The 67,016-nt window shown below is 51.7% G+C and overlaps 3 protein-coding genes across 3 annotated transcripts; all 3 read right to left on the minus strand.

Moving 5' to 3' along the window:
* Nucleotides 1-12,769: 12,769 nt before the first annotated feature.
* On the minus strand, nucleotides 12,770-24,487 carry ttc9b (tetratricopeptide repeat domain 9B). The gene is made up of 3 exons (XM_088912138.1): nucleotides 24,043-24,487; nucleotides 13,380-13,562; nucleotides 12,770-12,864 (listed from the first exon to the last, which is right to left on the minus strand). The coding sequence occupies exons 1-3, from the start codon at nucleotides 24,485-24,487 to the stop codon at nucleotides 12,770-12,772; spliced, it is 723 nt and encodes a 240-aa protein (XP_088768264.1).
* Nucleotides 24,488-32,522: 8,035 nt separating this feature from the next.
* On the minus strand, nucleotides 32,523-42,993 carry c3h19orf47 (chromosome 3 C19orf47 homolog). The gene is made up of 8 exons (XM_088912239.1): nucleotides 42,954-42,993; nucleotides 41,483-41,570; nucleotides 40,663-40,777; nucleotides 38,735-38,816; nucleotides 37,340-37,468; nucleotides 36,815-36,961; nucleotides 35,901-35,977; nucleotides 32,523-33,523 (listed from the first exon to the last, which is right to left on the minus strand). The coding sequence occupies exons 1-8, from the start codon at nucleotides 42,970-42,972 to the stop codon at nucleotides 33,008-33,010; spliced, it is 1,173 nt and encodes a 390-aa protein (XP_088768365.1). The 5' UTR covers nucleotides 42,973-42,993; the 3' UTR covers nucleotides 32,523-33,007.
* Nucleotides 42,994-52,509: 9,516 nt separating this feature from the next.
* Nucleotides 52,510-58,310, minus strand: fosb (FosB proto-oncogene, AP-1 transcription factor subunit). The gene is made up of 4 exons (XM_088911558.1): nucleotides 58,161-58,310; nucleotides 55,752-56,078; nucleotides 54,864-54,971; nucleotides 52,510-53,022 (listed from the first exon to the last, which is right to left on the minus strand). Exons 1-4 carry the CDS (start codon nucleotides 58,284-58,286, stop codon nucleotides 52,510-52,512), a joined length of 1,074 nt encoding a protein of 357 aa, XP_088767684.1. The 5' UTR covers nucleotides 58,287-58,310.
* Between the last annotated feature and the right edge of the window lie 8,706 nt (nucleotides 58,311-67,016).

Genomic DNA, 67,016 nt, shown 5'->3' on the forward strand with positions numbered 1-67,016 from the left:
GAGCGAGAGACGCTTCAGAGGCACAACAGCGCCTGAACAAAGAGCCAGATCAGCGACACCTCGTCTTCCTCATGACCCCCAAGGGAGGAAAGAGTCTCGGACCCGGGGCCGGGGAGGGGTTAATAATCTTGTGCCGGGCGGAACGAATCAAACTCTTTTCAGTGATCAGCTGCCAGTGGGAGACCAGAATCCCAGACGTCACTGTGTGCGTGTCTCGCCGAGAGCACGGGCAGGCCGGGAGAGCTGGCGGAGAGCTCGCTTTGGCATTCACCCCAGGAGCCCCCGTGCCCTGGGACAGTCACAGGCACAGCCCGGCCGGCATGGACCCCAGAGCGTCCCAGGGACGCCGCTAAAGACAGGCGCGAGTCTGCTCCAGGGAGACCCTGCCCGCGAGCAGGGGGTCACCGGGAAGACACGCGCCGCCCGTTCCCGCACCCGTCCCTGCGCGCCGCGTGTAGCTACTCGCTTTAGCCACTAGGTGGCGGGACAACGCCACTCTGCTCCAATTTACTCGCTGTCCAAGCTTTGGCGACCCTTCCCGAGATAGCAGCATACTAAAATAAAATGGCTTCTAAGCCAAATGCTAAATCTCGTTTTCTAAGATCTTTAGCGTGGTTAAGGCACAGTCAGGGTAATAAAGCATGGAATAAATCGTATACTCAGATAATCTTTAAACTCCCCATTACTAAGGAAACCGGGTCTCTCTGGAGCCGACCGTCTTGATGAGGAGGATCAGCGTCTTCAGGATCAGCGGCAGCACAAGGGCTGGGGACCGCGGGGGATATCGGCGGTAAATCACAGTGGGAAAACAGTAAAAACCAGGAAGGTGAGGGGAACGCTGGCAGACGTACGGTAACGCACGTCATTAGAGGGCAAGCAAAGCAGAAGCACACGAAACGAAGTCGTTTCAGTCCGGAAAGTCTGTTGGGATTGCTGCAGTACGCCATCGTGCGGCCGACTGGAGTCAGTCCCAGGCCGTTTCTCGAAAAGAGTAGGGGTGTAACCCCGGTGTCCTGGCCAAATTTCCCCCTGGCCTTTACCAGTCATGGCCTCCTAATAACCCCCATCTCTGAACTGGCTTCATCACTCTGCTCTCCTCCCCACTGAGAGCTGGTGTGTGGGGAGAGGACTGGAGCATCATAAAGGTGGGGCTGCACACTGGTGGTGGTGGAGGGGATCCCCATTACCTGTAAAGCGCTTTGAGTGGAGTGTCCAGAAACCGCTATAGAACTGTAAGCAATTTTTATATTACTTACATTTTGTCCCTGGCAAAATCGCGTATTTGTCCACCGACACATACTGCGATCTTTACAAAATATTACACAGTACATATTGCTCAGTGTGCCGGTATTTTCAAAGCTGATGAAATAGGAACTCCAGAACGACCTCTAGCGAACGGCTTTTTGGGTTGTAACTGCGACTCAGGCTCGGTTCAGTCGGGTTGGAACAAACTAGTCCACAGAATGTACCAAGTTGGCTCTGTTCTTGAATTAAACTTCTGTATTTTTCACACTGGAGTGTTATTTTCCACGTTGGACGCTGGAGAGTTGCGGGTTTTCGAGTGAGATATCAGTTCTCTGTTCACGAGCAAACATCCCGCGCACCCGGACCGGTCACACTATAATGACACGATAAACCTCCCGTGACCGTCATTCGCTGGGTACTGTCACGGCGCTGCGCAGCCACTTGAATACATAAACATTTTGGGAAAAAGACAACATTTGCCTGGACTGCTCCCCCGAGCACCGTGCGCCGTTGTCACAAGTCCCACTGGAAACACGCGTTTCACAGTGATAAACAGAAAAAAAAAATGTTAAAAGCAAGAACCATTCGCTCCCTTGAAATGTCATGGCAACCATGGAGACAGATACGCTGAAATGCTTCTTTAGAAACATATTTTCCGTGATTAATGTTGACTTCTACCAAACCAGCATCTCAACGCAATTAAAAGCACCACCTGTGCGCGCGGATTCACGGTTTGTCGGTCCCGCTGCTTCGCTGCTGCTGCTGGGCTCTGGGCTCTGGGCTCTGGGCTCGGTCCCGCTCGGCCTGGGTCCGGGAGTTTTGCACCCGGTTCCGGTCCCGCCGAGGCTCGAGTCCACCAGACGTGCCCCTGCGTGTTAGCGCCCCCTTTCTGGGACAGGGTTAATCTTCCACATCGTCGAACGTCCTCTTTTTTAGGAACAAGTAAAGGTTTATTCCACGCTGAACAGAGAAGACAGAAAACACAACTCTTCGGGTGCGAACCTCTTACTTGTTCCTCTGTAGCCTACGCATGCTGACGCAGTTACCCACCTGAACGTGTTCCTTTTTTAGCTTCTCTCTCTCTGTTCGTATCATTGTGGGAGTGCACGGGAATTTTTTGAGAGAAATTTTTGGGAAGAGTTCTTGGGAACAGCGCCCGACCTGCTGCAGTTTTCTGACCCCGATCCCAACAGCCCCCAGCAGGCGGCGCCAAAGGCCACTTCATCGCCCACAGAGTTGTTTCTTAAAAAGATATACAGGGGCATTTTTATGTGTGGGAAGACGCAGGGAAACCACGGACTCGGTGCTGTTTCTGCAGCAGGACCACAGGGAAATTCTGAAAACAATGTGCAAATTTACAGCGATTAACCAGCATTTGGCACACCAGTGTTGAGGCTCTGGGCTGGCTAGCAGGCCCTGCAGGGTAATTGTGCTCACCACTATGGACTGCTGCCGGAATCTGTGCAGGTCAGGAATGTCCTCAGAAAACCGGAAGGCTGTGCCCCAGCCTGGAGTGGGGTGACGAGGCGAGGGGCGGCACTGGTCATCTGGCCAGGCACACAGCGTTAGACCCCAAACAAGACAAACCGCTGACGATGTCACACGGACAGAGACAGGAGCCCCTTTTAAAGGGTTTCCTGGTTAATGAGAAACTCAGCGAGACGGCCCAGCAGCCTCATCCAACCAGATGATTAGCTCAGTCGCCTGGGGTCTGTTAATTAGAGTCCAGTAGGAGAGCATGCTGTGTCACAGCCTGCCGATTCTCTTGTCCTGTTTCCTGGTCTCAGAGTATGCAGATGGCTGTTTGGTTGCCCTGACCATATTACTGCAAACCGCCGTACTGTACTGGGCATTTGTCCTGCAACTTGTCCCCTTGCGTTGACACAGGCCAGCACGAGGCAAGCTATCCAAGAGCATGTCGAAGCAGTTAGCAGTCTTTCTGGATCAAAACACCTTGCTGGTCATGAACGTGTCAAACTGCAGCACGCAGAGAAGGGCCATCATGTGTGTTTGCAGGAAGGGCAAGGCTGTTGGGACCTACGATGGACAGGAAGTCCCTTTGTCCCGGCCAGGAGACTCTCTCTTCTTCCTCTCCTGCCGTTCTGTTCCCGTCACCCTGCCCTTGTCCCGTTCGGAATCGCCTCCGTCCCTCTCCACCCATCCTGTCCTTTTTCCCGTCTCCTCATCCGGCTCTTGATTCCTCCCCCGCCTGCCTGTCTGCTCGAACAGGCTGCTCTCCCTCGTCAGCCTGTAGCACTGGGAGCCATTAAGCAGCACAGTCAATCGTGACGGAGAAATTATTACCTTCGGAGTGAAGGCAGGCATCATGCAGAGAGCGAGAAGAGGGAGCCCGGTACAGGAGGATGTGGGAGAGGGGAGATGCAGTTTGTTTTGAAGACACAGGGCAGGGGGGGCAATAAAAGCTTAGTATATTACCTGAGCAGTGTCTCTAAAACACCCTTAAGATACCAGCCCTTCAGCCAATGGAAAGAGCGAGCCCAGAAGAAGCCTTAACATCTGTTGTGGCTGGAGTGAGGGCGCAAGTGAAGTCAATCCCTCTAGGTGCGGTGTGGTGGCTCTGTGGCTCAGGATCTGCACCTGTGGCTGGAAGGTTGCTGGTTCAAATCCCGCAGCCAGCAGAGAAATCCTACTCCGTTGGGCCCCTGAGCAAGGCCCTTAACCCCAACTGTTCCAGGGGCGTTGTACAATGGCTGACCCTGTGGCTCTGACCCCAGGCTCTCTCCCTGTCTGGGTGTCTCATGGAGAGCAAGCTGGCGTATGCGAAAAGACAAATTCCTAATGCAAGAAATTGTATAGGGCTAATAAAGTGATGTTAAGGTGCACATCCTGCAGATCAGAAATCAGTGCTAGCTATAAATAAATATAAATATGTGCATCCTAGGAGTTGAAGACCTATGGGGAAATGAGGCTTATGGGACACAATCTCCAATCCCAAGCAGGGAAGAAGTCTGAAACCACACCAGCACTCCACGTTTGAAATGAGTTCCACTGAAGACGATGGAGCCAAAATGACACAGTTTTTTCCCTGTGCAACCCTTAATGGGTCATGAGGCATTGCAATAAACTCCACAAGTGTGTAAAAAATGTGGCTGTGTTTTTGCTGGAATGTGTGGTAGGGATAGTGGTGAGCACAGCAATGTCTTACACGCTCACTGACAAAGCTGTTCAGAGTGCGAGCCGTGAGGACATCCAAAGAGGAATGAACTACAAACCAGACACATCTGTTCCAAGTTTTATTTAGATTTTTCATATATCAATCCATAGTGCATTCACTTGCTAGGAGTTCTAGGTCACCACGTTTAAAATATTTCGTTACTTTTGATCTCTGCACTCTGTTTTTTCCTACACAGTTAACGCGCGGTCTACTTCAGATTCGATATGGATTTCGTGTGGGAATGGCTTGTCGTCGCTGCTTCCTGTCCGAAAGGACGAGTCCGTGCTCTTTCCCTCGCCGTGACCGCCGCCTGGTTTTTGAAACTGGTCTGCGACGCTTCCCTTGGGAATTCAACACAATGAACTTTGGAGGTGAAAGGCACAATCCCAGCTCCCCTATTGGAACCCGGGTCTCTGGAAGCTAGTGCATTAACATTGATTGCGACCCACTACTGACTCCAAGACAGAACACTGCCCCCTGCAGGTGAACAGACAGAATACTAACTTCCCGTGCGTGGCCTGACTAGAGCTCAGGTGTCCACAGCAAACACAATAGTGCACTAACACTGCACACTGCTGCCTGCTGGGATTCTAAATGCCTAAATGTAGCATCTCTCAAAGATAAATACTCACCAGGACATTTGGGTCACAGAGCTCTAGGCTGAAAGATGGTCATCACCATGTCTCCCTAACCACCCCTTCCCCCAAAATAAAGCTTTTATTAACTTCTTTGAGCACAAAACAAAACACTTTCACAGCCAAACAGTACTTTGAACAAATAAAAAAAAACATTTTCCACATTTGTGCTTTTGTCTTTTTGCAGTGGTCTAACAACCAGAATGAAAGCTTAATCCTACTACACATCTAAGGAACTTTTTTCTCCCCAGGAGGGATGATCACAGGAAACTTTCGATTTTTTCTTTCTTTGAACCAAAGCATCACGAAGGGCTGACCCTGTAAAGGTTTGAGGAGGGGAGAGGTGCTCAGCTCCAGCGAACTCTGCTTGGCCTGAGCACCCGTTCAGTCAGAATCGATGACAACAGCTACAGTAATTGCCCTCATTCCTCCTTCATGCTGTCTGAGTTCTGCATATTTCAGATAACAGCCAACGGGTGCCCAGTCCTGGATCTGGAGGGATCAGTGTGTCTGCAGGTTTTCTGTGTCTCTTTAAAGCAGCAGCACCTGAAGAGCTCAGAGCAGCTGACACTGAGCCTGCAGGACCAGGACTGGACAGCCTGCAGACACGCTGAGCCTGCAGGACCAGGACTGTACAGCCTGCAGACACGCTGAGGCTGTCGGACCAGGACTGGACAGCCTGCAGACACGCTGAGGCTGCAGGACCAGGTCTGGACAGCCTGCAGACACGCTGACCCTGCAGGACCAGGTCTGGACAGCCTGCAGACACGCTGAGGCTGTCGGACCAGGACTGGACAGCCTGCAGACACGCTGAGGCTGCAGGACCAGGTCTGGACAGCCTGCAGACACGCTGACCCTGCAGGACCAGGTCTGGACAGCCTGCAGACACGCTGAGGCTGTCGGACCAGGACTGGACAGCCTGCAGACACGCTGAGGCTGCAGGACCAGGTCTGGACAACCTGCAGACACGCTGACCCTGCAGGACCAGGTCTGGACAGCCTGCAGACACGCTGAGGCTGTCGGACCAGGACTGGACAGCCTGCAGACACGCTGAGGCTGTCGGACCAGGACTGGACAGCCTGCAGACACGCTGAGGCTGTCGGACCAGGACTGGACAGCCTGCAGACACGCTGACCCTGCAGGACCAGGTCTGGACAGCCTGCAGACAGGCTGACCCTGCAGGACCAGGTCTGGACAGCCTGCAGACAGGCTGACCCTGCAGGACCAGGTCTGGACAGCCTGCAGACAGGCTGACCCTGCAGGACCAGGTCTGGACAGCCTGCAGACAGGCTGACCCTGCAGGACCAGGAACAGCCCTGACTTAGCCCCTACCCATGCTCCCTCCACTGGGACAAACTGCGAAAAAAACACAACCTGGAGAGAAACAAAAATGGGCCCCAGCTCTCCTCGGGGTTAAGCGTCTAAAGACATCAGCTTCCGTTAAGTGTTTCACAACAATATACACAAGACACGTCCACACACATCGGACTGGCTCGCCACCACAGATTCACCCCTCACCAGTGTCTTCCCTCGGCTTACAGCGCCTCCATCACGGAGCCTGGCTGCCAACGGGACAATACCGCTCTCAGGCCCCGCCAGCGAGGGGCGCACTGCCAGCTCCGCAGCGCCCCCTGCACCCTCCCCACGCACCCCTCTGCCAGGGCTCCACCCAGGACTGCCCCCCAGTGCCGATGGCGGGGCGGGATGCCCCCTGCTGAGAGACAGGTGGTGCTTCTCTTTCCCTACTTGAAAGAAGCCGACTGGAACAGACAGGCCAGGCCTCTCGGCCTCAGCGTGCGGCCACCACCCGCGCTTCACGGAGGACGCATTGAAGGGCTCTGGCTCAGTTTCCCTGTGGCTTCCCCGCCGGGCGCTCTGAGTGCCACACCTCCTGAATCCTGAGATTCTCAAGCGAGTCTCTGTAGTCACGGCTCGGAAATCACACGGCAAACTGTCGGACAGCAACGAAGCCAGAGCCCTGTGGGGGACGCACAGTAGCCTCGCACAGTGCTCTGAACCCTGTTGGTGAAAGCGCTGCTCAATGCTCTTCTACACACTTGGGTAACAGGAAAATCCTACCCCACTGGGCGAAGCTTCCTGCTTTCTTCTCAACACATCAGCCACTGGCACCAACACCTGCACCAGGCTTTGCAAGCTACCCGATACTGCCATGCTTGAGGCTGCTCCTTGTTGTGCTTGGTGTTGGGTCATATACACGTCATTTCCACTACTGTGTCATGTCTGATCTTATTTCCTGACAGCAGTTTTTAAAGAGTAGTCTAGAATGAGCCTGTCTCAGTTTGAAACTGCTGGGTTAAAATCAGAAGGGGAGGCCAGGCCAGAGTAACATACCGCTTTGCAGTTCACTGACACGTTTAATTACTAAGCTGATTTCTAAGGTCTAATTAACATCACTTCAGCCATTGCATCTTCTTAATTTAAGCGCAGATTTATCTCCATCGATTGTAAAAAAAAGATCCTCCCCCCCCCACAAATAAAGACATTTAGAAGGTTATTGCTTTTCTCAAGAGAGATGATTCACTGGAAGGTCAATTTTAAACCCAACAACAACTCACAGAATGAAAAAAGTGAACAGAAGACAAAATTATGCAAAACTTTGATTGCAGCCATTTGGGAAAAAAAAACTTTCCTTTGTTCCTCACAACAGTCTTTCTTTTAATAGTCTGACGAACACGCCTGCTTCAGCTTGTACTGAAGCTTTGTCTTGGCTTTTCTAATGTCAGTGCAATAAATGTCATTTTCTTCTTTAAGTCACATTTCTATGTTCATATAAACTTTGCCTCCCCGTTTCCTTCTCTAAAGCAACATTTAACATCAATCACTCAGAAACCAACTCTAAAGCCTGTTGCCAGGCCGCGTGAGTCATCCCAGCTATTGAGCGCGATAACAAATGGGCTGTAATGTTTAATTGCCGATTCCTGCGCTCATCTCGAGAACCAGCTTGCTCAGGACGTGCTGACCGGAGGGCTGCAGCGTGAGCCCTACCTGGCGCTTACCAGGGTCAAGCTTTCGAAACACCAAAAGGCCTGGCCTTACCGCTGTCCTTCAGCCCTGGGGGAGGGAGAGCACAAGCTGTGTGCTGCGTCTGGCAGGAGGGGGCGCTGTGACTGGCAGAGGGCTGGGAGCCAATCAGCACTAACGCTGAGAAAACCCCCCTCATGCCAGCCATCTCCCTTCCTCTCCTTCACTCCTGATACAGAAACACTGCAGCTCAAAATCACGGCGCTGAGGGCTGGCTGGAACAGACAGGCAACACCAGGGCCCCGTCTGTCCCCAGGGTGGGCAGAGCCCCTTCCTTCCTGCTGACCACACCCACAGACTTCACAACAGAAGTCTCTCCCGGAGTTCAGACTGCAGCCCAGGTGTCTCCAGAGCGTAATGTCCTCTGATTACCCCTCAGCAGGCCAGCAAACAGTCTTAAAAGACAACAGCCAGAGATCTCACTTATAACCACAGGGACCTGAGCACCATGTCCTCTAGACAAGACACTGGCCAAACGTTCGGAAGGGTTCAGACTGCTCGTCACTGATCTCTTTATGACCTCCAGCTTTGCCTCATACAGACATATCATCTCTTCAGCTCTGAGCTCTCCAGAGGGAGTTGCTGAATGTCTTGTACTCTGACCTCAAACGGGCGCTGAACACTTGTTCTTTTGTGATTTAGGTTGTGTAGCTACATATGACGTCACTTTGCAAGCAATCGAGTAATTAACAGTCTTAAGGTACGGGTACAACGTCCCAGACAGCACTCCGGTGTGCGATGGCAGCGCTCAGCTATCACCTCTCCTCCGCTGAACCTGGGCTCTGAGGTCAGGGAGCTTCAGGAAGTGGAAACTGAATCCGTGCTCCCCAGCAGAGAAGGCCAGGGGCCACAGAGCAGCAGCCGTGAAATCTCTCCCCGCCCACGGCCCAGACAAACCACCGCCACAGACACAAGCACAGCACCCCTCCCTGCGCCAGCGAGCTGCGTGAGGGGGGGCCTCGTGGTTTCCAAGCCTCAGACGCCACTGAAAACCCTCTAGTCCTAGAGAATAACCCCTGGCAAATAGGCGGCGTGCCGAGGTCGAGGGAGAAGCAAGTCGGTGTGGGACCCTCCCCCGAGCTGTCCCGTGAAATGACACCCCTAAACTGGGGCTCCCCAGCTGCTCTCACCTGGGGCTCCAGAGCAAGATGGCGCTGGAGCTGCACTCGTCTGACACAGGCTTTTCTAAAGCAGCTCTGCAGCTCCTGCCCAGAGCGGAGGGGGGACAGACGCGCCCACCTGCAGGGCCTGTCTGCCCCTGGGGTCTCTGCAGCTCCTGCCCGGAGAGGGGGGGGACAGACACGCCCACCTGCAGGGCCTGTCTGCCCCTGGGGTCTCTGCAGCTCCTGCCCGGAGAGGGGGGGGACAGACACGGCCACCTGCAGGGCCTGTCTGCCCCTGGGGTCTCTGCAGCTCCTGCCCGGAGAGGGGGGGGACAGACACGGCCACCTGCAGGGCCTGTCTGCCCCTGGGGTCTCTGCAGCTCCTGCCCGGAGAGGGGGGGGACAGACACGGCCACCTGCAGGGCCTGTCTGCCCCTGGGGTCTCTGCAGCTCCTGCCCGGAGAGGGGGGGGACAGACACGGCCACCTGCAGGGCCTGTCTGCCCCTGGGGTCTCTGCAGCTCCTGCCCGGAGAGGGGGGGGACAGACACGCCCACCTGCAGGGCCTGTCTGCCCCTGGGGTCTCTGCAGCTCCTGCCCGGAGAGGGGGGGGACAGACACGCCCACCTGCAGGGCCTGTCTGCCCCTGGGGTCTCTGCAGCTCCTGCCCGGAGAGGGGGGGGACAGACACGGCCACCTGCAGGGCCTGTCTGCCCCTGGGGTCCCTGCAGCTCCTGCCCGGAGAGGGGGGGGACAGACACGCCCACCTGCAGGGCCTGTCTGCCCCTGGGGTCTCTGCAGCTCCTGCCCGGAGAGGGGGGGGACAGACACGCCCACCTGCAGGGCCTGTCTGCCCCTGGGGTCTCTGCAGCTCCTGCCCGGAGAGGGGGGGGACAGACACGCCCACCTGCAGGGCCTGTCTGCCCCTGGGGTCTCTGCAGCTCCTGCCCGGAGAGGGGGGGGACAGACACGCCCACCTGCAGGGCCTGTCTGCCCCTGGGGTCTCTGCAGCTCCTGCCCGGAGAGGGGGGGGACAGACACGGCCACCTGCAGGGCCTGTCTGCCCCTGGGGTCTCTGCAGCTCCTGCCCGGAGAGGGGGGGGACAGACACGGCCACCTGCAGGGCCTGTCTGCCCCTGGGGTCTCTGCAGCTCCTGCCCGGAGAGGGGGGGGACAGACACGGCCACCTGCAGGGCCTGTCTGCCCCTGGGGTCTCTGCAGCTCCTGCCCGGAGAGGGGGGGGACAGACACGGCCACCTGCAGGGCCTGTCTGCCCCTGGGGTCTCTGCAGCTCCTGCCCGGAGAGGGGGGGGACAGACACGGCCACCTGCAGGGCCTGTCTGCCCCTGGGGTCTCTGCAGCTCCTGCCCGGAGAGGGGGGGGACAGACGCGCCCACCTGCAGGGCCTGTCTGCCCCTGGGGTCTCTGCAGCTCCTGCCCGGAGAGGGGGGGGACAGACACGGCCACCTGCAGGGCCTGTCTGCCCCTGGGGTCTCTGCAGCTCCTGCCCGGAGAGGGGGGGGACAGACACGCCCACCTGCAGGGCCTGTCTGCCCCTGGGGTCTCTGCAGCTCCTGCCCGGAGAGGGGGGGGACAGACACGCCCACCTGCAGGGCCTGTCTGCCCCTGGGGTCTCTGCAGCTCCTGCCCGGAGAGGGGGGGGACAGACACGGCCACCTGCAGGGCCTGTCTGCCCCTGGGGTCTCTGCAGCTCCTGCCCGGAGAGGGGGGGGACAGACGCGCCCACCTGCAGGGCCTGTCTGCCCCTGGGGTCCCTGCAGCTCCTGGCACCGTTCCTGCTGCTGTCGCCTTGGCCTCAGTGCGGATCCAGCTCCAGCCGGCACCAGGAGCAACACGTCAGCTCTGTCCCTGCACTGCGGGACAGGAACCTGGGCTCCCAAAGCTCCGGGGGCGTGAGGACGCAACCTGTGGCTTCACAAGGGGCTTGTTGAACCCAGCCTCTTCACTAATCTGCACCTCGCCACGGAGCCCAGCGGTCACGTCTGGACAGATGACCAGCAGACTCTTGCAGATACAAGCATTCCAAATCAATCGACCGCTTTTAGAGCTGTGGGCCCCGTTTTTCTTTCATATTTCATCAGCTCTTATTATTTCTTCCGACTTCCGAACACAGTGTTCAGGCACAGAGACACCCTGGGCCGACTCCTCCCGACCCCACCCAGGAGAGCCCGGACACGACCCGGGCTCGAACCCACAACATCTGGATCGGTGGGCTCCCCTCCAGAAGTTATATACAGGAAACGCGGGACACCTCTCACGAGCTGCAAGAGAGTAGTACAACCGAGAGACACGCAGAGAAGTGACAGTTCAACAACCACATTGTTTTTTTCTTCCTACTTTTCAGCTTGGAATTAACCTCTCCACATTCCTCCGCAGCCACCTGACGCTTCGCACTCAAATTACTCGGGACTAAGAAGAAATAGCTATGAAGAGAGTGTGTATCCTCTCCATTTCGGCATCATAGTGCGCTGTTAACAGTCTTTCCGTCTGACATTCTCCGTCTCAGAAACACGGCTTGTGGACAGCCTGCTCACAAGGGGGGAAGATTATTGGTGTCGCACAAGAGCCCGGAACATCCCTAAGCGCAGCACCAGAATAACTCCACGCCCCCGGCCAATGCAGAAACGTCAGTTTAGGATGGCTCGTGATCTAACTGTGCCCACGGCAGCAGAGAGCCAAGAGAACCTGGGCAAAGAGCCACAGGAGCGCCACGCCTGCTCCAGGCTGCCCAGCTGGCACTGGGTGGAGAGGGGCAGACGGTGTTACAGAACTCAGAAACAACTTAGATACACTAAATAGCCCTTGAATTAAACACTGTCCAGAGATGAATGCTCACTGATATTTTTTCCAACATTAAGAAAAAACTCAAAATTAAAAAAAAAGCATTCTGTTTTTGTGTTCCTCCTCGTGGGGGGGAAAAAAAAAGTTTTAACACGTTGGAGTAAAACACAGGATGAGCACACACACACACACCCCCCTCCCCCGGCCTGCCGCAGAGGCGCCGTGCAGCTGTGTGCGCGCTGGGGGCTCCAAACAGGGGCGGCTTCACACCGTCCAGCAGGGGGGCGCCAGTGGGACGGGGTGATGAAATCTCAGTCTGCGCTCCTGCCACTGGGACAAACCTTTGGGGAAACGGCCTGTTCCTTCCCCTCTCTGCGACGTTGTGGCCGATACTCCGCTGTGCCTTGTCCTGCAGACCCCTGGGAAGAAACAACGACAGCGCCCCACTCCTGGGCCGTCCTGCCGGAAATCACAGCTTCCGTACAGACGTTCCTCCTCCCGCTGTACTGAAGAGTATGTGATGTCCCGTATTATCATTTTTTTCTTATTGTGTTATTATTTCATTGTCTCTTTCAGCTCTGCAGACGTCTCGCGTATCTGCCTGGCACAGAGTCCGTGGCAGGAAGGTTGGCGTGGCGTGGCGTGGTGTGGCGTGCCAGGGTCCTGGCACAACAGGAAACAGTTTGCAGGTCAGGGGCTGGCGGAAGGGAGGGGTGTAGGGGGAGGGGTGTAGGTTGGGGTTGGGAAGGCTGTGGGTCACAGGGGTTGCTAGCCCATGGCTTCGCTGCCACTCTTCTGCTCTCGCGGGGTGCTCTTGCTCATCTTCATCTCAGTCAGCTGGATGTACCTCAGCACGTTGGTGTCTGCAGAGGACAGGGAAGACAGGGAGCTGAGCTCAGGAGGGGCACCACACATTCAGCTCAAGTCAGCCCTCGGGTGGCTGTCCTTAAAAAACATGTTGAAGAAGACCGAGCCTGGAGAGCACAACGCCCATGCTCTGCCAGCTGTGTCAGCTCTACCAGCTCAAGCGGTCTATCTCCCCACAACGTCCCTGCGACACACGGGCAGGATTCAGCTCTCAAGAGGAACAGGTCAGCTCTGGGTTCTTGTTTACAGACGAAATGCACCGACCTTGCTGACCACCCATTTCTGATGGCAGATCTGGGGTGTAATTGAGTTACTGAGTCATTTTTATGCTGTCTGCAGTATGTTGGACTCGCTCAGCACTTCTATCAGGATTGTCCCCGTTTGCATCCTCCCCCCCCCCCCCACCGGGTGATTCTCTCTAATTACAGAATAAAGCACAGTCCAGCAAAATGAGCCCTTGCCTCTACAGCACCCCTGCGAGCCAGGGAGAGGTAATGACAGGTGCACTTGCCTGTCGGCTCGCGGCACGCGGCCTCTTTCAGGTAGTGCAGGGCGCTCTTGTAGTCGCCCAGGTGGTAGAAGGCGATGCCGGCGCGGTACATGGCTTTGAAGTTGTCCTCCTGCTTGCTCAGCACCTTCAGACAGTACTCCTTCACTCGCTCGTAGTTCACCAGCTCTGACTGCAGCAGGCAGGCTAGGGAGAGAGGGACAGAGGGAGAGACAAAGACACAAGGGGTCATAGTGTCAGCTGTTCAGCTCATTCTGTTATTCTGCACCAGTGGTGGAAAGGTCTCCCGCACTGTACCCCAAGACACAAAAAATGCCACTGGAAGTGTTTTTCACTCAGTTTGATCAAATCAAGCAAAGCGGACAGACAAACAGACGAATGGGTTCTGGGATCCGTTCCTTCGATCTGTGAGAAGACTTATCGAGGAGTCCTCTGAGCTCACAGGCTGCGGCAGTTTCAGTCCAGCACCTCCGAGCTGTCCTTGCTGTGCCCGTGTCAGCTGGAACATGCTCACTCACACAAGACACAGACTAAACCATCCCTTTGCAACGTTCTGCCAGCAGCTGCTGCTGCTCCTGCAGTCGTGATCAGGCCCCTGAGCCACTCCAGCTAACGCCCTGAGCAGCTGTCCCACGGGGCAGGTCTGTGAGCGAGGGAGGAGGGAGGTCTGCTGAGCAGGCTCCCATGCCTACAAGAGTAGAGGCGATCAACGTGCTTCCAGCCTTATCTCGTTTCAATCTACCCGGAAATATTTAAAATTAAATACTGTTGACCATCAGATCTACCATGGCTGAGTACACCGCTGAAGAACAAGCCCGGAAACACCAACCCCATGTGGCAGCTAGTCATTCGCCTGAGGACCTGCCCGTCCAGTCTGTTCCCTGTGCCACGCTAGCCTCTGAATCTCCTTTCAAACAGACATTCTGATTTCTAAGGGACTAAGGGAAGCGATTTGATGCTGGCGCACACGTGCACGCTCACGGACACAGCCTGACACCTCGGACTCTGGCGGTCCGTGCTCTCATGAGCTGGCAGAGGCTCCAGAAACCCTGTTATCCTTGTTCTGTTCTTCAGTGTTTGTTTTCCCCTGCCAACTGCCTGAGCAGACTCCCTCAACAAGTGGACTGTAAAGTTGTAACTTTACTTTAAACCTGAAACTTTATCATCCTTATTGATCTCTTCCTTACCTTGTCCTGATGATTCAGCATGAACACCTGTTATTGTTGGACTGCTTACTGGAGGACATAATAATGAGTAACTAAATTAATGCTGCACAGTGGACAACGGGCTTCAGAGTGTTGCGCGCCACTGATTTGCTTCCCCTACAGCTCCTGCCCCTCCCTTGAGTGACGGAAAACCAGCCTGACACCGGGGTTCACAGAACAGGACCGGCCTAGTTTAGAGAGACCGTGGCTCAGTGGGGATGGTGTCCTGCTGTGGGTTGGAAAGGAAAAGATCAGTGCAGAAGCCAGGAATTTGCTGCCTCCTGGCAGACAACCTCTTCTTCTCTCAGTGAAAGGGCTGAGTGAGAAACCGCGGCACCTGCCCGTCTGTTCTTACAGCTACGGCCTTTCAGCAGCACAGGAGACTCCTCCTGCCCCGGCGCGCTCTTTCACTGCCAGGGAAGAAACCCCTATGTTTTCGGGGTGAAAGGGGAACCAGTAGTCGCGGAATCGAGCGACTCAGTGTGCGGCCCGGGTTAACAGAGCTGATTTTTAAGACGTTGCAGCGATCCAAGAATCTCCCCCTCTCTGCCTCCCTCCTCCCGGACGTGCTGACAGTTCTCCGAACAACGCGAGTCACCGCTGACTCGCCGGGAGGGACAGTGACTCACTGGCGCAGGCCAGGTCCCAGGAGTGTGGCGAGTGTGTGTGCGTCGTGCGTCACCGACTCCAGCCCCAGGCAGTCTCTGTGCCAGGGATCATGGCCACTACTCTCTGCCACGCACAGCACACACCTCTCTTATTTTCTGGGCTTCACATTTGGGACCCCCAGTTATTTTTTATTTTTGGAACCCCCCCTCCCCCAATCCTCTATACCAGTATCGGAAGGGTGCAGGCCCGCACATCTCCGTGTGCAACCAGCCTCCTGCCAGCCGAGCTGACGCCCACTGGAACAGGGACAGACTGGAGCAGGAGTCCCACAAGCGGCTACTGAAATAACGATGAGGGTGTGCAAGCACCGTAGCATAAAAGCACTCTCAGATTCCCCACTGATACAGGCAGAAGGCTTTGGAAAGGGTACCTGCTGCTCAGTGTTGAGTTCAGAAGCTGTTTCTACATCAGCAGTTTCTTTGAGAAAGTGTGGGATAAAAGCACTGCGCTGTCATACATCAGGCATGTTAGACATGCAAGAAATCCCTCTCTGTTCGTCCGGTTTGAACTGCTGCTAGTGCTGATAAGCTGTGGAGAAGAATGTGTGAAGCATTTTCTGCTTTGATGACTTATTTCAGAAATGTTGGCTATTTATCCTGTTTCTGCACACCCTTTTGTCCAGGGGCTGTTGCAGACGTCCTGTGCTGTGAGATGTTCAATTTGCCTGCCAGCAGGCACCACAATGGTCTCCTTTGTCTGTTTCTGAACTGGAGGAGTGATGCAGCTCTCAGCAGCGGCAGCACCACAAACTCGCAGGCACCCGCCCAGCCACAGGGCGGAGCTATTGTATCACCACGGGCAGGCACTAAGATCACGAGTAGGGGCCACGCAGCAGCCTTGTCAATTAGACAGAGGTTTAAATTAGAGAGGAGGGCAGCGCGTGTCCTGCTATTGAGGGAGGGCATTCATTGCACTGAACGCTGAAGCACAGACCGGGTGGAACAAGTGGAAATGCCATTAAATTGCATTTAAAACTCAAGGAATGTCTATGCACAAAGGGTGGTGGGAGTGTGGAACAAGCTGTTGAAGCTTGTTGGTTTCTTTCAAAAGAATGACGGATGAGGTCCTGGGATCAATTAACTACTAATAACCACAAGGGCCAGATGAGCTGAATGGCTCCTCTCAGTTGTCACTCCCACGTTCTTATCCTACTGTAATAGTCAGGGTATAGTTCCAGAGTAAACTATCAGCTGGTACCTTTCTTCACAGAAGACATATCCGCACTGTCCTCTGGTCATTGTTATCCCTCTGATCATAATTGCTTAATTGAACAGATTATGCAGTACAAAAGTGAAATCACCTGTTGTTTAGGTTTTAACTGCTCATTGAAAAGCACCCATGAAACCCAGGCATGCATGACGGCAGCTCGCGCAGGATGGGTCTTGTGAGTTTTCTGGCTTGCACAAACAGCAGAATAAAAAAGCTCCTAGTGTAGTCTCCCTCGAACCGACCGGGCAGCTGAGTGCAGGCACAGGTGATGAGCGTGCAGCTGTAATGCACAAAACGCCATTAGGATGAAATGGCAGAAAACTACAGGGCTGGCTGGCTTCCTCGTCCCGCGAGCTCAGTTGAAGCGAGCCCCGGCCCCCCATCTGGATTAAAGAGCTGAAGGAGTCTGAGAAGCCTTCCATTAGGGTAGAGTGCTAATGGGCCCCGTGTCTGTTGCAAATGCGGATCTCAATTTAATAAAAGTGCATAATGGCTGTGCTTGGGCATTTAATGAGTGAGCATTCTGCTCGTCCTGTCTCGCCGTGTCTGAGCAGGAGAGGATTTCAACTGAGAAAAACAAGACTGCTGACATCAGTAACTGAAATGTTGGCATTAGCAGCCTGAAGGCTCTAACACAAATTAGCTGACACTCGAAAGGAAATCGAACGTTTTTCACCCCAGCTTTCACACCTCTAGTTATTACTCTTCCTTTCCTCCCAAGGAATTGGGAATCCTGGATGCTCAGGAGCCGGGGGCTCTGCAGGAATATGGTACTAGCTACGAGCTTCCCCCAGTGACTTCCTGAACAAATTCGGAACCAGAATGGTCATTTTCGAGGTGGAAGCACAATGCAAGAGACAAGAGGAGGAAACTCCAGTCCAGACACAGGCTCTCCTCCTTCCAGAAGCGTTTCAGCAAAGCCGGCAGAGGCTGCATCTCGGATTTCAAGCACAGTCCTCACTGGCCGTGACAACCCGTGACAACCGCTCGTTAATTAGATCGCAGAGAGCTGGATTACAAACACCCACCTGCCCAGCGCACACTCCATCACTCTGCCCCTCTAATTGGGGGCGAGGAGTAGTTTACGTTGATGGGGCCCTTCCCTGAGCCTGGATGATTTCTCATTTCTTTGCTGAAATGAAGAACAGATTTCCACAGCAGTCTCACACCTCCCAAATCCCCATCAATCACAATAAAAGGCCAGAGAGTATAAAACCTCCGCTAAAATTAACAATATCCAGGAAGTCTTCACCTTCTTTGGAAACCGGATTCCCTTGCTCACTGCTCGGCAGCTAAATGATCCCAGAATCCCATCCACCCCTGAGTTGAAGAATCCCAGAAATGGGCTTTGTTGCAGCCTAGCTGGGCATCGTTCTGGACTCCAGCTACTCTTTGTGTAAACACGTGACTTCATTTCTCCATCCACAGTACCACCTCTAGAACCTCTGACATTGAGTTTTTAACAACTTAATCTGCCTCTCTGCTGCTGTAAAACAGGTAACTCAAGCTGCTCCAGAATTTTCTCATGCTCATATTTTACAATTTCCAGAACAGAGGAACCTACTGTATACCTGTATCCTGGCGAACATCTTTATCAGATAAATATGTCAGATAAATGCAAACAGCTGTGAAGCTTAAGATGCGTTTAATACATTGTCTTTCTCGCCCTCTTAATGGCAAGTGATCCACTCCAGCACAAACACAGAGCAGCATCCAGAGAGTTCAGATGTCGATCAGATCCATTCCATTGAAGAACCTTGCTCCAACCAGCACCTTAATTGCTTAATTGCATAACAGATGATTATTATAAAAGTTCTTCAGCTAGAGTGAGCTGTAAGAGTCTAAGTGGCCCAGTATAGTGCAATAGTTTTTAAACAGTCTGCAATCATTAATATTGAACAAGCCCTCTTACTACTCCCCCAGAAATCAATATGCAGCAGGATGCCCATTTACACATATTCGGAAAGAAATTGAGTAATTCTATCATGTCACTTAGAAAGCAAAACACCATCTAGACCATCACTAAATGTTTTAGTTTTAAAAAGCCATAAAATATTTATAAAATCACTCCCCCACCCCCAGAACCCTTAGCACACTTATTGAAGATGATCAGCGTATATTCTTTTACTATGAATGTTTTCATTTATTTATGAGATGTTGTGCTGTGCCAACCCATCTGTTGTTAAAATCCTTTCCGAGTATCTGTGAACTGTGGAAAAGGCCACTAGCTGACTCAAACAGGTGCGTTTGTTAAAAAGATCAGCAGTCCTGAAGAACGCAAGAGCTGAATGTTTTCAAAGCACACATTAAAGGTGGGCCAGGCTGGCAGGACAGGGGACCCCCACACTGCCTCGCCACACTGACCACAGCTGGACAGTGCCGCTGTGACCGTCGCGGTTCCACCTCGCACGTTCGTCCCGCATCACCTGGGCACGAACCCGGGTCTCTGGCGTAACCCAACAGGGAACCAGCCGAGTGGGCTAAAGGAGACCTCCCTCACTCAGCGAGAATACCGAGACATGGTCATGAACAGGTCAGTTAGCTAATGTGGTTTTCCTGGGGGCAGTCAGTGTCAGTCAGTGTCAGCACATCTACAGATTTGCACACACATCACTAGTGAGCTTGTGTTCTTCTCCTCAAGTCCACTGGATTTAAAGGAATAAAACATTGGCATGTATTTTAAAAGCAGAATATCAAAGTGAACTAAATGTTCAGACTGGCACATTTACACAGAACTTCAAGGAAATCATTTGAAATTCTGTAAGACTATGAGAAAGGTCTACATACAGAAGAGAGTGGGCCATTCCATTCAGCCCATCTTGCTTGTTACGTAGTTTAGTAGCTAATTGAATCTAAAATATCTTCCAGCCTAAACCACCTGGCTCTGTAGCCTGTTCCAGACACCCACTACTCTTGTAGAAAAGAAGTGTTTGCTATTCTCTATACAAAATGAATTTCCCTTATGTTTCCAGCTGTGAAACTATGGAGTCTGTTCCTTGGTTTAAAACAATCTAAACCCTTAGGATTTTGTCTACTTGGACCTCACACTCTCCTCCGTTCTAAACTGAAGAGCTTTAGCTGCTTCAACCTGTCCGTCTAGGACAGTCCCCAAAGTCCAGCAATCATTTTGCTGCTCTTTGAAACAAAGCAATAATAGTCTTCCTCTGACCAAATATTAGGATGACTACAACAGGACACAATATTCTAAGAGCAATGCAGGGCTTCAAGCTGACCTTTCAGGATGTCGATGGCACAGTTTTCGCTTTGGGCCCAAAACACAGCCCTGCGGCACACTGCTACCCACATCCGCCCCCTAGAGGTTACGCCCCTTGAGCCCACATGCGCCTTCCTGTTCGTCAGCCAGCTCTCAAACCAAGTACTTGCATCTCCTTGGATTCCTCCATCTTTCACTGAGAATCAACCTGTTAAGAAGTACCGTGTCAAACACATTCTGGAAATCTAAACATATCGTGTCACACGTGTTTGTGTTATCTAATGTCTGGAATTAATTTGAGCAAGTTAGTTTCAGAAGACCTTCCCTTCCTAACCCCACGCTGGCCGACTCCTGGAACACCCTTGTTTCTCCCAGGAAGTAGCACAACTGAAATGCCACCGACTGCACAGATTTCTGGGTAACAGGACTCAGCCATCAGAAGATCCCACCAGTGTGTGTTTTAGTCTGACTTTACAATGGCCTTGCTCCAGTCTAACTCAACACTCCTGCCCCCTTGCTGGAGTCTAACTCAACACTCCTGAACACTCCTGCCACCCCTGCGCTCGTCTAACTCAACACTCCTGCCCCCTTGCTGGAGTCTAACTCAACACTCCTGAACACTCCTGCCACCCCTGCGCTCGTCTAACTCAACACTCCTGCCACCCCTGTGCGCGTCTACCTGAACACTCCTGCCACCCCTATGCTCGTCTAACTCAACACTCCCTTCACCCCTGTGCGCGTCTAACTCAACACTCCTGCCACCCCTGCGCGCGTCTAACTCAACACTCCTGCCACCCCTGCGCGCATCTTAACTCAACACTCCTGCCACCCCTGCGCGCATCTTAACTCAACACTCCTGCCACCCCTGCGCGCATCTTAACTCAACACTCCTGACGATCTCCACGGGAGAACTTCCTACCTCCCCTTCACAGACGCTCCCAGCAGGCAGCAGGGCCGTCGCCAAGCACACGAGCCCGGCGGTGGGGAGCCAGCACCGTGCCACTCCTGTGCCAGGGCCGGGCTGGGCTGCTGATGCCCACGGGAACGCGAGCACAATGGCACAAACAGAATCATCGCGCTGCCCCCCGTCCCCCGGGCCTGCTCGGTGCTGCCTGGATACGGCAGCTCCCTGCTGGAGGAGACGGTGCTCCGCTCAAGCAGTGTTCATCTCGTCCGAGCTCCCTCTCGCCCGCAGTCTTCCCAAGCTCCTGCCTTTGTACCCCCTGGTTTGGGAGCAGAGGGCGACACCCTCGGCACTTCATTTCTTACCGATCGGTAACTGGTATTTAGTGTGCACAATCCCGAAAGGATGAGTAGACCAACCCAGATACTAAAGAGATATACAGATATTTATACAGATAAATGCTAAAATACATTTGAAAAAATATCAGTGCGCTAGAATCCGCTGGCCGGCCGGTGCCCTTTTCTTTTAGATTGCGATCCTTCTCACTCAACTCCACATAAATCACGGGTCAGCACGATTCCTCACCTCGCCAGCGGAAACGAAGCCGCCCTGCCTTTCCTGGCTGGTGGGGTCTGATTTCCTGCTCTCCCCTGCCTCCGCTGGTTCCCCCAAACCCAGCTGGGACCCCCCTCTTCTCCCCATCCCCCCAGATGGATCAGCTTCCACACGGATTGAACACCTTTATGGCTCGTCTCTGAAACTAAGAGCACCGGCCTGCTCACCCTGCAGGCACAATCTCCAGGCCTCCAGCTCGCCAGGAGCAGAGCAAAAACGTGCCAAAAAAAAGACAAACGACAGACTGCAGAGCCTGAGAGGGGGCCTGCGAGGCTCTGTCCTCTCTCCCGGCTCCCTGATCGAGCTGCATCGGACCCGGCCTGCTGCCTGTGAACTGCAAGCTCATTCTGGGACGCTACACCGCAGCAAACGTTGGGTCATCAAAGTCCGGCTGGGACAGATTTTGCTCACAAACTCAATACACAGACCCCCATCGCAGCCCGGGTGATCAGTGCTCCTGCAGAACTTCCGGAGTGCTCCCAAGCCTGAAACTGTCCTGCGCTACTGAGCGAGACGCTCGTAACCTGAAAACACAGCTCAAGGGCTCCTTCCTCGACTGACACTAAGTGCTGCAGTACAAGGCGGTGTGACAGCAGCTACTCCATCTCCAAACTAATGTCACCGATGCCAACAACCAAACCAACCCGCAGGCGCACTGGCCTTAATATCCCAGCTCTGCTTCCCATTTCTGTGCCGCACACCCTGGGAGAAACGACACTGAACTGCTTTAGGATATTGTTAGTGAGCTGTATGACACAGAGACTGACCAGAACGCAGCAGGAGCCTGGGGGGGATGTCTTGAACTCAGAGGAACACCACCAGGTACCAGCAGGGCTACTGCAGGGTAGAGTTGCCACTCCTTAGCTGTTTACAACTCAGTCATGCAGCTACTGTAGAGACTGTGTAAGAGAAAGACTGGGAATCCTGTGTAAGACAGGAGGCCTAGGAGGTGGCCTTGCTTTTCTCAGCAACACACAGCACAGAGCACAACTCTCCCAGTGAGCCTTTTCCTAATGTCCCGTGAAGTCCATCGGCAGGAACCCATTACAAGCACCACGCCTGATCATGCCTAGAGCAGCCCTGGCCATGCCCTGGGTGGGTGGAGATTGGTGTGGCCACTGGGAGGGACTGAGGTCAGTAACTCTTTACCTCCACAGCCGACGTGGTTGTAATCAGAGCAGCGAGTGTGCGTGATCAGTGTGAGGCTGGTCAATTGGAACAGTGGAGTTGGAACCTGCAGCATCTCCAGGTGATTGAGCGGCTCAGTAGGTGCCAGCTGCCGGCCCATTCCATGTGCAGAAGGTACCACCTGCCCCCCATCCCACGGTCTGATTATAAACAGATCGGGTGAAGCTAAGGGGGCTGTGTCCAGGACAGCTAACGGCTTTCCTCTTGCTCTTTTTACACACTGACGGGGCCAGGACATGCCAGCTGGGTAGGTGTTTCACTCCGCCCATGTGAAAAGTGAACAAACAATAACCTGTAGGCTGAAGAAACAACAAGATGCACATCGGTAATTCTCATTTCCTGCAGCCCTGCGGTTTCACACAGCTTGATCCTCTCCCACAGGCCTGCTGGCAGCTCTGGGATTTCTGATGTGCACTTTTGGAAATAAAACAGGGCCGTCACACATGCATACCATCCAAGTGCAGGACCTTACTGGGAACTGGCTTTTCTTTCAAACATGCAGAATTTGCAAGAACATATTTCATGAATATGCATCCCATCTCAAGCCAACTACAGAGCAATCCTGTCCATTAACTGTTATGCCCATTAAGAGCTTCTGTTTCACCCATATCCCGCAATTAATGCAAACAAAAGGGCTAGTTTATATTCTACAATCAAGGGCAACCTTTGTGCATGCATATTAAATCCCCTCAAGTTAGTCCCTGCAAAGATACTGCTCTTTCTCCAAACTAACTCCTTCATGCTGCACCTACACTGACACCTGCAGGTCGGCGTCAGCACTGCGCTGTACTGCACAAGCCTCTTTCATGGTTTCACCGCGCATCGAGGTGCGAGGACCTCCTCGCACGATCCTGCTGTTGCTCTGCTACACGCTTCGTTCTGGCCCTCGCACTGCGTCGGGTGATGTAACACTAGCTCCTGCAACATCAGCTGCTGCCCGTCGAAGACTGATGACAGTCGGCTTCGAAAATGTCCGGCCTTCGTACAGAAGCCGTGATTGCTGCACGGACGTGGCCTGAGAACAGAGGCGTCCTTCGAGTGAGCAACTCGGTAATTCCGTGCAGCAGCAGCGAACTTCACCAGCACGGAAGCTGACACCTTTCTCGGGTGCCCGTTCTAGCCTAGAAATCAGCAGCAGGTACCGAGAGGAACGTGTCGCTCGGCTCTCCGCGTTTCTGTACACACGGGGTGACTGCTGGCGCGTCTCCTGCTGCGGTACAATTTGCAAAACGGCCCGTGAGCGGAAAAACCCGGTAAGTGTCTCTACAGCGCGCTGCCCCCGTCAGGGTGCCCGGTTTCATGAACACAAGCGCCCGAGCGCCTGCCCAGCGACACCACCAGCGCTTCAGACTTCACACCTCCGCCCGGCTGAACTTGAAGCGTGAGGAGGAAGAGAATCCTGGAGACGTCACTTAAAACAGGTGGAAAAACATCGTGTCACGCTGGTCCAGATCGCAGTCATAAGCGCGCTATGAGCACTGAGCATGAGAAAGTTAGTTTTTTTTGTAATGACGGTCCACGAAACCCCTCTTGCGCTCGGAGCTGTAACTGCAGGTCTGATTTCTCTACCCTGCCCTGCTGTGATTTTTCGTTCCCTCCCCCCCCCAGTTACTACACCGCCACCGGCCTGCGGTGAGCCGCCGCGACCCGCTCGGGACTCACCGGTGAGGCTGTCGTAGCAGTCCATCTCCGTGCTCTCGACCAGCCGCCGCTGCTCCTCGCTCAGGCTGGCGCTGGTGCGGCCCAGGAGGTTCACCTCGGAGCCGGCGGTGCCTTCTTCGTGGACCCCCTTGAGCTGCAGCAGCGAGCGGTGGTACTTCCCGATCGCCTCCCGGAATTTCTTCTCCTTGTAGCAGCGGTTGCCCTCCGCCTTGAACTCCACGGCCTTCTGGATTTTGGACTCCATATCCGCATTGGTACGGTAGCCCCCTGCGCCGTCCCCGCCCGCGGCCGCCGCCAGGCTCCTGCCTCCTGCCTCCGGGTAGCTCTTCAGACTCTTGATCGGACGCTGGTTGGCTTCCATGTCTGCTAGCGAGATCGACAGGCCATGCTTCGTAAACCCGAACGCCTGTTTTCTCTGTATGGTCTCGAGCAGCGTGCTGTGCATAAAGGACGCGAGGCGGCACGGGCTGAAATTCGGAATAGCAATTGAAAAAAAAAAAACGGGCTACAAAAATCGGCTTATTAAAACAAAGTGAACGCCCCCCCCCCCTCCCTCCCTCCACTATTTCTGTTGTGACTTGGCGTCGTTACGTCCTTTGTCCTTCAATCCGCTCTGCCGCTGCTGCGGCTGGCTGGCCGGTCGGTCGGTCGGTCGGTCTCCCCCCCCGGAGGCTGGGAGGATGCGGGAGGGCGGTCGGGGTTGCGCGCTCGCTCTCCGGCTCTCAGCTTCAGCACCACAGACAGCGGCTGATGCTGCTCGCGCTGCATTGTGGGAGCCGGGGGAGCGGGGGGCCACTGCATCACGGGCGCGGCGCGCGCGGCTTCAGCGCTTCGCCCTTCCTTCCGCGAAAGGAGGCAGTGCGGGGCGAGCAGCCGCCTGCGGGCAGTGCTGCCGCGCTCTTACCTGGCGTGTGTGTGTGTGGGTGGGTGGGTGTGCGTGTTGGGTTGCTGCCGAGCGAGACGGGACTGCCGAACGCCTAATATAACCAACCAGCTTCTGGCATAAACCACGAACTGATTTTTGTCTTTTTTTTTGGGGGGGAGAAAAAAAAAAGTTTGAACTGTCGATTTCGTTTGCAAACGGCCTCTCTCCCTCACCCTCACCCTCACGCAAAGCTGAAAGCGTAACTGTTAGCAGCCCGTCTTAGCCTCGAGTCTGAAACGGGTTGTTGACGGAACCGCGGGGCGGGCGGGGCGAGAGGAGAGGGCTGTGCGCAAGCGCGGCGGAGGGGCCTCGGGTTCGAAAGACCGGGACTCGACCCCCTTCAGGTGGGACGTACCCTCCGGTACACGGCTCAGCTAGCAGCACAAAACTGTAAGCACGTGTTTACAAGGAAACCACCGTTTCGGCGACGCTCAACAGACCGACCCATTAGAAGTGAAACCCATTTTACTGTCACATCAAGAGGATATTATTCCAAGCATTTGTGCACCAAGCAAAGCCCCAGCTAGTCTCAGTTTTATTTAATATGATCGATTTATATGATATAAAAGGATTTTAACTTTTTTGCTTACTGAGAAGTTTTAGCAAGATGCAAGTAGCTTTCTGATACTCTCGTTAATTCATTGTAACATTTTTTAACTAAGATTTCACAGGTGAGTGACGGCACTATACCCAAGAAACCCACCATACATACTGTACACATACAGTCACAGTAAGGAGTCCAGCAGACACCCTGGCTACTTTCAAGAAACAGCTGGATGAGACCTTGATGTTCAGCTAGTTACTGGCATCTACTCTTGTAACCCTTCTCATGACTGGACAGCCCTGCTGCAGACACACTGACCCTGCAGGACCAGGACTGGAACGGCCCTGCTGCAGACACACTGACCCTGCAGGACCAGGACTGGAACGGCCCTGCTGCAGACACACTGACCCTGCAGGACCAGGACTGGACGGCCCTGCTGCAGACACACTGACCCTGCAGGACCAGGACTGGACGGCCCTGCTGCAAACACACTGACCCTGCAGGACCAGGACTGGACGGCCCTGCTGCAGACACACTGACCCTGCAGGACCAGGACTGGACGGCCCTGCTGCAGACACACTGACCCTGCAGGACCAGGACTGGAACGGCCCTGCTGCAGACACACTGACCCTGCAGGACCAGGACTGGAACGGCCCTGCTGCAGACACACTGACCCTGCAGGACCAGGACTGGAACGGCCCTGCTGCAGACACACTGACCCTGCAGGACCAGGAGGCCCTGCTGCAGATCATGTAGCCTGAATATGCATCATGCATCCCGAGTCATCATGTGTAAACAGCTAGATCTCATGGCGCCCCTTTGAGTCTTGAGTTCAGGGTCCGGTGTGAGACTTCTCCTGAACCTCAGGCCATTCACCCCAGAACAAGAGAGTGGGTACAAACTTAGAGAAGGGCTTTCGGCCTGTCTGATGCCAAGTAACGACATTCTAGGAGCTGGGTGGAACTCAGTGGTGGAAACTCCATTTCCCCTCCTGGCCCCTTGCTCAAGTGAACTTCAGAACAGCGAGCAGAGACACTGGCCAGCACAAGCCCCTTCCTGGACTGAAAGCAGGAAGTCCCCCATGTTCGAGGGGAGAGGCCCCAGGAACTCAAGAAGAGCAGAGCACAGTCAAGACCCTTGGAGTACAGCAAATACCCAGGCTGAAATCCAAGCTTGCAGAGTTAAAAATAAACTCTCTGGCTAAATTTAGAGGACCTGATCACTTCCCACACCAAGCGCCAAGGAGGAGGAATCACCTACTGGGAAATGCGAGAGGTGTTGCTGTGAAGTGAGAAGGAGAGGGAGGACTGATGCAGCACTTTTCCTTTGCATTCTTCCATTTCCTTTCCTCTCCCAACACGACTAGTTTTGCTCGCAGTGACAACATTGAGAGCCTAAAGCAGGGCTCCCCAAGCCCTTGACTGGAGGGCTGGTGTATCTGTGGGGTGATGAAGCAGCTCATGACTGGCTTCACTGGAGCAAACTGTTTAACAGCTGCTGCTTTACAGAGGCACTGAAAACCTGCTGCAGAAGCCCCGACCCTCCAGGACCTGAAACAGGCATCCTTGGCCTAAATTGTCAACATTAACAAAACACAAAACCTGTGCTGCCCCAAGAAAGCAGAACTGCCCGTCCCTGCTCTGCTCCAGCCTAAGAGCTTCCTGAGCCCGTCAGGAGAAGACACAGCGAATGGGGATGTATACAAACAAAAACAAGCTCTGATCATACACTTTGAAATATTAAAACTGACTGTGAATCTGACAATTATTGTTCTCTTTATTCTTCAAAGAGGCAAATGCAGCACATTCTGCAAGAACCCTGCAGTCCGACTGTCATCTTCCTGCACCTTTGAGTTGCAGGAGAGTTTGCTCCAGGCTGTGACGCGCCTGAGGGACCCTGAAGTGCAGGACAGAAACATGAGGAGTGGCAGAGCCGCAGGGACAAAGGCCACCGGATTGAAAAGAGCACAAGACTGGGTAAAAAAAAAAAGAAAGCAAGCAAGAACACAAACCCCTAATGAAATCAAAGTGCCGATCAAAATCCAACATGAAAACCTCTGCTTCCCCCTCCCCCCAAACACCAGTCAAAGGAGCAGCTAGTTCTTGCCCTCCTCATTCACATCCCCGTTCTCGGAGTCAAAGAACACGGATCTCACTCCACAGCCACAGAGCCAATTCCCGGGCAGGAGCTGTGCAGAGCGCTCTGCGGAATTAAACCGTCTACAGCCCCGGCCTGTGTGCCTGTGTGCTCTGGGTAACGACAGTGTCGGAGCTACTGAACTCGTCTCCTCCGTTACAAGCCCTGTAGCTCCTTGTAAGTACGTTCACCGTAAGCAATCTTTCCTCTCACCCTTGAAATGGGATGTTACCATAGCGATGATAAAAATAGCATCAGCAGAGTGACAGGAGCAAGTAAGGACCCCAGCAGCTCCGCCACTCCCAGAACCCCGGGGTGTCCGGGGTCAACAAGGGTCAACGCCTTGCTTTGCAGGCTGTACGTGCAAGCAGTCAGCATCCCAACAGGCCAGTGGACAGGGGCGGAGGAGGGAGTGTGCGATTCGCAGGGCAGCACAAAAGCCAAAAAAAAGGATTTTTTTTAAAAAAACAGCTCCTGTGTTCTAAACAAAGGCTTCGTTTTCTTTGCGCTGAACAGCTTTCACATACAAACAGCCCGCCCAGTCTGACGAGCGGTCCACCAGCGCCCGGACGCTCGTGGACGATCAGAGGCCGCGGGCTTGACGAAGAAAATCACTGGGCTCTTGAATTGTAAAACAAGCCCTCAGAGTTTGAATTTGAGCGAGAATGGGTCTGTTTGCCTCGAAGACATCGCCGGCAGGAGCACCAGAGCAATCACCTGGCCTCCCCCTTCCCCACTGTCGGCTCGTTGCCTAGCAACCAGAGGCTTGTCAAGGTGAATTCGCTCGGAGGTGAACTTCAGGTTTCTTTTCATTCGTGTTCCTGTATGTGAGAAGGTACACAACGACACACAGCTAAAATGGTCTGTTTATGCACGCACACACGCACAGGTCACCGGCTCCTGTTGGCATGGGAAAATTATTACAAAACACACAAAAGCAGCTCATCAGAACCAGAACTGTAACCATGCTCTGTTATTTCCACACCTGCACAGGAACGGCCCGTCGTCTACCCACACATTAGAGATGGCACAGAGTGGTATTAGCCAAATCCAAGTGACACTGCATGCTCTCCCCAAAAACACTGCCCCCTGGGACCATGTCCCTTTGTGTCCAACACACGCTGTGGTTAACAAGGATAACAACATTTTCCCCAAACATTCAAGACCTAGTCAGGCCAACAGAGGTGAGAGAACTATCAGGAAATTGTGCTTATAACACAGTGTGCTTTGAAGTACAGGCTGCATCCAGATCAGAAGGTTACTTTTTCAGGAAAGCAGACTATGAAGGAATGAAGCAGAGTCTAAGAGCAGTATAATGGGACAGGATGGATATGACGTCAGTGGGAGATGGACAGCAACAATTCCGCTTGAAGCGCAGAACGGATGTAGCCCAAGAGTCAGCAAATTGAAAGCTAAAAAAAAAAATCCAGCTGGTTCAACAAAACAGTTAGGAAAAATAAGGGAAAAGAGTGCTTTAGAAAATAATTAAAAACAACAGAATCCAGTTAAAAGGAGTACAGTGAATTTCCAAGCAGAGGTAAAAGGAGATTAGAAAGGCCAAGAGAGATGGAAAGAATTACTGTAATGGAGGCTAAAATTAATAATAAAACATTCTTTAAGTACTATAGTACTATAAGGATTAATTAAAACATATCAGCGACGATAATGGAAACATTCAAGAATCTAGACGAAGCAAGGAAAGGGGCTGATTTACTAAGTATTTCACTCAGGTGATCAGCAAGGAAGAAGTCAACAACATGCCTCAGGCTGCAGGAGGACAGGGTTCTGTGCTGAATAATTAGTAATAAGCGCAGAAGAGGCTTCAGGTACTATAAGCACTCATGATTAATGAAACCCCAGGGCCTGATGTTACCTTACCAACTGTACCCATGGAAACAAGAGACGCTATTCAGAAGCCATTAACAAAGGGGCAGCAACCAAAGACTAGGGAATTGCTGATGTTGTACCCATCCAAGGAAAGGACAAGCAATTAAAGCAATTAAAGACCATTACGTCTGACCTCTAGTACATGTAACGTGAAGGAATTAAAGTTCAGAGCTAGAGGATCAAGTATCTGTTAATAAAACCCTCATATGGATTTAGAAAAGGTAGGTCTTGGCACAACAGGCCTGTTCAGAGTTTTTAGGGCATATGTTTTGGTGTATTTAGATTTTAAGATGTCTTTTGATCAGGTTTTTCACAAAAGATTAATTCTCACATTAAAGGCAATAGGCATTCAAGGAAAATGATTATTTAGATTAAGAATTGGTTATTCAATAGAAAACAGTACAGATTAGTGGGTGAATACTCAGTCTGGGGTGATGCAGTTAGTGGAGTACTGCTGGGATCTGTATTAGGACCACTGCTCTTCTTCATATATATGTATGCGATAGATCCTGATGTACTTAGTAACTTAAGTTCACAGATCAGAACTGCTGAAGGAACAGAACCTCTTTAGTCTTCAGGGAAGATGATTATGAGGGGACCTGATACAAGTTCTCAAAATCCTCAAAGACTCTTGAAAGTCAAGGGAGTAGATTTCTTGAAAATGAGAAGTGAATCCCAAAACAGAAGACACAAGTAGATGTACGTCTAAACCTGGGAACAGGAGACACTTCTTATGCAAAGAGTCGTGCAGGCATTATGCAAGCCACATTGGTGAAAACAATACCGCAGCTTCTTTCAAGAAATTGTTGGATGAGACCCAGATCCTGGATCAATTATCTAATGACCACCAAACAGGCTGGATGGGTCATTTGGCCTCACCTGGCATGTAGTCTCTCTCAGTCGTAGATTTTTGGGAGCTAGATTTTTCACAAGGTATACTGAAAATACATATTAAGCACAGGCACTCAAGTACAGCTACTTAATTTAGTCAAACCTTTGTTTCTTTAAAAGTGTACATTTTCAACTTTCTAATTTTCATGTGAAATTAAAATATATTATAAACTATAGAGTGAATTATATCTTAGGTTCTTTAAACCTGTGACCTACTTCAATGATTTTTGTTCTGGAGTGCAAGAACCAATGAGGTAAAGGCAAGCAAGCATGGAGTACAATTCGCTACCAGCAGGTGTCGCTGCACATGGCTAAGAATTTCATTAGACTAAATGTGAAGACCTGGGTCAGAAGGCAGAATAATTGAGGCAGCAGTTTGCTATTGGGGGGCTGGGTGCAAATTCTCCGGATGCAGCCTCAGAGCTCCGGGACTCCCCAATAACAGCAGCTACCCTGGTGCGAGCTTGCACCACCACTACAGTGCTATTACACACAATGGTGCAAAACTGAAGATTACACCTACACATCCCAAAGGGTTAATATTAATAGGATTTAAAGAATTATTGCCGTCAAAGTGCCCAGCTCACTGCAAACATGCCTGGCAAATATTGATCAATTCTCTTCAACATTACAGCAAAATGCAGCAACACTGGCATCTTGCACAGTGGGTGGATCTAATTTTCTTTGCACTCCAGTGTCTGAAGTTAATGGACGACTTTCTCTCCAGGCTTCAGCTTTGACAGGAGCTCATGAGTCATCTTAATCATTTGGAAATGACATCGGCTCGTCAGTTTTCAGACTGCAGCTCATCTAAAATTGATGCTCTCGCTTGTGTCCTCTCTCTCCAGCGGGAAGCCTGGCTCTCTCGACAGCACACAACAGTACTTCCAACGCCTTCTGCAGACATGAAAGCATTCTGAATCCCTCAGAACGGGGCTCTGACAGGCCACTGTCTGACGGCCCCAGATTACCCACCATGAGCAGATCCACTGAGGAATAAAGCTTCAGAAAAAGCTACTGGAGAGCTGAGGAATTCCCAAAACACCACACACCAAACCTTCCTGCTCACCACACAGCATGCATATTTCTGATCAGTCTGCAAAGCCCCAGCTGTAACCCAGTATTTTAAGCAAACGATGGGCTGTGATGACCCTCACATCTGTTTCGGCTCTCCTGCAATGCTTTCAAGTCCAGCACAGCACCCGCGCGGACCCCCTTCACGAGCCCGCTGCCTGCCAACTGCACAAGGCCAGAGCACTCAGACCGGCCAGAGCCGAGCTGGGCAACCAGGGGGGAAGCTGCTGAAATGCTCAAAATGGGAGCGCGTTCGCTCTCCACATTGCAAGGTTTGAAAACAGTGTCAGACTAGCAGCTGAGGTGGCCCTGGGCGCAGAGCAGTGCAGCGCAACAGTTCCTCACTCTTCTTACCCAGCACTGGGCACGCAGGAGCTCCTCCCTGCTGGGGCAGACAGCTGATTTAATGTGGACACGGCACTGAGCCGGTTTTCTTTTACAAAAGGGCACTTTAATACTTTCCCATATGGCACAGAAATGTGTCCACAGACAGCATACTAAAGCCAATGGGAACACGTCTCAGACAGGAGGCAATCAGCCGCCCTGGTGCTGAAGCAGTAAGACTCGATACTAGAAGGAGCAGAATGTGACCAGCGGTGAACTTAAAAAGCATAGCAATATGTTCTACTGTGCACTGAGCACATGGGAACACTGGCTTGCAGTCTGAGGAGCTGCCTCACTGGGCATGTTCTGCTAGAGGAGAGGCAGGCCTTCAGATGCAACTTCCAGATTCCCAAGAGGCATGACTCCTTCTTCCTAAATCCCAAAATTCTGTTTAACTTACCTTTAAATTTGTTCTAATAAGGTAAAATTTAGTCCATCTTAAATTTCTGCTAATGCCTTCAGAACTGATATAATTTATGGACAGTCCTTACTGAGCCACTCATGCAACTTCCACTGCAACAGACCCCCTCCCCCGCGACAGCGGCCCTGCTGTCTGCATGACTCCTGCCTCTTCGGCACACGCAGGCAGCGGACCGCGCACCCGCCGGCGCAAGGAGAACAAAACACAGGAGCTCAGGGGCTTAGAAAGGGTTTTCTTTAAGAACACTGGCAGAACAGGGGCAAAAATCTGGATACCATGACACTTAAAAAAAAAAGACCATGTCTCAATTTACAATAAAAACTGGAGTTTCTGCTCTGCTCTGCTCTGGGCTGTACAGAATACTGATCGGCCCCATCCGCCTGCTGAGGACTGCAGAACGCGGCCCGTGTCCGTCCACCCCCGGCGGCACAGGCCTCTCCTGGCCTTGCAAGCCAGTCACACGTGCAGACGGACGTTCACCAGGTCTACAGACCCCCGTCTCTGAGTGGCGTGGGATGAGGTGCCAATGCCGGAGTCACCCCGAAACCCCCGAGGCGTGCGTGCGTGCATCGCAGCGGCCGGGATTAAGATGAAGGTCCAAGTCCTTGATCCGATATTTTTTTTGTTAAAAACCACACAAACAACTGGCGCTCGTTCACAACAGACTGGAAACCGCAGCACTGCCAGACGGGGGTGGGGGGGGTTAGGTTTTCTTGGTGCCCAGCCTCTTGAAGACGCTGACAGTGCCAGCATTGTCCATCTGTGCCCCCTGGCACTCCCCCGTGCTGCTGCTCACCTTGGCGCTGCCGGCTGCCCGGTTTATGGTGACGGTGAAGCCTTTGCTCTTGGTGCTGGTGACGCGGCTGTCCTGCGTGTCTGCCTGCGGGGCGGAGGCCTTGCCCAGTCTCTGCAGCACGCTGACTTTGGCGGGGGGCTCCTGGGAGGAGGAGGAAGAGGAGGAGGAGGAGGTCGGGGCGCTGGGAGGCTTGCCCAGGCGGCGCAGGGTGATGGGGGTGGGTTTAGCTGGGACAGCAGTCCGGAGTTTGGGTGCCTGGGCAGAAGGGGCCGCCCTCTTGAGGGACTGGGGCGCTTTCTTTAGGACCCCGGCGTACTGCAGCACAGAGCCCTCGTCGTCGCTCTCCCCCGGCTTGTCAGAGTCCCCGTCTTCCTCCTCGTGTTCCGCTGCGGCTCCCCCTAGCCGGCTGAACACGCCTGTGGGCTGGCAGAGAAGCACGTGGTCAAGAGCAAACCTGCAGCTGCGCTACAGCGGACAACCACCTCGGGACGAGTGAAACCAAAAGCCCCACACCCCGTTTCACACTGATGCGTCACTGCTCTTACACGTCAGTTTACTGAAATCACTTTCACTTAATTAGGCTTATTTGCTGCCTGTTTTGCAAAGCCTCGGATGAACAGAGGAAAAAACCTGGTTGGCAGCTATTGCTGTGCATTCTGTGCCTTTGTTCTCTCAACAAGAAGCTGCCGCTAATGTTTTCCAGCTAACCAGCAGCTGGAGGCTGTCCAGGCAGTGGCTAAATGAGTGCCTGGAGCTGAGGGTGCTGAAACAGAAGGCCGCAGTGCAGGGAAGTGGACTGGAGGCTGAATGTGAAGTGCTAGGACCTCCATGTGCCCTACACAACACAGTCGCTTCACAGCAGTGTGCAGCCCTGGCAAGGGACATGCAAGCTCAGCGCCCCGTTTTTGAAAGCTGTCACCTGATAGGATCCAGCAGGATAATTTTCATTAAACTCCAGGTGGATAGGCGATAGGTGATGGCAAACGGGCCATGACCGAAACAGAAATAACATGCCTTCTCTAGACAAAAGAGTGTTTTTGTTTTCCCCAAATCAAACATCGAGCTCAAGCAGGGCTTTTGTAAGGCAGGTGGGCTGTCACCCAGATTAAACCATTCTGTACCCCTGTAAGTAACAAAGCACCAAGTCGTCTGTTCAACTGTACACCATGGACTTGTCAAAGAAGAGAAATTTGCATTCCTTTGGCTGCACAAAGGGAGCTCAACACTTTCAAGCTCTAAAAGACACCACATGTATTCAGAATGTGCTTGTGAACAGAAAGTGAGAGATGGGCTAGCTCAGTGCTGAGTTACCGTCATGCAGTGTTTTCCTGGGCCTCCTACAGAATCGTGCAGTAATGGCAGCTTTTATGACAGAACTTCCACAAACACGAATTGCTTAAAAACGTTCCGCTCCAGATTTGCTGCCGATTTCGATTTCTAATAAGAAAAACACTTAAGACAGCCATTTGTGATGTCCAATACATTTGACCAGAAAACAAAATCTTAAGATGCTGTCTAGGTAATATGATCGCTGCAGAGTCGGTATCAATGCTTTGTCTGCATTTACAGAGAGCTGAGCCGGAAATTTCACCAGCGAAGGTAATCGAGGAGCCACATCTGGAGTGAACGGCTGACAAACCGCTCAGCAGTCCAGCAGCTGTGTCTGCTCCCCTGGGTCAGGAGGCATTTAACACTGCGATTTAACATGAGAGAAGCTCTAGCTGAAGGCTAGGGACCTACCTAGACACACTGAAACAAAGGGTCCATGAACAGCTGCTCAACCTGCTCAACACCACCATCCCACTTTCTGCTCCGAGGAGAACAGGCCGGAGGGGCATGCTGCAGCATCCCGACAAAAACGCACAGGACACACGTGAAAAGGAGCTCCCAATTACTCTTTGAGTACTCATTTTTTTCCACAGCATATCTACATATCTCAAACCACCTGCAGCCGTGAAAGGGAATCGAAGCCCACATGGACAGAACACGGACTGCGTGACGGATATCGCTTTCAGAAAAAGAGGACAGGAACTCGGACAGGAGCGTGTCGCGGAGATGCGGGAACAGGCCGGGTGAAGGCGAGCGGACCAGCTCATCACTAATTCATCTCGCCTGCACACTTCCGCAACCCACTCATCCCCAGCTGGGACCCCCGGCAGGTCAGGAACGTATTGGGCTTCCTTTTTCAAACCCAGGTCAAATACAACAGAATTCAGGGCCATTCTTGATAGCTCCTGGATTGAAACGCAAGAGACACCCAGAACACGCAGTCAAGAGAAAGAGATCAGGTGTTGCACAGCTTCACTTTAAACAAACATTCTTATTGTGAAGGAACAGGTGAAGGTTTATTCCACGCTGAAAGGAAAAGAGACAAAATGTTTCGGCTGTGGAGCCTTCTTCAGGTAAATCCATGAATCCAGAGCCTTATTCCACAGACGAAACATGTTGTCTCTTCCTGTCCCTGTGGAGCCTATGCATGCCAATGCAGCTACCTACTCGAAATTCTTATTGTCATTCATGCTTGGTAGGTTATCCTGCCAACTCTTAAAGGTCAGTGCAATAGTTTCTATCCACCTCTCAGTCTTAGTTTTTAAAATCTTCACTGCTATGCATTCCACAATAAACATCAAATACGCAAAAATCTAAGCCGTGCACATCTGGTTTACGCGGATGTATCAGTAAGTGCACACTTCTGCCATCCAAATTCCTCCTAACGTTGTTTAAAGAGCCTGTTCTCTTGTCAGCAGGGCTGTGATGCTCTGGACACAGTGGCTGGTGTGCTGTTCAGCTCCAGCCTTACCTTGCTGCCTGTGGTGGTGTCTGCTTTCGACTCCGCTCCGAGCCGCTCGAAGACCGAAGTGCGAAGAAGACGTTTCTCTGTAGGGAGAGAAGGACACCAGGTCAGCAAAGGAGAGCATCGGCACTACTGCTCCCTCTAGCTTCCAAACACAGCATTGCAGCCGAGGGATGGGTGACAACAGAACAGAACAGCTGGCTGACTTCAGTTCCTCTCAGGTACATCCACCTCTCGATTTACAAACACCTGGTTTGTCACATTTCTCTAGATGGGAGCATGCATTTTGATTCCTATTTTTACAGCTTCAAAGAGATTTTTGCTGCATTGAAGTTGCATCCTATATAGACAGAAAGAAGACTGACACCATCCTGCCAAGACAGGCTCCCATAATACAGTTCTTCAGTGCACAATTGTTACACATTTCATTGTAAATGAAACTCACATACTCAAAATCTAAATGCTGCTCTCTCCAATTAAACACCAGATCCACCCATTAGCACTATAAAAACTGTAAATTAATCATAAAGTGGCAGAAACTTTTTAATTTGTACCTACCACCTTCTACAAAAAAACTACAGTTCACTTAATGTTATTTTGGCTTATACACAAGATTCCTTTTTGTGGAGCATTATTAAGGTAGAAAACACTTGCAGTAATTGTCTGCATCAGGCCCTGCAAGGTTAGAGCATCACATACTGACATGTTTCTGTCTGCTTCATTTGGTGCCTGGTTTTGTGCTGCTACAGTATAAACATTGGAACAAAAAAGTTACACGACAGGAGGCAAACAGGCACATCTTGCTCAAAAGCTTAATGACCCGCAATGCCTACTCCTTCGTCTTAAATAATTGACATCTTTAATCTATGGAATGTGCTCCAGACTCCCACAACTCTCTGCATAAAGTCATGCTGTCCTACCTCTCTCCGCCTGCTCCTCCAGGATCTTCCTGGTGCGGGGCGTGGTACCCTTGGGCATGTTGATGATGTATTTCCCCTCCATCTCCGCGGTGACGCGGCGCCTCTTCACGGCAACAGCTGGGCCTTCATCGGCGGGACGGGACAGCACTGCCAAAACACACGTTCCGAATCACTAAGCCGTCCCGACACAGCTACAACTCGCACCCCCAGAAACCTTCACCAGGAGCGCTGGGCTTCAGCGCGGAGGAGTGGAGTCAGCTCAGCCACTGTGCGGTAGCTTGAACCAGCTGCATGGATCTTTCACAGCCCTGCGCCCCCGGCACAGAAAACCCCCGGCGTCTCATGCAGACCTGAACTGTGTGCAACGCCCTGCTCAAAGCTGCAGGTTCCCCATGTGAGCACACCCCTCGCACGGCGGTCTGCAGTGACCAAGGACTTCTCCAAGGGCATCCTGGGAAGGAGCAGCAGCAGCTCGACTGTACCTGCAGCAGAGCCTGGAGAGAGCTGGCAGTGGGGGCACATTACCTGCTTTGGTGCTCTTCGCCGCCTGCTTGTTGGACACGGTGACAGACAGTTGGCGGTTGTCGGGCCGGCGCACGGGGGTGCCAGGGGGGGACTCGCGGCTCAGGCTGTTGGCGATCATGCGTGTGGCAGCTGCGGGGGGGTGGGGGGGAAGCAGGCGAGAGAAGGTGAACAGAAGCCCCTGGGGGCTGCACAGAGCCACACGTCCAGAAGGGCGGCAGCAGGAGACGAGTCCCACCAACAGAGGCAGAACAAGATTTTTTCCAAAGATTAAAAGGGTTATTCCCCCGAGCACATCTTGCTTATTGGAAATAAAATATTTCTTTCTTGTTATAGCCTCATCATCATGGAATCATACTGCAAAAGTTACTGGCATTGGCGATAAGTTGGTATAAGTTCTCTGCAAGTGGCATATTTGCAAATATGGAACTTAGTACTATTTGGGTAAAATATGCTCTAAAAACTTTACATTACCCATGAAAAGATTTTGCTACAATTGTTAGTAATTTCAGAAATACTGCTAGTAATTACTGGTAGTAACATATTCTTGATGAAAATGTGCACTGGAAACGTAATAAGCATCGTTTCCCCCCTAAAATTCATGTCATTGCATGTGTTAACAAATATATTAGATCCCTTTGATGTAATAGCTTACCCTGTATTATTTTTTTCCCCATTCTTAGTAGAGCCCCTTTCATTGTGTTATTATCATAAAGGCAGTGCTACTATACTGGAATGAAGTTCACTACAGCAGAGTAAAAACAAGGAAGCAAATTATCCACTCAGACACTCACTCTCCTGCTCCTTCGGTTTGTTAAATTCCCTCTTATTTTCCACGAGACACATGAGAACTTAGGGGATCAGGGAATTCTGTAATGTTATTTCGGAGCACTTAGCGGCTTTAACCTGAGAACAGGTCGTCACACAAGACACATCTTTCCTGAATGAAACTTAATCAAGAATAACCCAGGATACACTACTACCTAAACAAATTAACCCTTTGTTAACCCAGCTGTGCCTTTGCTACAGAGGCCGCTGCAGGTCGGGTGAACTAGATGCATGAGGTGAAGATGCTTTGGAAGAGGGATTAACTGCATTAACTGTCCTCAACACGCAGCGGCTGAACAGGCTAATTTGATGTGAAAGTGGAAAAAGTGGAAAATTTTGCGCGAATAAGCAGAAAGGGGAATACTGAACTCGCGCATATCAGGGTGTTACTGTGTTGATGACAATTTAGCATCAATAAAGAAAAACCCACAGCAAGGCAGGAAGGCTAACTTCTTTCTGAAAGAAATATGCTGACCGTGCTCAGAAAAAAACCCGAAAGAAATATGCTGATCTGGTACAGCCGAGCTCAGATGTTCTCAGGCAGCACCGCATGCCACAGGCTATACTCACGGGTGTTGGCAGTTCTCCGCAGCTCGGCCTGGATGCTCGTCTGGCCCGACGATATTGCTTCAGTGGCCAATTTGCACATATCCTGTGAGAAAGGCAAAGGACTAGCTGTCAGACTGCACCTCTTTTCCAGCACAGAGCAAATACTGCTCTCTAGTAAAAGGTTTAAGAATGCTCATGTGCATTAGGAGACATTAGTCAACTCATTTTGTATGCTTGGCTTCCAGATGTTAATTGCTGCCAAGGTCATATCAAGCTACAGTAACTGTTGAAAACAAGAAGATATTCTGTTTAATAATAACATATTGTATCACACACCCCCTACTCTTTGTGTAAAGAACTTTTCTAATCATAATTCACATTTGTGCCTCTGGGTTCTTGCTTCACCAGAGATCCCAAAATAGACTTTATAGATATATAGCTATGCATCTATAGCGTCTTTTTCATGTACCACAACCTCACACAAAAATAATGCACACACACATTGTCTTAACTGATGATGTTGATGATGATGATGTCTGCAGAGAAAAAACAGTACGAGCAAGGGGTGAGCTGCACATGTTCTGGAATCAATTTTGTGGGTTTGGGAAAAAATTTTAATGAAATTACTTCAAGTAGGTAGCTGTGACAGCATGCGTTGGCTGCAAGGGAACAAGTAAAGGTTCATTCCATGCTGAAAAGAGAAGAAAAGAAACAATGTTTAGGCTGTGGAGCCTCCTTCAGGCGTCAACCCCTAAGAACGCTCCACAGCCAAAATGCTGTTTCTTTTGTTCTCTTTTCAGCAGGGAATGAACCTTTACTTGTTCCTTTGCAAAATGCATTTAGCATGTTGTACCAAGTGCGGTCCTCCAAGATGAGACATTTACCCAAGGCCCAGGCCACTTGGACAGTAACACTGCACCAACTGTAACAGAGGGGGTGTTAACCCTGGTGTCCAGATTAAATTCCACTCTGGGCTGTACACTATATTGTCCCTAAAGTTCCTCATAAATGTAACCACTCTTCTCACCCTGACCTCCTAGGAATAACAGAATATTGGTTTAGAGTTGTGAAGACCAGGCACAAGTTGTGAAAAAACAGATGTGAACTACTAAACAGTCTATTGCTATTTTTCACAGGAAAAAACTCTCAGCCTGTGTCACTTGAACCAAGAGCAGCTCAAAATCAGGAGCTCCTGCTCCATCTGTGGCACATTCCTATAGGCCAGACAGCACTGACCCTCATCCCCTTGCAATGATAATATGCAGAAATAAGTTAAAAGCTTACATCAAAAACTGCAAGCTTGGTAGATATGTAGGAATAACAGGAGTGAAAGGGTTAGATTTTCACTTTGCAGCCTGAAAGGACCCACAGGCTGCCTGATCCACAGATCACAGGCGAAGCGTCTACAGACTATTAAAAGAACAGACACGTCAGGGAAGGGTGAAGCTGTGTTTCCATTTTTAGGTATGAATGTTGAGAGCAAGGGGTGAAAATAGAGAGGGACCAGCAGGGAGCCTGGCCAGTGTCCAGGGGAGATTAAGGAGGAGAATCTAGTTGTGCCCCCATGTTCTAACAAATGTCTAGAAAAGGAAAGAATCATACTGACCAAGCCCAGGCACCTTCTCTCATTTTTTTTTTTACAGTCAGCAATGGACTTCCCCTGGGGTCCCACAAAGGAAAATTAAAAGTCAGACTCAGAGAGGAGGTGTGCCCTTCAGCAAGGGATGCAGTGAGTCTCCCTCCTGTATGTAAAGCTCTTCTGGAACTTCCTGGATAAAAGGAATTATTGCATATGCCCAGAGTGCAGTGAGGAGCTGTGAGTGTGCACAGGCAAGCCGAGAACACACTCTGCCCAAAGAAGAGCAGTGTGAGGTCCCAGCCCACGCGGACAGGGGGCTCTCCTCTGTGGGCCCGTCTGAGCCTCTCGGCTCCGGCAGCGCAGTGCTCACCTGCCTGTAAACCAACTTGGCGTGTTTTAGGATGGCGATGATGTCGCCGATCACGGTGATGCCCAAATCCATCATGATCTCTTTGCTCAGGTCCATCAGCATGTTCTTCTGAATCCTGGGGAAACAGACAGAGTGATGCAGGGGCTTCAACCACAGAAGCAAAGATCATTACATTTCCCATTGGAATAAGAGTCTTATAATCTTACAGATTTTAACAGCAGATGTAAGATGCCAAAAATGACTTTCCTGGAACAGAAAGTGAAAAACTACTTTCTTGTATCCAGAGACGAATTACTGAAAACACAATAACAGCAAAGAGGCATTAACTAAGCATTTCTTCTGCCAAATCTGTCCTTTAAAAGAACCCTTAAGGCAGGAGGTGTCTTCCTTTCAATGACTTTTCTTTTCCCCAAACTAAACGGCCATGCCCATGCATCGGATTTCGTAGAAGATACAGATTCAAACCCTGGTTTCTCTGCAATCAATGTTCAAAATGCACATTATAATTAGATGTCACAATGAGAGGTCTAGGGTTTGCATTCCACACCAGCCCGGGTCTGATACAGTACCACAGTGTCATTTGCTGAAGCCTGGTTCATGGCACCAGCTGAGGCGATAAGACAGCATATCAGTGTCAACCAGACCAGAGACTGTATTCTTTTCACATCAGATGTTAACAGAGGGTAAAGCAAAGACAAATATAAAGAACACAACCAGCCTTTCCTGCCCAAATGACCAATCTGGTAAAACACTTTGCTTACCAAAATTGAAGGATTATTTTGAGTAGTGAGTCCTACTGGGCACAGATCCCCAGTCTTACCTGTTATCCACAAAGGAGACGGCATAGTTCACCGCCAGGCCTGGGGGGATTCCTGCGTCTTTGAAGAACTGAATCCACTCGGATGTAGCTGGAGAAAGAGGAGTGTGCAATCTGCTTACAAAAGCCAGACTTTGCAGCTCTTGACAGAGAAATGCTAACACAGCTTTCTAATAATAGACAAATCGGCTGCAGGAAGAGGTAAAAAACTAAAAGATAACCGGACTTAAACTGAATTTAAGATGTTTGTATCCTGATGTCTGATGAACTACAGCTGGTAAAATGAGCTCAAGAGCATCGAGAGACACACTACTTCACAGCTGGACACCCCAGGTACCAGAGAGCGACAATCCAGCAGGTCTACAGGTCACCCTTAAACTTTCAATTTGGAACCTGAAACATGAGTTTGGATCAGTTCAGTCGTCAGGAATGGACAGATGTGTTCCTTGCAAGTTACAGGGTGCTGATACTTTCACTATAAATGGGGCCTGAACTAATTAACTGGATGGATTGTCTGCTTCAGTAGCCAAAATTCAAACAGATAGCAGAGTTTTGGTAAATGAAGGGAGGACTGGGGCTCTCCAGGACCAGGGATGCCTCACCATAGTCTTATTGTAGGGCACACCTACACAGAGAACACGAAATACACGTTATTATACTCTGATTACTTGAACATAGGATTACCGACGGCGTACAGTAATTCAAACCGATCCAAAACAACGCGAACTCGGGACACTGGGAATTATTCCACTAAATCGAGAGCAAATGATCTCAGGAAGGACATCGTTATGAATGGGCGGTACCGGTCCAACATAAGAGACGTCGCTTTTTACACAGAACACGCGCGTTCGTGTCCACGGCCCCACAGCCTGTGACTCACACTCAGACTGCAGCACACCCCTCCGAATTTAATAAAACTGAAAGGGAATCTGGCTACTCCATTCCAAAATACACGATTCTTGCATTTATACACACAGTGTACTGCATTTGGCACTTTAACACAGAAAACAAATCAGTAACCTGAGATTCCTTTGGAAAATACTGTGTCCCGCATGGCGTGGAAAATATGACCACATCTCCCGGCCACAGGTTCCGTACCAACAAGAGAGGTGACTAGACAACCATACGGTCTCGTATTTAATTCACTAATCAGCTTCACTCCGCTCCAATCCCTCAGCTCAAGGTGGACCCGAGAGCTAAAAGCACCGTGCAGCTGTTGCTGCGTGTCCGGTGAAGTTGAGCCCCGCACAGTCCCTCAACCCGAGCAGAGAGATGAATTAGAAAAGCCGGGGGGAGTTTAAGTGCTCAACTCCAGAAACTCATCGCAGATCCTACAACATTACAGTTCAAGCCCGTCCCTCGTTTCCTCCTCTTAGTTGACAAATCGAGACCTTTTTTCTTTTTCAGACATATTCACGTTCGCTCGGATAAAATCAATCAATCAAAGAAAAGAAAGACAAGCCCACTCACTCACCTGTTGTAACCGACGCCATGTTTGTTGAACAACAGCTGCGTCCGGTGGACTGCTTACGTAACATCCGGGAAAGGCGGGTTCGGGATTGACGACGGAAAAAGCCGACCGGAGCCCGAACGCTGTACCGATTAAGAGAAGTCTGAACCAGGTCCGGATCGTGTCCTCTTGTAAAGGGTCAGGATGTCATGTGCTCTGGTTCTCCGAGCTCTTCTTACGCACTTTCTTCTTTGTAGCTCAAGAATCCTTACGATTACTTTCTGTTTGTGGTAGCTTGAGAGATTTGCTGTATACCTTTTGTACATGTATGTATTGTAACTAAATATCCTACCAAAACCAATAATACTGATAAAGTACTACTAATTGTAACGGTGCCACAAATGATAACTAGTAATAACTACAGTAAGCAAAATAAAATACGTTTTCCCTTTACTGATAAAGTATAAATCACAAACTCGTATTTCGTTAACGTGAAATACGGGCCACCAGAGGGCGCCCTGAGCCAGCTGTCGAGAACACACCTGACTAGTATACTTTTAAATGAGGGCCAAGGATTAGGTGGACCGTGTAATATAAAATGTCTGGCAGGCGCTGGTAAAGCGACACAAATACTTGTCAGTTCTAATAATGCTGCAGCTTCAGATGAGCTCGGAACAGTTTTAATCACTGTTACCTCTATGTGGACTGATCTCATCAGAACTCAGAAGTTTCCCTGCACAATGGGACAGTGGTATCCCAGCAAGGTGACAGGGGACACTGTGGTGCAGGGGGCGCTGTCCCTCAGAGGAGGCGTTAAACCAGGTTCCTGACTGCCTGAGCGGTACAGGCCTCAGCGCACTGTTCGTAAGAGAAGGGGAGGCTAACCCTGAGGTCCTGACACAATCTAACCTCCCTGAAGCTTCTGCTGAGTCCCGCCACTGAAATCATTTCTCTTTTCAGCTGTGTATCCGGGCAGCTGGTGCAGAATAGCTACCGTGGGTCCCCTGCTCTCGCTCGGCCTGTGTGGGAGGTCTGCTACGTGGTGCAGTTGTCAGTGCGATGAGCGGCTGCGGGCAGTCCCGTGTTTGTGCCTGCTCCTTCTGCTGCTCGGCCTTCTGTCACGGAAACCCAGCTTCGTTGCGGTGTCGGGCCTGCTCGAGCAGGGCGCTGCTCTCAGAGCGGCACGGGTTTGTGGAAGAACTGAGACCCCTGATCCCTGCGGGGCACGAGAAGAGCGCCGCTGGGGCCGCCGAGGGGGGCCCTGGCCAGAGCCTGCGGGCCGCAGCTGGCCCTGGCGTGTTTCAGTGCTCCCCACACTCCCCGACACCGACACCGTCGGACAAAACCACCCCTGCCACCACAGCAAGTACATATCTCTTTATTTCTTTTGCTGTTGCTGTTTTTTAAAATATTTTGGGTTTTTTTTGTACACAAGTGAGCCGGAGAGACAGAGAAAGAGAGCGAGTGACAGGCCTCTCCGCTCCGGAATTTTTTTTTTTCACAGTTTAATTAAAAAACGAAGATGAGGAGGAACTCGCCTCCCAGAACACAACAGACAGAGAGAGAGAAAAGGAGTGGGTTGGTTTTGGGGGAGGGGGGGGCAGTTGGCCTTGACCACAAAAATTGCACTTCCCACCCCCTCACGCACACCTTCTGCCCCTTCACCCTCCACCCCTCTTCCCCCCGTAAGCTTACAATGCAAAAGAAAATCGAAAACAGCCAGCCTTGACAATCAGAGAAGAAAATAAACATGGCCGACGGGTGCCCTCTCTGGCTCCCAGCTGTGTGTATCAGCGGTGGGCACCTCCCAGCTGCCAGGAGGCAAGGCCCCAGGTCTGACAGGAAATGGCACGGGGACCCGGTCACCGGAGCACACACAGGAAATGGCACGGGGGACCAGCGCACTGGTTACACACAGGAAATGGCACGGGGGACCAGCGCACTGGTTGCACACAGGAAATGGCACGGGGAGCCAGCGCACTGGTTGCACACAGGAAATGGCACGGGGAGCCAGCGCACTGGTTGCACACAGGGGAACAGCTACCATCTCTGAACGGCCACTTCTAGAAACTGTTCTTATAGCAACCTGGCCTCGCCTAAGAAAAAAATGAAAAAAAACTCCAGAAAGGATTAGCTGCAATGGGAAGGGTTTCACAGTATTGGACTCTCAGTACACTTCCCTGATAGGCTTTAGGGTTTAACTGTAATCAAAGGCGAAGCTGGGTTCCTGCAAGCCTGAGAGGGGATTTCCACCTGCCGGTGACCTGGAGACATGAAGGGCTGCATTCATTAAATGTCTCTGGTGGGGGCAGAGGGTGGATGATGCTAACTAAGCCTGGGGAACCAGGACCGCCAGACTGGACTCAGCGTCCTCCTCCAGGCCGATTCTCTGCAGAGCCGGCCGAGAGCCGGACTCCTGGTGTCAAACAGGGCGGTCAGAGCCAGGGTTCCCTCTAATCCTTAATGGTTGGTGTGTGCCAAATTTCAAGTTGTGCAAATGAAATTATTTTTTTTGTTAATATAGTCATTCTCATAGAAGCATAGAGATCCAAAAGACCGGGACGGCGACTCCACGAGCCCAGCCATAGAGACTGAGTGTGGAGCGAGCAGGAGCAGGGAGGTACGAGACGACGAGAGCAGAGATATCGATGATCGAGTAGCAGTAATAACGCTCGCAGCCAAGCTGGGCCTCTCGCAGCCAGTCTCGTGTGGTCAATATAGCATTTTCCAATTGACAACCGTGTTTGTTTGATTATTATCATACTTTTTGGGGAATTAAATTTTTTGGGCGCAGTTCAGTTTCCTATGTTTGCTGATTTCATTTCACACTTAGAGGGAACGTTGGTCAGGGCTCCTCCCAGGGCAGCGCCACCAGTTACCTACGCTGTTTGAGCTCTCGTTTCTCCACCCCTCTCTGGCCTGCTTTCAGAGCATTTTGCTCCAGCGCAAAAGTGCTCTTTTTTCCTCTCTTGGCACAGATCATACTTTACCCCCCACCCCCACGTTTCCATTGCAGTAAAACCCACGGCAAACGACTGCTTTCTTGTTTCTGATGCTCACGGCATCCTCTGACTGTCGGGTGGCTCCATTCTCTATTAATAACTTCAGAAAATGAGGAGAAAATTTTGCTCGAGAGCAAGAAGCTTTGAAAATCCCCATTTGTTAGTTTAAAAAACAAACAAATACAGTTAAACTGTAGCTAAAACGTCTTAACAGAGAGCAGTTCACAGCATAAAGAGTTCCAGAGGAGAGAGGGGCACCTTGCTCATTCACATGAACCCCCCAGAACCCCCTTGAATCTGGAGGCTTCCCCACCTCAAGCATCCACGTCACCTCTTGGTCACTCCGTTTCCCACACCCACTACTCATTGCTTAAAGCAGTGATCAATTTGCATTGCAGTCTCAATATTGGGGTGTGGGCTCACCCCCCTCCTCCTCTCAAATGCTGGGCCGCAAATAGCGCCTCCGTCAGTCACACATTCAACAGGGGGATCCCTCTGTGACCCCCCTGTGTTTAACACTGATTGGGACAGCCGGCAATGGAGCTGAAGACCTCATTCTGCAACAGTCAGTTTGCCCCAGTTTGCCCCACAGGTTGGGAGGGGGGGTGGTAAGGGGCTGGGGAGTGCCACACATCCCTCCTCCGTCTCTCGACAACCCCCAGAAAGACCCCCAGATCCCAGAAAAGGCTGGATGACGCTGGCCCAGCAAAACAAAAAGTGTGGTTTCCTTCAGAAGGGTCTCTCTGGGCAAGGTCAAGAATACAATCAAAAGAATAGTAATAAAAAAACAGAATAAAAAACAAATCAATATATACATCCATCTCCCCATACAGGTAATGAACACACCTGTCTTGGCACACCTGGCTGACCGCAGTGGAGTCTAGTTCTAGCTCTTCAAGGTGAACCAGCTGGACCCTAAGCCCCCTCCCCCCCCCCCCTCGGTCCTGAGCGGCCCGAGAGCTCTTTTACGATCGGGGCTGTGAGTGCAGGCAGTCTGGGTCGCAATGTCTCGGCGCCGCTATGGGCCACAGAAGCTGTAAGTGAAGAGAGAGGGGAGGTGAGAGAGGGGCCTCTGGGGCGAACGTTCACAATGCTGGGGCACCACCACAGGGGGGCGACATTCACAGTCTGCGTCCTTTAGCACCGCTGTTTCCCCTCCGCAGCAATGAGTCTGCAAAACTGTGGCACCTTGAGGCTAGTAAGGGCTGAGAGGAGTCTGCGTCTCCACTTCTGTGGCATTCAAAGAGCTAGTTCTTTTATCATAACCCTCCAGCCCTGGTCCTGGAGAACTAGTGGCCAGATCGGCACCTCCACCAAATTACCTATGTAAAGGCTCCAGGACCAGGTGTAAAAACAACAGGAAATGACATGCCTGGCCCTTTGGATATCTGTGCGACGCGATTCACCCTCCCCCAGCAAACCACCTGTCATTAGCACTGTTTCAGAACGGGAAACTACAGGCGCGACAGTTAGTCAGCAGGCGAAACGTGCCCCCGGGAGTTGAGCAGAGGACAGGCGAGAGGGTCGTGCCCCTGGGGAGCGGGGAGACCCTCTCAAGTGCTGTAAGACAACTTCAGATACTGAAGCTCAGCGCTGGGTCTTACACTCCTCGATCCCTCGATCCCTCGCTGCCGCGCTGCCGGGCGGCACATTCTGTTCCTTTTCTGACAGAGTGGCTGAGTCCTAGATTTTGCAGAAAGGAAAGGCCGAGCTCCCGCAGCTTTGCAAACTGGCAGGATCGTTTGGCTCAGTCCGAGCCGAGTTCAGCATCGGAATACACCAAGGTCAGCGAGATGTGCCATCACACGGGCTGGGTTTTATTTTTTTGGTAATAACACTGTAAATGCTTTTAATAGACCGGCTCCCACTCCTTCTGGCAGGCCTCCCTGGTTCTGTGACCCTGCTCGGATGGGAGAGGGGTGTGGGCTGCGTTCACACTGTGTTGGCTCCGTTCAGAAACGCTTCGTCAGCAGGAATGCTGCCCAGCGGATGGGCAACGTGGCACCAGGCCATCCGAATTGGCTGGCGTGCCAAACCGCACAGCTTCCAGCCGTGATCACAGCTACCGGCTTTACTTCGCGGGAGGAGCTGGATGCCGCCACTCCGTGTGGTGGCTGTCAGTACCCAGGACTGTAGCTGGACACAGTGCCTTGACGCGTCCTGGCCAGCGTGCTACAAGCTCGCCAGGTGTGGCAATCAGACTCCCACTGCGAGGCTGGCTGAGTCCATCCCGCAGCAGGCTGGGTGGACAGATAGATACTGATATATATACAATCACAAAACCTCTCCTTTTCTGCATCATCAAAGCCTGCAGCTGGTGAGTAAAGAGCTGGACCAGCTGGAGTCTGACCTCTATGACTGCAGGCTCTCAGCAGTGCTCCTGCGAGAGGAGGAGACTTGGCAGTTCGTCTGGGTCCTGCTGAACTCCGCCTCCCTTCGCTGAAGCCAGAGCCCTGAAGGTTTCCCCAGCGGAATGTGCCAGTCTGTTCCCTCGCTCGGGAAACACAGCTGGCACGGTTGCAGAAGGGCAACATCAAGGATACGCGCTGTTTGCATTTCACATTTAAATTGCCCTCTTTTCTCACTGTTCATCGACAAAGCGAACAGTGGGGTTCGGGGTTTGCAGGAGCCCTTTGATTTGCATTGACTCTTCTGGTAAGTCTCTCTGAAAAGTGGCCACCACAGCACATCCGACCCACTTCCTGCACAACCCAGCAGCCCCATCTCCCAGCCCCCTTCCCATCATCTGCTTTTCAAAAAAACGGCACCTTCTCAGGTTTTCTCGCTCCAGGTCAAAATGTGCAAAACATTCTCCGTTTTTTCTTCTTCCTCTAAATAACCTCCAGCTAATATTCCTAAACTATGTTCACGGGAATATTTTTCTTCCATATCTACACTGCACTTTGCAAGATTCACTACTTTAAAAACCTTTATGGTTGCTTTTGGATTTTTTAAGGGTTCCTGGAGCAAAAACACGTTTGAAAATTCCTCCCATCAGTGTCTCGTGTAAGAGCAGAACAGCCTGAGCACTTTGGCTCCGGGACGTTCATGGGGGTTAATGCTGAAGCTGAAAGACACTCAAACCAATCGGAATCAGGAATCAGGGAGCTGCCCTTCCAGAGGGAACCCATTAGTCTTCAAACGGTCACATGTGATCAGGCAGAGCAGTGTGGGTCTGGGTGATTCAGATCAGCTGATCAATGCAACCTCTTAAAGAAACCAGCTCAGTCAGTAACAGACAGTTCACATTCACCTGCAACGCTGCTTCCCAGATCGAGGTTGGGGTCACCCCTCGGGGCGTTCCGGATTTAATCCGGCAGAGGCTCCCTCAGAAAAAACCCACCAAAAGTTCACTGCGGAGAGGAGCAGGGAGACAAAAAGAGCCCTCACCCCGTCCCGTAACAAATCTTTCTATTATTCACGGCAGCCTTAAAGCTCGACTGATCCAAAATCTGGGTTACATCGTTGCTCCAAAAGGCTCAGCAGGCAATCTGGCTCAAAGCAGAAGGAAATGCGCCGGGGCTCCTGTCTTTAGCCTCCAGTGGGTTTCAGGCTGATGAGAAGAGCCCCGTGCAGTTCTGATACAAATCCTGGACACCTCACTAGAGAGCCAGGCACAGGTACCAGCTGGCTGCTGAGGTTTTAGATCAGTTCACAGGAGGTGTGCATTCCTGGCTGTAGGCAATGCACTGGAGTCCGGGAATCTGGAAGGACATGGGCTGTGTCCATTCGATCCCAGGGACTTTTTTTTATGAGCGGAATAGCCACCAGCATGAGCAGGTGTTGACAGAAAGCATCAGAATGAAACCCCCTGCTGAACTCTGACATCACCAAGACCCAACCAACGAAGGCACGTACATATGCCTCACCAAGATCAGCTGGCAGTGTGCAGAAACCTCATCTGCAGCAGACAAGTCCCAGAAAACGAAAGAGAGGGTAGGATACTTAGAACTGCGTTTACATGGAGAATTTGTTGCCAATTTGTAAACGTTTATCCTGTCCTTAAATGAAACCCTTTGCGATTGTATTTTGATTTTATTAAACAGTCCTCTCTTCCTTGATGGTGGGGACTTTCTCCCCTCCACCTAGAGAAAACTGAAGTGCCAGAGATCTGCTCGGAGAGATGCCAAGTCATCTTGGGGAGGCGATACATATGTTGCCGGGGTTATAAAGGTGGTCCCTCCTTCGAGAAGGAGTAAGGCAACCCCCACTGCTGACACAGCAGCAGCACACCAGGCCTGGAGCTCCCTCTGAGACACAGAGACTGGAGGCGACGGGGAGGAGCAGCAGGGCAGCCCACATACCCCCTGCCTGGTCTCAACACGGCAACCCAGTGCCTCCCCCCACCTGGACAGAGCATGCAGGCACATCCTGGTGTGCGCCAGGGGCAGGCAAGTCCAGTCTTTGCGTGCTGCATTTGTTTCTGGCTTCCATTCCATCTCAGAGCTCAGTGACCTAATTAAACCAATTAAGGGGGTGTAGAATCAGATCACCTGTGGCTTCCAGGTGTTAATCGGGCGCTGATTGAAAGGCAGTTCTAAAACCTCCTACACTCAAGGACTGGAGATGCCTGCTCCATCTGCAGGCTGTGCAAAGAAAAAGGGACCAGCTTTATATTCTCAAGGCATAAAACATTTATATAGATATTTATATCATTGCACAAATACAAACACATTGCTGGCTTAGGCAGTGAACAGCTGTTTGTTTTCCAGAGGATGGTCATGACCGTCCCCTTTTTACAAAAATAAAAGCAAACAGATTTGCGACCTGTTTTTAACAAATCCCCATCCGTTGACAAGAAGTAAATAAGTTAGACTATTTTAAACATTCACACTTTACATCCATTAAATGTATATATAATGTTCATGTATATATTTGTATTTTTTATACATAGGTATTTCTAAATATAAAAAGGTTTATAGTGCAAGATGTGCCTGAAGTTGCCCAAGAATAATAACAATTTTAAAAATAATATTATTAATAATTATAATAGTCATTATAATAACAAGAACAACAAGTTTCAAACAACCATGTGACGCTCAGTCAACAGCTTCCCTGGGCGAAAGCAGTTTGTGCTCCCGACAGCTGACAACGCCTTGCAGTTTGTCACCTTCGAGCTCGTATTCACAGAAGAAAGAATCAGGATCTGCAAACTGAACGCCTGCCGTGCCAAGACCACATTCCCAAGCCCAGCCTCCCAGAAAGAAATCCAAGGAAAAGCGGCCGAGAGACAGCGAAGCCCAGGCCAGGCCGCGCGGGAGCACAGAGGCCTCTCCCCCGACTCGTCCTGGCTCGGGCGAGCGGAGGGCAGGCCCACTTCAGAGCAGCGTCACGCAGGAGAGAGGCGGGCGGGACCCGGCTGTGCCACGCGCAGGAGGCGCCGCTCGCCGGCAGACCTCGGGGGGGAATCCGAAAAGCACCACGCGTCAGAATCTCTCCTGAGTGATAGCGCCGCTCCACGAGCCCCACGAGCCCCAGCCTGGTCGCCGAAGCGCAGCCGCAGAAATCCCACCGAACAGAGTGGAGGCGGCAGAGGACAAGGGTTTCAGGGCTCGGACTCTTGCAGGAGCAAGGACAGGGTCTGGGCGGTTTTTCCAAACAAACTTTGGAAAGCAAAACAGCTGCAAGTCACAATGCACCAGTCTGCTCGGAAAGGAAAAAAAAAGAAATGGAAAAAAAACCCCCATGACCGGTAGGTGAAGACCATCAAAGGCAGCTGCAGTCCATCCAGACACGATTGAAATCGTCATAAAAAAACACGTCAATGAGAACTTGAGCACGAGGAAGAACGATGCACACTGAGCCAAACAGAGAGACTCCTGGGATGCGACAGGCATTGCAGGAAAGGTGGTTGGGAGGGTGGGACAGGGCCGGAGATAGCGGCTGTGTTATGCCATGACGCCCGTACAACACCTTCACCGGTCTCCCGCGTCGCCCCCCCTCTCGAGTCTCACGCTCCTGCCCGGATTCATGTTCCGATTCTGGATTTTTGTTTCCAAACCCAGGTCCAGCTCGCCGCCCCCCAGCCACCGATTTGGAGATCTTGCACTTTTAATTTCAGTTCATTTTAACACCCCCCTCCCACACCGCCGCCGCCACCACCGCCGGGGGGGAGGGAAACGCCCGTGAGCAATCGCGTTTATTTTATTTGCGCGGCTCCTGATCCCAAAGCGGATGAGGCGCGCTCAGTCGAAGTCCCACGAGCTGGAGGGGCCTGGAGAGGTCTCGGGGGCCGGCTTCAGACAGCGGGAGACAGAGAGAAGACAAAAAAACAGAGAGAAGGCAGTGCGGCGCCATTGAGAGTCGGAGCACAACGGGAGGCGGGCAGATGGGGTGAGAGGGTGAGAGGCAAGGGGCGGTTTGTTGGATGGGTGGTTTTTTTGTTGCTGTTGTCGTTTAGATGCACAGTCTGCGCCCAGACAACATGGAGAGGAGGCTGCACAGGCGGGCGGTGAGGGCGAGAGGCGTGCGCGCGCGGTCGCGGGTACGGGTGTGTGTGTGTGTGTGTGCGCCTGTGTGTGCGTGTGCGAGCGTGCGTGCCGGGGGCGGGGCTAATGCGATGGCACAGCGCGTGGCGATCACAGCGCGAGCAGTGACGGCGAGCTCAGGGAGTCTGAGGACTGATCGCTGCTGCTGTTCCGCTGGTTGGCGCTGACCCCGCAGGTCGAAGTTCCCTCTGGGTAGGTGAACACAAATGAAGATGTGTATGAGGGGTTTGCCACGCACGGGGCGCTCAGCACAGGCCCACTCTGGGCATAGAAAGAACTAGAAAAGGCTACCTCCGGCATCAGCCCGGGCTGCTGCTGTTGCTGCTGTTGCTCGCTGGGAGGGTGAGGGTGGGGGGGGTAGGCGGGGGGTGCGGGTGGCCCAGGCAGGTAGAAGGGGTCCTCCTTCATGCTGAGCCCCAAGATGGACACGGACGGCCCGGGCTGCTGCTGAGCAAGCTGGCCCTGGGGCGGCTCCTCCTCGTAAGGGATCTTGCAAGCGGGCTGATGGGCCACCAGCACGAACTCCAGCCGCTCCTTCTCCTTCTGCAGCTCCGCGATCTCCGCTTCCAGCTCTGCCTTCTCCTCTTCCAGCTGGTCCGTCTCCTGGGAGAGCGAGGGGGAGGGTCAGGATTAGGGCTGGACGCGACTTTACTTTCGTGTCAAAAACAGCAGGACGTACAGCAGGATGGATCCCTGTAATGCTTTTGCTCTGTGGGTGCTCTGGCAGGCACTGTCTGAACCTATGAGCCCATGTGAGCCACTGCTCACATCTCCCGGCCACAACGCTGTCAGTTTTACAAAGCAGACAGCAGACATGTTGCAGACAAGCTGGTCCAGTGGGCACCAGGACAGAAACAAGACTCCAGCTCCTCGCTGCACTTCAGGCTCTTGCACAAATATTATACGTGAAGACACAGAAGCAAATGCCTGATTTTGATACTGTTACCATGGTCATAAGAAGCTAATGCTTTCAGTTCTTGGGGTTTCAAAGCAAGCAGAAACAACAACTAGAAAATGAGGCGTTTACTGAGCTCCTGGGGGTTGGAGAGACCTCAATCAAAAGGAATATTCTGGTTTACCTTCATTTATCTTTCACTTAAAATTAACTTTCTTAACTAAGTTTCTTGATAAATCATTAAGAGTCATCAACAGTCCAGAAACACAGGATAAAAAGAGGCAATAGCAGGGAAACAGAGGAAACTCTGATTTCCTTCATAAGGAATCCCCAGATTAAAAACGTTCTTCCCAGATTAGTGGATATGTGTTTAGAATATGGAGGTAGATTCCCATTCACGTTGGAGCATCCTGATTTAAGGGAAGGGAGATCTGACTCTAGACTGAATTCTGCTTTATTTAAGAGGCAGGTTTAACCCTCTTTTGTGGCCTGTAAGGCACTACGTAGGATTTTTGAGTACTGGGTAGCAGTCTGAGTTTTTCTGGCAGGTTGTGATGCAGGCCTTATCGACGCCTTGTTTCTAAATAGAGTAACATGTTAGTGTTTTATCATTGCATGTCGTCTAGGTGTTATTATTGTTGTTAATATTTTGTTTATCCCAGTTTATGCTCTTTTGCCAGAGTCAAAGCTCTCAGGTGACTCCAACGATACCAACTGTTCACGTATATTTTGGGCACATCTATGACAACTGGCATCATAATAATGATTTATTTTCATTACGGATTATCCTGCTTGGTATTATAATGTTCCTAAACCCCTCTATCTGAAACACCCATCCATCTATTTTCTTAACCACTTTATCCAATACAGGGTCACAGGGGAGCTGGAGCCTGTCCCCTGGCAAGCAATAGGAGCAAGGCAGATACACCCTGGACAGGACGCCAGTCCATCACAGGGCACAAACAGACACACAGACACACAGACACACCTCGGGACAATTTTCCTAGAAGCCAAATAACCTGCCAGCTTGTCTTTGGTCTGCGGGAGAAAACCCATGCAAACACAGGGAAGATACACAAGACAGCCCCCCGGGTGCAAAATTGAACTCAGGGCCCCAGCACTGCGAGGCAGTAGTTCTAACCACTGTGCCACCGTACTGCCCTTGACCGGAGATACTGATGCAACTTCAGAATTCTGAAGGGGATTGAGGAAACCACCCCAAACCTGAAATTTGTGGTCAGAAAGGGACCAAAGCAATTAGCAGGCACCATGCACCACTATGCAACCCACATTTGTAACCGTAACCTCATAATTCCTCACAAGACAGAACGCATGAAACATCAAGCTCCTGCCTGGGTTGACTCTTACAACAGGGAAGACCTGGACTGGCTCAGACTCTTACGGAATGGGACTCTGTAACACCAACATCTGTCCTGAACGACGGGGTGGTCATAATTGCACCAAGCCCCCCGAGAAGTAGCATGAGTGGGGTAACGTGCAGTGTTTTTTTGCTCTCTCTTCAGCCTCACTCGAACCCGGGGTCACTCACCGACTGCAGCCTGTCGGTCAGCTCCCGCCGGCGGTTCCGACACTTGGCGGCTGCGAGCTTGTTCCGTTCGCGGCGCACTCGCCTCTTCTCTTCCTCCTCCGGGGTGAGCTGATGGGGGGGCAGAGACAACGTGTTAACGAGACGCCGGCGCGTTCTGGGGGGGGGGTCACAGGGGTTCCCTTGGAGGCAGGTGACAGTAGCTGGAGATCGTAGGGAGAGGGGAAAGGGGAGAGGGAGTGGGAGTGGGAGGCGGAGAGGGAGAGGGAGGGAGAGGGAGGCGGAGAGGAAGAGGGAGAGGGAGGCGGAGGTGGAAAGGGAGATGGAGAGGGAGAGGGAGAGGGAGAGGGAGAGGGAGGCGGAGGCAGAGGCGGAAAGGGAGAGGGAGAGGGAGAGGGAGAGGGAGGCGGAGGCGGAGAGGGAGGCGGAGGCGGAGGCGGAGGCAGAGGCGGAGAGGAAGAGGGAGAGGGAGGCGGAGGCGGAGAGGGAGAGGGAGAGGGAGAGGGAGAGGGAGAGGGAGGCGGAAAGGGAGATGGAGAGGGAGAGGGAGGCGGAGGCGGAGGCGGAGGTGGAGGCGGAGAGGGAGAGGGAGAGGGAGAGGGAGGCGGAGAGGGAGATGGAGAGGGAGAGGGAGAGGGAGAGGGAGGCGGAGGCAGAGGCGGAAAGGGAGAGGGAGAGGGAGGCGGAGGCGGAGGCGGAGAGGGAGGCGGAGGCGGAGGCGGAGAGGAAGAGGGAGAGGGAGGCGGAGGCGGAGAGGGAGAGGGAGAGGGAGAGGGAGGCGGAAAGGGAGATGGAGAGGGAGAGGGAGAGGGAGAGGGAGGCGGGGAGGGAGAGGGAGAGGGAGGCGGAGAGGGAGGCGGAGAAGGAGGGAGAGGGAGAGGCAGGACTCACCGATTCGTCACGAGTGCGGCGGGTGCGAGTGCGGGTGGGGCGGCTGGGCCCGGGGGTGTCCGCGCTGGGGGGCGTGTAGCCGGGGCCGGAGTAGCTGGGCCCAGGCATGTCGTAGGGGTCCATGAGCGCCTGCTGGGAAGTGGCAGGAGCAGAGGTGCTCTGGCTCTGCGCCACGGAGGAGATGAGGGTGGGCTGGACCAACCACTGCAGGTCCTGGCTGGTGGTGATGGCCGTCACGGTGGGCACGAAGGAGCCTGGCATTTCCAACGCTGCGGCCGCCGCACACTCCTGGAGACAGACACAAGGGGGCGCCAGGTTAGGCCTCCACTGCACAGAGATACAGGGCAGAATTCCGTAAGTTTAGAGCTACATTAAAACACAGCACACACACTATCAAGGGCCCAGCAAGCGGCTCTCCAATTCTCCAAAAGTGTGCATTTGCAATTCTGTATCACCGGATTTGCACTTTGCACAGCTGTCCGTATCCATTGCGGAGCCCCAGCTGGGTAAACACCTCAGCCTGTCGCTTTCTTTTTTCTTTCCCAATGAACGCGATGCCTCATTGGAGGCTGACCCCGAACGGGCTGCATTAGTAACACACACACACACACAAAAACTGACAATTCCAACCCGAGAAAGTGTTTTCAAGAGTAAACTACGTTTCACCTCGGAAGATCCTACAATCCCCACCCACCGGTGGGATCGGCGACCCTGTCCGAGAGCTGCCCGCTGGCGTGCGTGACAGCGAGAAGAGAGGTGCACTCGAGCAGCACGCACCACCATCAAGCAGCAGGAGCGCAAGCGAGGCTTATTGAGGACAGAGACGTGTGGACAGGTGATAACTAGAACTGAAGCACAGGCTCTTTTTTTTGTCTACAGCCTTGTGTGTAACATTATCACGAGCGGGCTGCCGGCGGCAGGACTTCCTAGAGTAACTGGGCCGAGGTTAGAGTAGGCAGCGGCAGTGGAACAGGTTTCATTCCACGCTGAAAAGTAAAAAAGAGGAAAACAAACAAAAAAAAACAACAACATTCCGACCGTGGAATGTTGTTTGGGATGTTCAAGTGTGTGAATTAAAATTTAAATGTGTCTTTCAGAGCTGTGGTGACTAATATCTGTGAGGAAGCCATCGTTATTAATTAGGAAAGAGCCGTGATTAGCCGGAGCAAATTAATATCCAGTCCCATAAGGCACAATAAGTGCTTGCTTTCAGTAAAGCCCTGAAAGGTGATCCTTGTAAAATACACAAGTATTTTTACCTTTCATAATCATAGAGAACGGAAGCTAAGAATACAAAATGTGTTTTTAGACGGTTGTTTCTTAATATCGTGAAGTACTACTTATTGTGCATATTTCCTCCAATTACGATATTCATTTACTGGACTCCTAACCTTGTATAGATAGTTATTATGCGACGCTTTGTGTAAAAAACAAGTTAATATTTTTCCAGTCCAATGCAAGAAGTCCATTTCTATGGTGCTATGTGTTGTGTATCTCTTTTTCCCCGAAACACCGGACGACAGCGGTAAAAATAGGCACATATACGACGTTGCAAAAGTAAAATTAGAAACCCCTAATATATCTAGAATCTGGGCTTAATTTAGCTCACAGGCGATTACATTGTATTACAATATGATTAATATTCAAGCAAGCCTCTCTTGCGCTCCTACGAATGACAGCACACGCCACGTGGGGGAGGGGGAGGCGCTGCTTTGAAGCCCCCGTTACAGCCAATCAGAGCTCTCCTCCTCCTCCGCTCCCCCCCGTGTTCCCCTTAGCAACGCGACGTAACACTCCAAAATAGAACGCGTCGACGTCACTGACAGGGCTGCCGAGAGAGGACCGTGCCGGCGAGGGAGGGGCTTGGCGGGTGCGTGCCAAGCGTCAGTCGGAGAGTTCCGAGCCCGTCACCCGTTACGCAGCGCTGGAAACCCACCGCGCCGCAGCCGGCTAGCTCGGCCGGCAGCTGACTGGCTTTCCATCCCCGCAAGATGAAAGCTGTCCGAGCGCCGGAGAATCGCTAAAAAAAGACGCCTTCGCAGCTCGACGCGGAGAGAAACCAGCTTCCGGTGCTTTGCTTGAGGAACACGGAGAATTGCGGGTTTCTCTCTTGGTGTGTGCGTGTGTGTGTTCAGAGAACCTTTGTGGGCACGGAGCAGCTTCAGTGTCTGCTCCGACATCCCTGGCACGGTACTGTACGGTGCTCTCGGTTTGCTTTCTAGTTTGTCGGCTGCCCGGGTAGCCAGCAGTTTTAGCGTTAGTTCCTAAACAAGCTGTCTGCGTTTTCTACTAGGCTACTGCAAGGGTACAGAAACACATCGCTGTCACATCGTCTATTTTATGTAAAACACACACACACACACACACTTGTAGAATCTGCAATGCCCCTTAAAAATCGGCTTGACTTACTTGAGGAGCAGCGGTGGTCGGTGGGCTCCCGAAGGAGTCCACGGAGGACAGGTACTGGGACTCGGCCGAAGGAGACGAGCTGCCGCGGGAGCCTGAGTCAAAGTCGCCGGGGAACCCCTGGAACATCTCCCCGCCGGAGCCGAGAGACCGGTGCGTCCGTCCCTGCGGAGCCTCGGCAGCCCTGCAAGCCGCCGGCCAGCACACACAACACACACGGCAGGCAGGTGAGGTTAGCGACAGGTCACAGCTCGGTCTTGCTCCGAGACAGGGCAGCGCGGAGCCCGTGTTTCGACGGGCTGGCAAACCGTAGTAACAGGACGGCCCCCCTCTACATGTGCACCCAGACCGCACGCTAGACAGCGGACTGGGAAACACAGCTGTCATTTTCTACCGCGCCATGAAAACAGTAGGAGCACGAATAAGACTACGGAGCGCAACACGTCCCTCTCTACATTGTGCAGATATCATACGATTAAGACACACGATGAAGACACAGTCGCCAGTGCCTCCAAACGCAAGCCGATAAAAATACGCGTGCTTAAATGTCACCGCGGTTCGACCAGGAGAAACATTACATTTTTCTGAATGCCGGAGTCACTGAAGCACGTGCACTTCCTGGTGTAAATGAGAGACATGGAAACACCGCTCGCGGCGCTCGCTCCTCAGCCCGCTCTTCCCGGACGGTTCAGTTAGACGACAAGCGGGGGCTCTCACCTGTTCTGATCCCCTGGCCGGCTTCCTGCAGGTGCAGCGATCCTTCCCCCCCCAGCGAAAACACAAGTCCCAGCAACCAATCCGTGCGTTTCCTTGTTTTGAATTACTCCGCGTCCCCCGAGCGCTTCCTTTATAAACTCCTGGTTGTTTAACGGGTAGAATCCATGGGTTTTTCCGGTAGAAATGGTGAATGTCGTTTAAAAAAAAAAACAACAACGCAAAGAACAAACACACAAAGAGACAGTACTAAAAAATCCGCTCCGCGTGTTAACTGGGGTTGGTAGTAAGATCCTCGCAGCGGAGCAGCTTCTTGTCTTTATGAATGAAACGAACTCAACGCGCGGCATTGTAAACTAGGATTTCCTAGTCCCGCCCTCGGAGTTCCGATGACGTACGTGCCCATATATGGGGTTGTCTAGTCTGTGTTTTTGTTTGGTATCCTAGCAATGACGTTTAGGGATTCCCTCTCCCACAGAAATCGCATTGGCCTTGTAGGCTGTTAATAATAGAAACTTTTACTATCAGCGCACCGATTCGGATTTGAGAGGAGAATCTCTCACAGGTTCTTATAACCTGTGCAGGGGAGATTTATTCTAGATTACAAAAGAAAATCGTACCAAACGAGACAGCTTACAGCCAACCCGTTTCTGTCCGTCACAGCAGTAAATACGGTTTCTCAGAAACTGAACGACACTATGCGCTGTGCTTGTGCTACACGTTAGATCTTGGCAGGGTCTCTTAGGCTGGTTCCGAGAAAAAAATTAATGACAGAAGCCGAGTGCAAGAACGGACCAAATATCTGCCTGTAATGTGAAATACCGCGAAATTCCGCCTTATCAAACCGCCGCCGTGTGCCTGCAGACACATTTCGAACACGTCCAGCCCCTTACTTGATCTAGTAAGTAAATGCAAAAAAGCAGCCTCTGCATTCAGAACATTCTGAAAGAGCTATCGCCTTGCTTGCTAACCAGCATTGATAGATATACATATTTTTTTTCTATTGCATAATCAATTTTATAGTAATATAATGCATTTTTTAAAAAAGACAGACAATGTTTCGACGGCTGTTTGCAAACAGCGGTTACGGCCGCTTGCACGGCGCTCCGAAGCCATTAAAGAGAGCGCTTTCGAAGCGTTAAGCGCTCCTCGTCTCTCCCTGTTGCGAAACCGGGCGGACCCCGTCAGCCTCCTCGCGCACACAGACAGACAGACGCAGGCTCGCACGAGAACACGCCTCGAGCAAACTGAGGAAACCGCCTTGAACTTTCTCGGGGACACGCCCTGCGGATTCCCCGGCGCCTAGCGAGCCGCCAGCCCGCGGGAAGGACGGGATCCTCGCCCCGGCAGGATTCAAGGCAGAGAGGGGACTCCGCGGAAAAGACGAGATTGAACCCGCCCGCCAGCTTTAGCTGGTCTTGTTCGGAATTGGTCGAGCTGAAACGTAGGTATGGGCCGTGTATCGGTGTCAACAAATTAATTTAATATCGTATTATTATTATTATTATTATTATTATTGATATACGCAACATCACCAATCTCCATTGTCAAAATGGGCCTTTTAAGTTTCCAGCACAAGACGATACATTACAATAGTTTTACTGGCACGTCAACGAGGTCCATTTTTCCACTTTTATAGAAAAAAAAAAACACATCAGCGGTCCCGCTGTTGTACTTGTATTGTTGTACTTGCAATAAAAATCTGTGAAATGTGTAGAATCGTGCGATGGTTAAACTGAAACTGAAACAACTCTATTTAGAGGTTGAAAACCCCTCACCGGTCATCACGCGCGCTTGTGTCGCGAGGTGCTGAGACACGCGACGCCTCTTCTCCCGCTCCTCAGGGCGCGCGGCCCCGAGCCCCGGTGTCGGAGCGAGACCGCCCGGCGTTCTGCATGTCAGACCAGTTGCGTTAGGTGTTCGTCAGCTTCAAGGTTGTGTGTCTGTTCTTACCGGCACGACCCTGGTTCTTTGTCGCCCGCCACCGTCCTCTTTTACATCTTTATTGTTTTGAAAAACAAAAGAGTTGAAAAAGAACCCGCAGAGGTGACTGTATGACTGACATTTTTATACACGCAACTGGGAAGGCACAACTGTATCTGCTATGGGCTCTAGGGCGTTTGTTCCATGATTTAAAAAAAAAACCAACAACCGTCAGGTATTATCAGTCATGCTGCTTTTATAATACGTCGTGGCTATTGAAAGACCTGCGTTTACAACACAGAACCGGCGTGGCTATTGAAAGACCTGCTGCACGAGGCCGCGGAAGCGCCCCGAGCCCAGGTGCGCGAGGCAGCCTCGCGCTGTTGACATTCCCCGGCCAGGCGGGGTCACGCGCCGGGGGAAGCCGGGCGGAGGGGGCACCGCAGCTCCGAGGGAGTCCCGGGGGCGGGATCTGCAAGAACAGTTTCAGAAACGTCTGCCGTCGGGGCCACGAGAAAGCCAGAGAACAACAACACGGTGCCTGTGCCAGCAGCAACTCACTCGACCACAGGTTCCAGGTTTTACGCAGCGGTAACTTTCGCCGCCAGGCAGCTGCAGAACGCTGTTTTAATCTCCTCCGTTTCCTGTTTCCACACTCGCTACCTAGACAGGCGGGCTGGGGCCCGTCCTCCCCTGTCTGGGGTAGCCGGTCGTTCTGCTCCCGACAGCATCACACCCGCAACGTTTCAATCGAGCTCGAAAGCCGGACAATTCTCCGTCCGCTCGCAACGAGCGCGTCACCCCTGCCGGAGGAGAAGGGACCCAGAGACCAGACTCGCAAGACTCCGCTCGCCGGAAAAAAACAAACAAATGAATTGTAACCGAAAACTCCCACAAAACACGATCTTGCCTAAAACACAACAAAGATAAAACGACGCCTTTCTTATCACCGAAGAAACAACGCGTTTCATCTAAAGGTTTCAAAACAAGCGCCAGGCGTCAAGCGCTCATCTGTAACCTAAGCGTTCATAGGGTGGGATTCCTCACAGTCACCGTGGCAGCGGACAGCACGAAACTATTAACGTGCTCGGCCTAGCGAGAAGCGACCTGTGTTCGGAAGATCCTACGACTTAGTGTAACTCTTTAAGAACCAATAACCTTCTGGGTTTCTTCATTCGCCGGTGTTTGTATTAAGAGGCTAATGTGCAGTCCTCATCAACAGGCCTGTCTCACGCAGGTACTGTACGCTGTTGGCATACTGACAACAGAAAACATGTCTACAGCATAATTTGGCAATCAGAGCGTGTATTTCATTCCATATATCTTCATGAAAATGCTCACATTAGTTTTGCCAACACTAGGCCTGAAACAAGGTCAAGTATAGACTCGTGAGAAGAAACTGGAAGTCAGACGAACGAGTTCATGGAGGATACAGGGCGCCAAAGCGCATTTTCGGAGCGGTATTTTAAATATAGACAATTTTTGTACTGCATCAATCAACACATTTCTGTGGGGAGACGTTTAAACCTGTCTTTTTTTCAAACAAAACTGCTTCCGCACATCGCTCAGCTCGGTGCAGTGACAGCTCATTGCTGTAATAACGTTGCTCCCCACCACTAACGCTCCTAAAAATGAAGTGATTCATTGTTGCTGTATTGTATGAATCTTGTGTCCGACAGAGCAGGGGGCGGGTGTGTGTGCGTGTGTGAGAAATGTCGTCCCAACGCCGCGACGAGCCGAGTGTAACGGTGCGTACAACCGGCAAGTGGACTTACTCAGCAAAATGATGTCACGCTGAGGAACGTACAGTTCCGTATTCGATTCGTCGGGGTGAGTAATCCGGCCGGACACGACTCGCGAGCAGAACAGCCGCTCCGACAACCCCCCGCGCACACGGCTCCGAACCCCGCGCGCTCCAGGCCGGGCCAGTCCACGTCAGCCGCGTGCCGTGCCATGCACTCTGGGATTGCCACAGTTCCCACCAGTTCTGCTGCGCAGGTATGATTCCACGGCTCGCTCGCTCGCTCTACTGCCTCCCAGTGCACCCAAATCTACGCAGTTTAATTTTTACTACAGACGACTCCGCGATGCATGGTGTAACCTGGCAGACGCACACACCGCACGCTGCGAAGACAGTCCAGCGACATAAGCGGCTGTGAATGTATGAGTAATTACCAAAAAAAAAAAAGGTGTTGCTCAGTGTCGCGACATATATCGAAAAGGTGCTAAAATATTTTAAGTGTAAAATAAAATGTTCTTGATTACTAGTTTTCTGAACGGGAGTTAGGATGACGCTCTATACAGTACAAATATGCGTGTACGTTTATATATTGACATCGTTTTGGTGTAGCAGTTAAATTTACAAGGGAAACAATTTAAGCGACTGAACTGAACCGGATCAATGCTTGTCAATCCACCAGCCCGTTTAGCAGTGCCTGTCCGAACCGCGGTATACGAAATGTTACACTGTACTCGTGTGGAGTCTTCATACGCCACATGCACGGAGCAGAACTCTCTAGACTGCTTAAGCAAGATCTTGCGCCTCACGTGACAACTCCGCAGTCCTGACCTGCCACACAACTCGTTTTCACTTTTTAGTATCGCACTTATTTAGCTTTGTTGTTGTACTTTGCGTCGGTTCCTGATTAGTCTCTGCACAAAAATATACGAAAGAATGCTACTTCCTTTTTTCTTCCCTGCTACCCCACGTGGTATCTACCAGGGCCTCTGTACACAACGTTCCGTCGCCTTGGAGACGCCGTTCCAACACGCATACGTCACGACGCTCGATTGGTTTTTGTTTTCGTGACCTGGCAACCAGTTTCCGTAGGAACCAACACGAGGAGGGGCCTCTCGAGGCTGAGTGACAGCTGCAGTTCGCAGGAGTTCTTCGAGGGAAGTCTAGAAAAACAGCACAGACACGAACTTTCTTCGTTAACTTTTATTACCTAGACGCCAGGAGGTCACTACTTTTACAAGTTACACATGTGTAATTAAAATAGGACTTCACCTTTATTCGATAACCATGCATTCAATCGGTAATATTTAGATGTCCGTTCGGTGTGCAGCGCTGCGCTGTCACTATCTACAAAATACTGCTTCTTGTTTATTTTGATCCCATCAGACGTTACCATTACGTTTACGGTATCTAGAGATACCTGTGTTACGCTCCGTCCTGCACGGGGGAAATATTCTCCATGCTGTCCAGTCAAATCGCACACAAAACAATCCCGTTTCACCAAGCCACACGGCTGAGTTTGCAAAAGCATTAATAAGGCTAGCTCAATAATAGCTGCTATAAAAAGGGAAAGTTGCATTAAGTATGTATTAAAAGATTTTAATGAAGAGTTCATTAATATTCTCCAGTACTATGCGTACTGTGTCTAAAACACAAGAATAGTTGAAATCTTTTAACTGTTAATTAGTGCATTTGAAGAAGTCATTTTGGGTCCCCGGTGGTTTGGTCCTGGTTTAATTAGCTGTGGAACCTAGTTTCCACAGGCAGAAAGAAGGGGGAGGTATTCAGTGTTGCACAGGCCTGTGAACCCAGGTCTGTGCGACACTGATATACCTCCCCCACTGATCTTTCCTGCGGTGGCCTAGAGAGACAGACCCTCAGGAGAGCAGACACCACATGGTTGCGCCCCTCCAACTGTCCCACGATCTGCCCCACAGTCCTCTAACTCCAGGAAGTGCCCCCCATGAAGAAGAGGACGATACCCGTTGGGGACTGAACCCCCCCATGTGAAAGCATGACCTCCTCTGCTCCTGGGGACGGATGCCCCTTGTTCACACAGAGCCTCACAGCCACTGAGAAAGAGACACGAGCACCTGTCTTTGAAGAATGCACTTGAATTGATTCTTAAAATAGCATCCCAAGAAATGTGACACTTCCAAACTTTGCGCTTTGTGCTTTTTGAAACCCTGACCTCAACCTCAAGAGGGCTGCAGCCCCAGTTTCTCCCCTCTTGTCCCCCAAGCCTGGGGTCCCTCACTCCCGCCTCCTCTAGGCGGAGTGACGACCCCTCTTCCCTGCGTCATCAGGCCCTTCCTCTGAGGAAGACAAGCTCTGCAAGAGAGCTTTCGAACGTGTTGCACTTGAGAGAACGGTAAAAAGAAGGAGGGCTCCCCGGCATTTGAACAGTGAATCTGAACCCCAGCACTGACACAGTGGAAGAACACCACCTGGTGATTGCAGGTTCAAATCTGGGCTGTGTTGTCCTGCGGCTGTGACTGGTTGGTAGACATAAAAAGATAGTGAATGCCCCTGTTGTTGACTGAGTGCAGCATGCAGGGCTCAGGGGTTGGGGGTTAATAATATCATAACAATTCCTTACACTTCTATAGCTCTTTTCTGGACCCTCCACTCAAAGCGCTTTACAGGTCATGGGGATCCCCTCCATCACCACCAGTGTGCAGCCCCACCTAGTGATGCACCAGTACTCTCCCCACACACCAGCTCTCAGTGGGGAGGAGAGCAGAGTGATGAAGCCAGTTCAGATGGGGATTGTTTTGAGGCCATGACTGGTAAAGGCCAGGGGGAAAAACACCCTTATATTTTTAATGACCACAGAGAGTCAGGACCCTCGTTTTACATCTCATCCAAAGGGCAGCACCTTTTTACAGTCTAGTGTCCCCATCACTATACTCGGGTATTAGGACCCACACAGACCGCAGGGTGAGCGCCACTTGCTGGCTCCACTAACACCTCTTCCAGCAGCAACCTCAGTTTTTCAGTAGCACCTGAGTTGAAAACAAGAAAAGCATCGTCACTGGGGTCTCGCCTGGCACCCCACGCTTCAGGGCGAGACTACTGCAACTCTTACAAGGAATTAGAGACTATGCTTTAATGATAAGACAAGATCACTTTATTGGCCATATAAGAAATTTCTTTCTTGCATTAGAAATTTGTCTTTTCGCAGACCCCAGCTTGCTCTCCATGAGACACACAGACAGGGAGAGAAGCTGGGGGTCAGAGCACAGGGTCAGCCATTTATACAGCGCCCCTGGAGCAGCTGGGGTTAAGGGCCTGGCTCAGGGATTCTTCCACCAGCAGCAGGATTTGAACCGGCAACCTTCCAGCCACAGTGCCACCACTCCACCCACTATGGGACAGCTCGACCCGCACACGTATCTTCCGATGCTATTTAAAATATAATAGGTCTAAAAATGTTGAAGTGCACTGCAGTCCTGTTTTCAGAGGTGATTCACGCTGTTATAATGTACTGCTGCTGCAAAGCTTTAGTTCTTTTCTAAAAAAAAGCTCACTGCTTTCTTGCGGAAATGGGGACTTCTTTTGTGAAATACTTATATGTGTTTTTCATGTTTACGCTCTGTTCATTTTTTTTTTGTTTTCCTGTGAAAAAAGGCCGCAAAATAAAATCAGGAAAAACATCCGAGCCACGATACCAGCCGACCGCCATCACTTCCTCGCGCAAAGCCATATGAAGAATGAAACCACCTGATTGGTCCACCGGAGCCATTGCAACCTGCTGATTGGTTTCGGCAGGGGGGGTGAGGGCGGGGCTCCCCGCCGCTGGCCAATCGAGGAAAGGGGGCTGGCTCTGCCTGCTTCAGCACTGCCAGACGGCGCTTGTTATGGTTACTTACAGCTCAGTGTCCCCGTCACCCTCCCCCCCATCAACAGGAAAAGGAACCGGAGTTGCTTTTCTGCTGCTGCTGTTGTCGCTGGGCTCTAGGCAAATGAAGCGAAGCGTTTGTGTGGTCGGGGCCGTCGGAGAGCAGGAGCTCAGGGTGGTGGTGGTGGGGGGGGTGAGCGAATGGAAACTGTGCAGAAGCGCAGCGCGTGGCCCCCCGCGAGACTCTCGCCCCTCCACGCGCCTCGGCAGCGCGTGTAAAACCCGTGACAAGTGACACGCGACGGCAGGCCCACCCAGCCCGTTCGGGGGTTAGGAGTTGGAGCCGATGATCGTATCCAGCCTTTCTTGCAAAGAACAAAACCCGAGAACGGCCCTCGTTCCATACACCCGCAACTCTTTGTGTAAATGTTCCGCTCAAGTTCTTGGTGTCTAATACCCTTCTGTGCAGTTACCACTTGTGCCCTCTTGTCTGAGCTTTATTCACTCAGGCAGTCTGCTGGACTGACACTGTAAGGGCACTCCCATCGGCCTGCAGCCCCTGTGATGGGAGCCCTGTGTGGGCTGCAGCTGTCTCCATGTTTTCATTGTTGTGGCACAAGGGAAGAAAATCTGGCAAGGCATC

This window comes from Atractosteus spatula, chromosome 3, assembly GCF_055471065.1.
Source record: "Atractosteus spatula isolate fAtrSpa1 chromosome 3, fAtrSpa1.hap1, whole genome shotgun sequence".
NCBI lineage: Eukaryota > Metazoa > Chordata > Actinopteri > Semionotiformes > Lepisosteidae > Atractosteus > Atractosteus spatula.

Bases quoted from the DNA above. Each gene is read 5' to 3' on its own strand.
- c3h19orf47 (XM_088912239.1), bottom strand. The intron at 38,817-40,662 runs GTGAGCACTGCG...CCTTTCTCACAG, and splicing joins CCAAGTTGGTTTACAGGCAG to GATATGTGCAAATTGGCCAC. The intron at 37,469-38,734 runs GTGAGTATAGCC...ACCCCCCCGCAG, and splicing joins GCGGAGAACTGCCAACACCC to CTGCCACACGCATGATCGCC.
- ttc9b (XM_088912138.1), bottom strand. From the start codon at position 24,487: ATGCACAGCACGCTGCTCGAGACCATACAGAGAAAACAGGCGTTCGGG. The intron at 13,563-24,042 runs GTGAGTCCCGAG...CTCTCTCCCTAG, and splicing joins CTGCTACGACAGCCTCACCG to CCTGCCTGCTGCAGTCAGAG. The intron at 12,865-13,379 runs GCAAGTGCACCT...TGTCCTCTGCAG, and splicing joins CGCGTGCCGCGAGCCGACAG to ACACCAACGTGCTGAGGTAC.
- fosb (XM_088911558.1), bottom strand. From the start codon at position 58,286: ATGTTCCAGGGGTTCCCCGGCGACTTTGACTCAGGCTCCCGCGGCAGC. The intron at 56,079-58,160 runs GTAAGTCAAGCC...ATCTCTGTGCAG, and splicing joins CGACCACCGCTGCTCCTCAA to TGGAGGCCTAACCTGGCGCC. The intron at 53,023-54,863 runs GTGAGTGACCCC...TCGCTCTCCCAG, and splicing joins TGACCGACAGGCTGCAGTCG to GAGACGGACCAGCTGGAAGA.